This window comes from Uloborus diversus, chromosome 4, assembly GCF_026930045.1.
Source record: "Uloborus diversus isolate 005 chromosome 4, Udiv.v.3.1, whole genome shotgun sequence".
Lineage (NCBI taxonomy): Eukaryota > Metazoa > Arthropoda > Arachnida > Araneae > Uloboridae > Uloborus > Uloborus diversus.
Genome location: NC_072734.1, coordinates 89,282,227 through 89,354,315, shown reverse-complemented (window position 1 = coordinate 89,354,315; position 72,089 = coordinate 89,282,227). Strand labels below are relative to the sequence as shown.

At 34.6% G+C, this 72,089-nt stretch overlaps 1 protein-coding gene across 1 annotated transcript; it reads left to right on the top strand.

Moving 5' to 3' along the window:
* The first annotated feature begins 31,779 nt into the window (after positions 1-31,779).
* On the top strand, positions 31,780-70,670 carry LOC129220113 (purine nucleoside phosphorylase-like). Its single transcript, XM_054854455.1, is given in 8 exon segments — positions 31,780-31,925; positions 40,623-40,646; positions 44,085-44,254; positions 56,128-56,231; positions 64,947-65,122; positions 66,907-67,078; positions 67,080-67,098; positions 70,333-70,670. Coding segments are annotated over 8 exon segments (915 nt in total). The 5' UTR covers positions 31,780-31,878; the 3' UTR covers positions 70,536-70,670.
* Positions 70,671-72,089: the final 1,419 nt, after the last annotated feature.

Below are 72,089 nucleotides of genomic sequence, written 5' to 3'. Positions count from 1 at the left end.
GTAACTTTTTACCAAACAATATGGGGACAGTATACAACAATTTGGAGTGTACGGGAAACTTTTACTTTGGATGTTGGGGTTCATGTCTAATTGCACTGTACTATCATTAGAATTTGACACAGAAGCTCTTTATCCTACTCATTAGACTTGCTTATCATCTTGGTTTCACATGACTCACAAGAGAAACTGGAATAACGTAGCAGCGAAGAACTGCGTGTGTCTATAGAACGAAACCAGAGAAACACCATCAATGAAATCCATTCTCAACTAAGCGCACTCTGTCCTGATATTGTAAACGGTATGGATAAATTGAATGGATACCTTGGAGAGCTTTGTGTGAACAATGGATTGTAAGTAATTCTATTATTTTATAATCAATTTTCGTATTTGAAACTTAAAGATTTTCGGCGGTGGTCGATTGCTTCAAAACTGCAAGAAAATGAAGGTACATTTATTTTATGACTACAAGCAGATATATAATATCCAGTGTTAAATTTCAAACAAAAGAGGTGCATTAGTCATATTATCTTTAGAGTTTATTTTCAGCGGCAAAATTAGCCTGAATTCCCTCCACTGTATTTGAAAATTTACACCAATCTGAAAGAAGAGCAGGAGCTGCGCTCTTTTGAGTTTAGCCTAGAATTTTCGCTAAAATCGAAGCCCTTATATTTGCTGTTCTAATTAATTGAGAAAATTGGAACAAACTTAAACCGGTATTAAAAAAAAAAGCTTTTTCGAGTGACATAAGAATGCTGACGGGGATGGGAAAGCTTTCATCCCTTTAATAGGCAATTTATGCGAAACTTTAGCTTAAAAAAAATTACAAAAGAAGTCTAATTTTGAATAAAAATTACACTCCAGGTGCAAACCCCCCGGAGCTCGAACTAGTTTTGTATTAAATTTTAAGGTTGCAGGTGCTGTACGGTCTATTAGACGCACGCCCACTACAAACATCCTTTAGAAATTTCTTTGACGTTACCTTTTCCCATCTATATATATATAAAAATGGAGTTTGGTAAATTTGTTCCCTAAGATCTCAGAAACTACCCGACAGATTTGGCTGAAACTTTCACCGTTTGTTCAGTTTGGTACTGGGAAGGTTTATAGATCAGTTCGAAAAAAATCCGATTGATAGTTCCCTTTTTATTCCAATTTTAGTCCCAATTTTCGAATAAATGCCCCAATATGGGGTTGGAAAAAAAACGTACATATATTAACATTATTGCTCCATCGAAAGCGCCAATTTTTCTGCTGAAGATAGCATCTGTTCGAAGTTTCTAAGTTGTATAAAAAACGAGTTATGAGCTTTTTTGTTCCCTGTTTGAAGGCTTTCATCAACCCAAGTCATTATTTAGTGTGTCATCTCAACTCCCAAGAATTGTTGTATTGTTGAATATTTTTGCGTTTCGTCTGACTTTTTGAGGCTTTTCTCAAGTCAATCTTAAAGTAACGTTTTCCACAAGATTGGCTAAAAATAAATGGATTTGGCTGATCATTTTACTTTTAAACGGAACTTATGTAATTAAAGGTTTATTATTATTATTTATGCTGACTGGACACTTGCTCACTATATCCAACCAACCAGCAGAAATATCGCCAAATTTTTTCAGAAAGATTTCAATAACTGATGCATTTGGGAGTTTTTTCCATTGTCGCTGTTTTTGAGCCCAAAGACTACGTAATCAAGTTTCTCAACTTTCACCATATAAACAAAATATCGCCAATCAAAGGTACTTAAAAAAGAAAAAAATACTGTGTAAAATAATTCAACAACTAAATTAGGCAAATCCATAAACCGCACAAAAACTTCCATTAATTTTTCTTTTTGCACGATTTCAAACAATCGCCAAATTTTACTACTTATTTTAGAAACATTTCGGATGAAACCGTTTAGCGCCATTTTATTTTGACCAAAAGAATCTCAGCATCTGGCAACAATATTTCTATAATAAAAATTAGTCAGGAGGGGGAGTATTATTGAAAGTGTCCCAAAATGATTCTCGCAAATTTGTTAAGATTTTAAACCGCACCAAGTGCTCACAAAAATTGAAATTTCCCAAAATAACTAAAGCAAGTGTAAGGGGAACACGGGCGGCTACATTTTTTAAAACAGTTCGTACATCAATAGCCATACAGAGAAGGTTTTAGATTAAAAAAAAAAAAGTACGTACTAACAGATAAATCTTTTTAAACATGTAAAGTTTAATTTCATATTTCGGAAATTCTTCAAATTTTTACATGCTTAAATATCGTGCTTTCGTTTCTAATTGAATACTATTTTGTTCTTTATACTTATAGCTATTTTAGTTTAATGAGTAAGGAAGAAGCTCGATTTTTAATCACGTCAAAAAGGTTTGTTTTAAATTCTTTCGCTTAAAACAGAAAACAAGGGCAAGTAACGATTGTTTCTCAAAATTATTACTGACCCAGGCAACGCCGGGTATTTTTACTAGTCTTAATATATAAAAATGGAGTTTGGTAAATTTGTTCCCTAAGATCTCAGAAACTACCCGGCAGATTTGGCTGAAACTTTCACCGTTTGTTCTTTTTTTACTGGGGAGGTTTGTAGACCAGTTCGAAAAAGATCCGATTGCTAGTTCCTTTTTTATTCTAATATGTCCAAATTTTCGCATAAATGCCCCAATATGACGGTGAAAAAATGCGTGCACATATTAAAATTATGTGTCCATCGAAAGCGCTTATTTTTCTGCTGAAGATGGCATCTGTTACAAAGTTCTAAGTTGTATGAAAAACGAGATATGAGCTTTTTTTGTTCCATGTTCGAAGGCTCTCCCTAACCTAATTTATTATTTAGTGTATCATCTCAACTCTCAGTTGATAGCTAGAATTGTTGTACTGTTCAATATTTTTGCGTTTCGTGTGACTGTTCGAGGCTTTTCTCAAGTAAAATCTTAAAGTAACGTTTTTTCACAAGATTGGCTGATAATAAATGGATTTGGCTGATTATTTTCCATTTAAATGGAACTTTAATGAAATTATTGTTATATTTTTATTATTTGTGCGATCAGACTCATGATCCAATCTACCAGTAGAAATCTCGCCAAACTCTTTGCAAAGATTTCAGTAGCTTATGCGAATACATTTGTGCAATTTTTTCAACTGCCGCTGTTAACAAAATATCGCCATTAAAAGAATCTTTAAAACTTTTTTCAAGATGTAAAATAATCCACCATAAACTAAATTAGGCAAATCCATTAAAGAGCACAAAAACATCCATAAATTTTTCTTTTTGCACATTTTCAAACAATCGCCAAATTTTACTACTCATTTTGGAAACATTTTGGATGAAAATGTTTAGCTCCATGTTATGGTGACTAGAAGTATCTCAGGATTTGGCGACAATATCTTTTTGACGAAAATTAGTAACAGACCGTTTTACAATTTTTGTTAGCCGGCCGAAGACATGGATTTTAGCTGTATTAATGAAGATTTTTACTATTAATTTTAATGTAATGGAGATTTTTAGATGAGCCGTTATCGTTATTTCAGAATGGTTGATGCTGATGTTGATTTTGAGGGACTGACGTCGATATTCTAAGATGACGTTTCGAGAATTCATTAAAAAAGGAATTTTTTTGAAGCTATTATGCTAATTCTGTTGGGGTTAAAAAAAGGCTGTCTTCCCAGTTTAGCCGACATTTCGTCCCCCCCCCCCCTGTTTTCTTATTTAATCATACCTTTTGATATATTAAAATATTAAAGGCGGGAGGAAGTTTGAAATGTCGGCAAAACTGGGGATAAACCAAAACCAAAAACAGAATGTTGATGTTATTTTGAAAATTTTTCTTATTCCGAAGGGAGGGGGGGGGGGATGACTACTTTCCTTATTCAGATACATATTTTTAGAGGGACTGTTAACGATATTTTAAAACTGAAACCCTCATTCTAACTCAAATCTGAACGTTTTTTCCACTTCATAAGTATTCAGGTTTTGAACGTTTTATGTGTTTAAAAGTATAGTAGCTTAGTCTTATTTAAAAATACTTGACACCCGTACTGTTTTTCATAATATGCAGCAATATTGAAAATTATTTTAATGCCGCCCGGATTGGTATAGATTCAACGCTGAATGGGACACTCAAATTGATTTCAACCTTGCCAAAAATGTAATTATTTTCTTGCACGTTCTGTTGTTGATATTTTCAAAATTTATGGAACTCGCTTCTTCGTAATAGCTTATGCGAATACATTTGTGCAATTTTTTCAACTGTCGCTGTTTTTGAAGCCAATGTTTCTCAGCTTTCACCATGTAAACAAAATATCGCCATAAAAAGAATCTTTAAAACTTTTTTCAAGATGTAAAATAATCCACCATAAACTAAATTAGGCAAATCCATTAAAGAGCACAAAAACTTCCATAAATTTTTCTTTTTGCACATTTTCAAACAATCGCCAAATTTTACTACTCATTTTTGAAACATTTTGGATGAAAATGTTTAGCTCCATGTTATGGTGACTAGAAGTATCTCAGGATTTGGTGACAATATCTTTTTGACGAAAATTAGTAACAGACCGTTTTACAATTTTTGTTAGCTGGGCGAAGACATGGATTTCAGCTGTATTAATGAAGATTTTTACTATTAATTTTAATGTAATGGAATGATAATAATATAATAATAATGTAATGATAATCTATATATATATAAATGAATGTTGGTAAATTTGTTCCCTAAGATCTCAGAAACTACCCGGTAGATTTGGCTGAAACTTTCACTGTTTGTTCTTTTTGGTACTGAGGAAGTGTGTAGATCAGTTCGAAAAAAATCCGATTGATAGTTCCTTTTTTATTCTAATTTGTCGAAATTTTCGCATAAATGTCCCAATATGACGGTGAAAAAATACGTGCACATATTAAAATTATGTGTCCATCGAAAGCGCTTATTTTTCTGCTGAAGATGGCATCTGTTACAAAGTTCCAAGTTGTATGAAAAACGAGTTATTAGCTTTTTTTGTTCCATGTTCGAAAGCTTTCCTCAACCCAATTCATTATTTAGTGTATCATTTCAACTCCCATTTCATAGATAGAATTGTTGAATTTTTATGTGTTTCGTCTGACTGAGACTTTTCTCAAGTCAAATCTTAAAGTAACGTTTTTTCTTTTTTCCCCAAGATTGGCTGAAAATAACTAGATTTGGTTGATTATTTTCCATTTAAACGGAACTTTAGTGTAATTAATGTTTTTTTTAATTATTTGGGCTGATCGGATTTTTTAATCATTATCCAATCTAACAGCAGAAACCTCGCCAAAATTTATGCAGAAAGATTTCAGTAGCTAATGCATTTGGCAGTTTTTTGAACTGTCGCGGTTTTTGAAGTCAAAGACTACGTAATAATGTTTGTCAGCTTTCACCATGTAAACAAAATATCGTCAATCAAAGAATCTTTAAAAACTTTTTTTACTGTAAAATAATCCAGCAACTAAATTATGTAAATCCATAAACAGCACAAAAACTTCCATTAATGTGACTTTGTGCACAAATTCAAACCATCGCCAAATTTTACTACTTATTTTGGAAACATTTCGGTTGAAATTGTTTAGCGCCATTTTATGGTGACCAAAAGTATCTTAGCATATGGCGACAATATCTCTTTAACAAAAATTAGAAGATATTTCGATAATTGGGAATCTGGCGCGGTCGTCTCATTTTTGGCGTAAATAATTTTATTTTGGTAACCCTGCTGATTTATAGTAACCCTATGTGAATAGATATTTCCGATCTCTTTGTTTTGATTTGCAAAGAAAAATACCTCTCGCGCAGGCGCTGGAGCCAAAAATTAACGCCAATGAAGAAAGATAGCCTGATTCCCAATTATCGAAATATCCCCAAAATTAGTAACATACCGTTTTACAAAGTAAGGAGGGGGAGCATTATCCAAGGTATCCCAAAACGATTCCCGCAAATTCGGCAACATTTTAAATCTCACCAAGAATCCACAATAATTGAAATTTTCCAAAATAACTAAAGCAAGTTTAAGGGGATCAGGAGCGCGTGGCTACATTTTTTTAAACAGTTCGTTCTTCAATAGACATACAGAGAAGGTAAGACTCTATGTAAAAAAAAAAATAAGTATTAACTGATAAATCTTTTTAAACATGTGAAGTTTAATTTCATATTTCGGAAATTCTTCAAATTGGTATATGCTTAAATTTCGTGTTTTCGTTTCTAAATGAATACTATTTTGCTCTTTTTACTTATTGCTACTTTAGTTTTATGAGAAAAGAAGAATCTAGATTTTAAATCACGCCAAAAAGGTGTGTTTTAAGTTCTTTCACTTAAAACAGAAAACAAATGCAAGTAACAATTGTTTCTCATAATTATTGCTAACCCAGGCAACGCCGGGTATTTTTGCTAGTTATATATAAAGAAATAAGTCGTGAAACTTCGCTTGACTTGATTTTTGAGGCTCATTTGTGATTGTTGGTACATGAAATGTGCTAGAAAAGATTCCTGCTTGTAAGTAATTTTATTATTTTTAAAGTCAAAATTCGCAAGAAATAAATCTTGAGTATGTATCTTAGATGCTTCAAAACAACAAGAAAATACATTTTTAAACTACAAATTATTAGTAACTCAATGATTTTGTAGCTATTTTTTTCTTAAAAATTATGATAACCATATATTTGAGGCCAGATGCCTCAAAACAGCATTGATTCGTTTTCGGCTAGTAAGTAACTTTATCATTTTAAAATTAAACATTACTTCTGAAAAAAATATGGTTTTTGTGAATTTTCAGCGGTTCGATGGAAATTTTTAAAAGTTTCTCAGTGTTCTAAACTGAAATTTATACTAAAAAAACGAAATAAAATTGCTTTTTTCTATACGAACGAATTTTTTTATAATTTTAAAACTTATACCACGTTAATGTTCGTAAGAAACTGCAATGCATTAAGTTTATTCGAAGTACGAAGTCTGAGTGCTAATTAGAACATTTAAAATATTTGTTTCCGATTACTTTATTTGAAACTAGTGGTATACCCGCGCTGCTTTGCCCGTAGAAGAAAATTAAAAAGTCAGTTGGTTTGCCTGTATATTTACAAATAATGGATGATGAATTTCTCGTCAATATGTTATGTTATTTGGTCGTCCATGTTATGGTAATTCGCTCGGTGAAGAGGAATGAAGTTCACTAATAGTGGTAAAAATAAAACCATAGAAAAAGAGCAAAATCGAATTTTCGAAAAATCGCTTCGAGGTGCACATTTTATGCTACGAAATAATTTAATGCCAAATTTCCTAAAAATCAGCCGAATGGTCTAGGCGATAAGCGCATCACAGAGATCCAGACAGATAGAGTTTTAGCTTTATTATTAGTAAAGATAAAGAAGGCGCTTGCTCAAGATGCCGCAAACTATCAACAGTAAAAATAAGGGATAACGAACAAGAATATAACAGAGAAATTATGCAAAATCGTAATATTTTAAGGGGCTCCCCGTAAGTAATTTCACAATTTGTTTTTTAAAATTCTTAACCTCCCTTTCCCTTTGTCAAAATGTGTCACACTTCACCTTACCCAATTCTTTCCTTTTGCCCCACTTCACGCCTTCAGTTATGCCACACTTCTTGTTACTAAAAATCTAGATTAGCCGACGCCACCATCTATATATATAATTCTCTTACGTGCCGGCAAATGAAGGGGTGAATTTCTAAACCTCTGTTGGCAACACTTCGCCGATAAATCATGTAAACAAACTTCTACGTTGTTTTGAAATCTTGAATCACAGAATACTCAACGAACTTTTTTTTTTTTTGAGATGAGTTTGAGTCGGGCTGTGGCCCATTTCAACCTTAATCAGCAAAGAAAAGCTCAAAGAAGGCAGGAAACCGTTCTTGAATCCAATTTAAGACGAGCCATTTCCAGAGTTGTATTCTCTGATTCGCTGCCGATAATTTTTAGCGGCTGGGGAATTTTCAGTCAGCAGTTCCTTCAACAGATCAGGTGCGTCACACAATGCCGGTAACCGCACCTTTCCGTCATGGCAACATTTAGTATATTTATTTGCAGTATTACGCTCTTTCTGCCAATAAAGAGCACCACAAAATTCGCATTCTTCACACATTGCTCCAGACAGTTCAGTTCAAAATGAATAACCGAGAAAGAATTTACTTTATTCCTTTTATTCTCAGCTGAAAGGTTTCGCCAAATTTGTTTAGGGTTATAGTAGTTTTAGTATTGTGCAAGCAAAGTAGCCTTGGCGAGTTTTCGCGTTTTTAGTTAAACCATTTTTTGTTCGTGACGTGGCAAGGATTCAGAATAACAACAAGAAGGACAAACGTTTGAGAAAATATGTTTGGTGCTCTCTGAGCCTGTTTTTAGTCATGGCCAGCTCTATGTGGCATTATCAAGAACAAGATCTTTTGAAGCAGTGTCAGTTGTGGCTCCCAAACGGGACATTTTTAATTGTGTATATGAGGAAGTTTTCTCAGATTAGAATATATAAGAGTGTAAATATGTAAATATATAAGAGTGTAAATAATGTAAATACATCCCTCGGGGGAGCCTGTAACCCCTAGAGGGCGCGTCCCCAGGTGGCGGATAGGGGAATGCCTTCATTGGTTTTCCAATGGGTGGTAGAAGGGAAATAAAATACCTTCCGCGGACCAACAGGTAGAAGTGCAATCGCTCCAAAGCAATGACAGACACTTTTGTATCTATAATGGTAAAGTTGTGCACATTGCCAAGGCAGTCATCTTACATACAGCAAGGTTATACTGTCGAAAATCTGGCTAAAGCAGACAAATTAACATTATGAACGTAATTTTCATATTGGTTAAATGGATGGTGACCTAAATGCAATTACCAACTTTAATTTTTACGGAAAATTTTAGCTAGGCTAATGTATTGGCATACAGCGAGCGAGCGAAGCGAGCATGGATCGCGAAGCGATCCACAGGGAACTGCGTAAGCAGTTCCGGGGGTTGGCGAGCGATAGCGAGCAGGGGGCGATAGCCCCCTAGTTTCATTGAAAATGGCTACCAAAAAATAAAGACTTAGTCACCAAAAGTGACGGCCATTTGTTGCATATTTTGTTAAAAATCGTATCATGCTACGACAACGCGCTTTCAATTCTGAGACGTTCGAGCGCATCAGTCGACTCCTCCTTGTCAACGTAATACGAAGCTAACTCCCTTAAGGTTATTTTTTTCTTGAGCTGAATATATATTTAAAAAAAAAAATGACTGCCCCAAAAGTAAAAAGTGGCTATCATTTTTTTTGCGACTCTGGTAGCCAATGGCTACTATTCATAATTCATCCTTGTCACTAACTGTCGCAAAGCGTGACAATATTTGTGGACAGCCCTTAAGGCAGTTTAACCTTAAAAGGTGGGGATGATTTTTTTTTCTTCGATGTTTAGATAATTTAGTTTTTTAATTGTTTGTGAGAAATGTGGTATTTATTTCGACACTCGAGCAGCACCGGTTAATATGCTTCTGATTAACTACATCAAATGGGACTGGGATTAATCCGGTTGAGCAAAATTCCGGTTAAAGCGGAGAATGAAAATAAAAACATGTAGTAGAATCTGGAACGACAAAAATTCGAACTAATTGGGATAATAGGTGTTTCGGATTTGCAAAATTATTCGGAATTTCGAAAATGACCGAGTTCATACCGTTTAGGATACTATTGTATCATCAGCGACACCCTTATTATTTTTAATTGAGAAAAGTGTGATATCACTAGAGTAAAGTATTTCTCTTTTTTTTTGAACTTACTCTTCACACATGATATGATTTTTTTTAACTTTTATCAATTATTTTATCGCTTTTTATACTTAAAATAATAATTAATCACTGCCGGTTGAAGTGGAAATTCGGTTTAACGGAGGCCGATTAATAGGGACGCTACAGTACTTGACGGTACAACCGGATCTGCTTTGATCATATATCTGTTCCTTTTCATCAGCACAAAAGTCATGTCATTCTGCTTTCTGTGTAATCTGACAAGCATTCAAACTAACGTTGATAAGGCTCATATACACTTCAGTTGTGGAGGTACGATTGCGAAACTTTTGTCTAACATTATTCCATAAACAAGAGAGATTATTTTGACCGTTTCGGTGATTTATACTGGTCTATAAACAATACTTGGTATTAAGAAAAAGCAAGTGTCGGCCATGTTTCGAAAACTCTCTCTCCTTTTCTAAGTGAGACATCTGAAGTGCGACAGCAGATGTGTTGTGGTTTTCACGCAGTGGTGCCTCCCCCCTAAAGGCAAGCGTGCCTCGATATCGCGTTGACCCTCCACCCGAATTAGAAAAATACCCATCAAAACACCCCCTCCCCGATAAAAATTTCACTAGTCAAAACTTGTGTAATTCAGAGTTTTTAGTGTTAGTAAATCAAATATAAAAATTTTATTTTAAAATAGTGATACCCGCACGGCTTTGCCCGTAATAGAAAAGTAAAAGGTCTTTTGGTTCGCCTGCATGTTTGCAAATAATGTATGGTGGGGCCGTGGTAGCCCGATCGGTAGAGTGTCGGATTCGGGGCCGGAGGGTCCTGAGTTCGAGCCTCGATGGCCGAAGACCCACCGTCGTCATTAAAGGGGACTGGGCGACGTTAAATATGCTCGTAGTCTCAATGTCCTCCAAGTGAAACGATACCTCTGGGAGTGCTAGCACCAGGTAGCTATTAGCTCTTGGACTAGTTCTAAATTCTCATTAACTGTTTGATCCGGTGATGGTGCTGCCATCTATCGGTATATAAAATAATGGAGGCAAGGCACTTAGTATGCAATCCTCGACATAAATACAGTTGTAGTCAGTTGTGACTCTGAATAGGAGTAGGAATAGGATGTATGGTGAATTTTGGCGCAGTCTGCGCCATGACCCCTCCTAAGTGGGCACCCCTGTTTACGTTTTGCTACTTGTAGGTGAGATATTTTTTAGACAACATACAGGGGCACACCGATGGAAGGTCACGGGAGGTCACTCTGCACTTAAAAAATGCCCTTATTCGATAAATTTTGTCTGACGATTCGGCTAAATTATCATCAATCGGCGAAATTTGGAGTCCATTCTGCAAAATTATCATCATTCGGCAAAAGTTGGAATTCTATTTGGCAAATTGAGAATTTCTGACTTCCCAAAAATTTAAGTTCGGAGCGTCCCTGATTGCACATTAGGGTGGAGCGAAAAAAACGAAATTTGTTTTTGCGAGTTGCTATAATGCGGAAAAGTTGCAATTGGTGAAAACTTTAAAAAAAAAAAAAAAAAAAAAATTGAAATCGGATAATATCTTCCGATCGCGCAACGAACCTAAAAATTCGGAAAAATAGAAAATTTTATGTTTTTTTACGATTTTTAAAAAAAAAAATGTGTTAATGCTTTTTTTAATGATCTACGACGGAAATGTTGAGATTGGTGAAGCCTTGAGAAATTAAAAAGAAAAGTTGAAATCGAATAATACTTTCTAATTCAGGAACATTCGAAACAATTGAGGATTTCAGCTTTTCTTCAAGATTTAAAAAAATGGTGTAATTTTTGTTTTTTGATTTTTTTTTCAGTAATATAGGGAAAACTCTTTTAAAAAGCACTATATTACACAAAAGCATTAATTTATTTCTTGATTTGGAAGGAATCTTTAAACCATGCAGAAGTCCCATTCTTTACAGTAGTGTTCAGTAATTTTCAGATAGTAAAACGTTACGAAATATTTAGCAAAATTTCTACCATCCAGTACACAAGTCTTATTGTTTCAAGTGTGACTTGTTGATTCGAAATAATTAGTTTTTTTTGGAAAACTTGGACAGATAATTTATTTGGATTTCAATGTTGCTTTTATGTAGCTTTCTTTTGATTTAATTCCGCAAACTTTAAGCGAGGCCGCATGTCTTCTCCAAACTCCGGATGAGCCAAAGACATACATAGTCAATGGCATTGTTTTATATATAAAGTGGTACCCGCACGGCTTTGCCCGTAGTAGAAAAATTAAAAGGTCTTCTGGTTCGCTTGTATATTTACAAATAATGTATGGTGAATTTCTCGCCAATTGTCTTGTGCCCATGTTACGGTTCCATGTTATGATAATTTCGTAATTTACTCGTCCATCATTTTGTTCTTAAAATTGGAATAGAAAAAGAACCACATCGAATTTTCGAAAAATCGCTTCGAGGTGCACACCCCCATGCTACAGACTAATTCTGTGCCAAATTTCATGAAAATCGGCCGAACGGTCTAGGCGTTATGCGCGTCACAGAGATCCTGACAGACAGAGAGATTTTCAGCTTTATTATTAGTAAAGATAAAGATAAAGAAGATAAAGATAAAGAAACGAAATTCACTAGACGATTTATTAGACATCATAGGTTATCATGGTACTAAAATTTATACCAGGTGGAAAAGTGGCGATATTTGTCAATTCGAAATTTTTGTAGGACGAACATTGCAATGGGCCATATAAATATATCGAGTCATAAATAAATGTGAGCGTTCCAAGAAAACAGAAATTAGAAAAGACGGAGCAGTTATGACGACGATGTAAGCATATTTTAAAAAATTTGTTACATTTTACGGGGTACGGGATTTCCTTTTTGTCCTAGATGTAACATGTTTTTTAATTACGTTGTTTTTCTAAGGAAATTTCGTTTAAAACGTTTTTGTTAGAAAGATTGGACCGTTAATCGGTCGGAGTTCGTTTCGTTCGCTAATTTGGTGGGTTACTGTAGCACGGTCGTTTGCGAGTTTGGCGATAAACAATAGAGTTGTGGGATTATTTTACAATTTGAAAGCTTCTGTTGATGTAATTTAATGTATTTTTTGTCTATTTAGCAAAATACTTAAATTGCAAGTAAATGTTTTTAGGATTTTAAAGGGTGTATATGCATTTTAGAAAAATACAATTATTATTTTACACCGGGGGGGGGGGGGATTCCGTTTAATCAAGAGATTTTTTTTTTCTTCGATCGCATCGCTAATCGATCGGAGTTCGCTTCACTCGCTTCTCGGCTGGGTTACGGTAGTGGAGTGACATGGCGAGTTTGGCGATAAACAATAGATTTGCGGAACTATTTACTTTTGAAAGCTACGGTTAATGTAATTTGATCCCTTTTTTTGTTTATTTGACGAAACATTTTAAATTGCAAAAATAAAAACCTCCTCTTTACTTGCTAAAGGTGGCTACGGTAGCGTGGTTGCTTGGCGCGTAAAGGAGGGATAAACTATACAGTGGACTATTTTGGATTATCTTAAAGTTTAAAGCAACAGTAAATCCAATTTAATGTTTTGGCTTGTAGTTTTAAATTCCAAAGAAACTTCAACAGTTTTTTTAAGGTGTGCACGCGTTTTAGTTAAAGGAAAATGATCATTTCACATCAGAGGGGGGGGGGGGGCTGGGTTTGTTTTTGATTCAACAGACTTTTTTTAAGTTCTTAGCACGGGCATCGCCGTGCGGGTACTGCCATTTTTTACATAAATGGCGACTTCTGTGTTTGTGTATGTATGTATGTCCGGGGTAATCTTTAAAACAACTGGACCGATTTTAACCATTTTCTCACCATGGATAGCTATATTATCAGGGAGCAACTTAGGCTGTAATTTATTCCTAAAAAACTTAGTTTAAAAACGTTAGATGGAAAACAGTAAATGTCACGTAATTTCCCCATTAAATGATTAAATATAAAACCCATTGTTACGATAATTCGTTGCCTTACAACAGCAATATTAAAAGTAATCATAATAAAAATTTCGAATTAAGGCTTCTCGGGAAGAAACATGAGTTTAAAGTCAGTTCAGTCATGAGTTCAGTGGCGGCTCGTGCCTTGAAAAAGTGAGGGGGCCAGATCATGGGTCACTCACACCCACCCCCCGCCCCAGGTTTTTAGAAAAAAAAAAAAAAACCTTATGTATTTTTTTTTTTTGTTAAATTAATAAAATTAAATTCATTTTAAACACAGGACAAGCTACAAAATACTTAAACTGTTATGAGTAAATGAGGAAAGATATTAATCTAACGTTTATGTCCATGATTGCCGGCAGGGTGGTGCATTTTCACCCCCTGACTTTTACAAATAACATTTAATTAGTCAGATAGGGAAAAGCTACAAAATACATCACGAAAATTATCAATATCGTTTATATCCAGTACGTTTTCCGCCACTACGGTACGCCTCCCTTGCAGCGCAGGTAAGGGGTTGCAAGGGAGGTATTTTCACCGCCTTGCTTTTCAAAATAAATAAATAAATTTTAAAAAGCTATATTAATCTAGTATTTTTAACAGTAATATTATTTTTAATCTTTTAAAAACAAAACAAAAAACAAATGAATGAGTAAAATTAATTTTATTTTAAGCAAGACCAAATTACAAAAGTGCGAAAATACTGTGATCAGAGAAGTATGTAAAAATTACAAATTCATTAACTTTATCAACGTTGAAAATGCATTTCAGTATTCACTTTAAAATAAATAAAATAAAAATAGGTAAACTAAATTGAAAAAAAACAAAAAAGTAAATTAATTAAAGAAATTTTTAAGGGAAATTCTCAGCGATTTCCATGCGAATGTACCCATCTGCATATGAATATGCCGGCGCCCATAGGCCAGATTCAGAATTTTTATGCAGACAAAGAAAAAAAATATCGACCTTTTTATTTTCTTCAAATTATTGATAACTTGTCATATTTTCTTTAAAATTACATGAGCAGTATACTTTAAAATAAGTAATAATTTCTGTGTAACAACGGGAAGACATTTTTTGAATTAAAAAAAAATCTTGTAACGATGTACACATATACGTACATCCTACAACACAACACACAACAGTGGCGGAACTAGAAAATAATTTTTAAGGGGGGAAGGGCACAATAGGAAAAAAATCTCAACAATTTGATTGATTTGATTTGCTCATCAATACTCTCAATTTTGAAACTTGTTGTATCAAAAACGCAATTTTAGTAGGTCTTTGGTGATGTTTGGTGAAAGAACGGTACTAGGGACTCCTCAGAAATTAATAGAAATTGAAACCTTAAACAGCTGTTTATAGGCCATATTTATTGACGTTAGGGTAAGGGATCTCACCGATCGTTTTTTTTCCTTTTTTTTTTTTGAAAAGTAAATAGAAATCAATTATTCCTCCCCTTTCCAATTTTTCGAAATTGCAGTTTCAAAAACACAATTGTAGGATAAACTTTGAAGATTTTTACGGGAAGAGGTTCTGGAGCTTGGGCCCTGGATTTTTTTTAAAACTGAAGCCCTAAAAACTTAAGTATAATATTCTATGATATTGTAAGGAGGAGTTCAGAGACTATCCCTTTTTAAATATTTTTAAAAACCTATTTTTTCATGATATTAAAGAAAAGCAGTTCGGGGGGATGTGTCCGCATATTTTCTGAAAATTAAGTCTAATAAACGCGATTGTAGAACCATATTTGGTAACATTAGGACAGCAATCTTTTGAAATTGAAGCTCCAAAAACGCAATTTTAAGCAATTTTTGAACACAGTTGTAAGCGATGTTGTAAGGTAAACGTAGACTTTCCCTGGAAAATTTGCGAAATTGAAGATCTGGAAATGAAAGTTGAGATGTTTCGTAATGTTTTTGGCTGAAGGGGTGGGGGGGTGGTATTCGAAGAAGAGACACTTTTATTTTCAGACGAACTTGGAAAAAGAAGGAAGAAATAGGCCGGGAGTTGGGTGGGGGAGGGGTAACTAACTGACCAATTAGCTGTAACTATTGAAAATTTTTAATTCAAAGATTGCTTTTTAAAAGAAAAGTCAAGAAAGGGAAAAAAAACGGTCTAGTCTTGTGCAAATGAAGGCATCTTCTTTTGCTGTATGTTGTTTTTTTTTACATAGCGGTAACGGTATTGGTGATATCCTGCTGTAAATATTGAGGTTCAATGCGTTGGTGTTGAGGGGAAAAAAAGATAATCCACGGCAGCGTATCTAATTCATACCTCATTAATTTTACATTTTTTTAACAGACAGTCCGCGGATTATAAGCAAGAAAATACGGTACAATTTTTTTTTTTTTTTCAAATTTCAAGCATGTACGCACACAAAAAAAGGAAAATAAATAAAAAGTTATAAATTATTGTCTAAAAAAGGTGGGAGGGCCCGGGCCCCCTCTGGCCCCTCCCACGAGCCGCCACTGAGTCATTTAGACATTTGGAAACTTTACTTTTTGCACACTTAGGGAAACATAGTAGAGAGCTTTTTTTTTCTTCTTTTTGTGGGTGTGTACTATTTAATTAAAAAAAGCGCACGGTTTTTTTTAGTGATCTTTGTTTAAGTTAGTTCATATTTTGGAAATTCTTCAAACTTTTATATGCTTTAATTCGTGCTTTCGTTTCTAAATGAATAGTGGAAGCTGCTGTACCCACGGACAAAATTTACTTTTCAATTTTTACTGGTCTCTGAGAATTGATAATCAATCGGAAAAATTTTCTGGCAGAATCTACAACTTATCATCTAATTTGCCAATTTTTGTCAGGTGAAAATCTCAAAGCTTTAAACTTTAAAAATTTTTTCTTAAAAACCATCTTTTTTGCCCGTGGGTCTAACACCCTGTTCAACCCGCGGACATGTTACCTTTGTACCCATGGACATACAAAAAATATACATATAAATAGGTCTGAGGAACTCAGTTATACTCAATACATTTTCATAAGCCATTTTATATTGAAATACTTCAAACATCCATTGAAAATAACATTAAATAAAATATCCAACAGAAATTAAACTCTGAAAATTAATCGAAGGTTTTTCCTTTTTTTTAAAAATTTTCCTTAATTTTTATATCAGTGGACTCTTTAAAAAAGTTATTACTCTTAAGAGAGTTAACGATGTTATGAATAATTAATATGTTTTAAACAAAAAAATAACTAGATTCATGATGCTATGGCTTTCTATGTACCTACATAATGAACTCAATTTATATGCAAATTGAAACCTTTAACCAAAATTAACCCATTACAAAAAAAAAAAAAACCTCACTTTAGATTAAACTAACAAAAATCTAGAAAAGTCGACTTCAGATGAAAACAGGTGGGATTGACGGTCAGTAGATCCTATAACAGATGGGGGTTACTACAACACTATATCTTCAAGCCGTACTTCCAATTCATCATCATTGTTGAAAGCAAATTTCGGACGTTGATGACAAGGCATCATTTTGAGGTACTTCACATTGTAAGAAGAATCACGTGTGACTCAAGGAGACTAAAAATTGCCGTCCGTGGGTACATATGGTTATGTGTCCTTGGGTACAAAGGTACGCCATTTTTGGCTTTGCAAGCCAGTCACATTGACAAGACCACAGTTTTACAACATTAAAAATCAGAAACAAAACCTTCAAAATATAGGGAATCATGATACCTACAACAAAAATGAATAATACAATCCATGACGGACGAAAAGACGTTGACGTAATTCTATGAATGCTATGACGTAGAGCCGCTACATAGATAGGCCTAAGGCCCCTTTATATACGAGCCGACGCATCAGCTTAAGATTTGGCATTTGGATCGGAACGTGTATTTGAGGGGTTGTCTTTCTGGCGAGTTATCGCGTTTGGTGATTGTTCGCTGTGAGCAAATTATTAGCGACACGTGAATTGTTTATTAAATAAAATATTATTTTCGGCAATTTCGCGAAATTCGAAACTTTGCTGTAGTAACCCTTAACAGTGTAACAATGAAAAATCCGATTAAAAATGGCTAAACTTGAGCTGATACGTCGGCCTATCTATATAGCGACTCTAGATAGGCCTAAGGCTCCTATATATACGAGTCGGCGCATCAGCTTAAGATTAGCCATTTTGGATCGGAGAGCGTGTTTGAATTATAAACATAGAAAAATAAAATCAAAGGACGGATGTCATTCAATGGTCAAGTGAAAACAATAAGCAATTCACGATTGCTCAGGGGGAAAAAAAATCTGTCATTTTGACAACTGTAGGCATGTGTGGGTTTGTAGGCGTGCATGCGTGTGTAGGTTTGTGTGTGTTTGCATAGACCTGTGTGTGTGCACATAGACGTGTGTGTACGGGCGTAAAGACGCCTGTGGGTAGAGATGGGCAGATTCGTATTCGCAAATCCGAATCCGAATTTGATTCACAGCACCTTAACGTGTCAATCCGAATAACGAATACTACATTCGTATTCACAAGTGTGAATTCGAATAGATTCATATTTGCAAGTGTGAATCCGAATACGAAATTCGGATTCATACCTATGAATCCGAACCCGAATCTATTCGGATTCAGACCTATGAATCCAAATCATTTCTGATTCACATCTATGAATACGAATCCATTTGGATTCACACTTGGATTCACTGAAAAATTCAATTTAAAGGCCAATATAAATAAATAAATGTTTGTTTGTACCTTTCCACAGTTCGAGTTTCGGGTGTTAGCGAGTTTTTGGATGTATATTTATTGGCGTCAAACTAAGTAATTGACCCGAAAATGAACTTCCTACTATTTGGAGCCCCAAGTCGAATACGACTGGACCCAGGTTTTAGAAGTCCATAAAAGTTAAAAATCATGATTTTATGGTCATAAACGCTAAAAATTTCCGCTAATTTTTCGTACAGTCAAGTGCCCATACTTGGGACAGTTTTGAACTTTTACCTCTAGTAGCATATTAATCATACGTTTTCCATTCGAACAAAGTATTCTTTTTTTCAGAATGTGCCTTACTACGTCCCTTCAAGACAAGGTATAAGTGTGTAGATTTGTTCCTTTAAAAATAAAACAAAAAAATATTCATTGTCCCAAGTTAGGGACCTCCCTCCCTAACTTGGGACACTTTTTATTTTGATCTTTCTTTCATGTATTCAGCAAAAGATAATAATTTGGGACACCGACTCGTTTTAAAGAAGTTTATTTTACAACCCAATAAAGAAAAAAATATCATTAGATAGAAATGATTTGATCTTGTAAACTTTCAACGGATGATCAGAATGTATACTTGCCTCGGAAAACATTAAAGGTCTCCCCTGCCTTTCTTCTTTTGAATGCAATAATCCCTCTTGGAAACATAAAAGCAATCGATGAACCCAAATAATTATTAGCATAGCTTAGTTTTAGCTTTTAATGTTCCTTATTTCACATCATTTCACATTCCTTTTCATTCCTTCATAGTAACGTTAAATTCACTTCAAATGAATTAGCCTGATCTATACTTAGAGAATCATTTTCATTTGTTTACGTAACAAATGTATTTTTTTGACGAAACGTTTTTTGTTCATGAATAGTTTCATTTTTTTACCAATGACAACTGTTCTGTCCTGTTATGATATGACATATTTATCGTCATCAAAATATCACTGAATTTATAAAATTTTGTATCCATACGCTTTTATTAATATAATTAGGGTAGGTGAGGCAGGGGCGGCATTTCAGCATTTCATTTGGGGGGTCGAGATTCTTAAACTGTATTACCACAGTGCGGTACAAAACACACATTAGCTAACAGGAAGTGCTCATAAAATCGGTTTAATATGAATAAAAATTAGTGTTTAGAAACAATTAAAATTTTTATTCGTTTTCTAATAAGTTATCATACAAAACATCTCGATACTAAAGTTTTTATACCTTTTGGAAAAATTTTAATGCATGATTTTTGGAAAAATGGAAGAGCAGGGAATCGTGTTACTAATCTATCAGTTCCCAGTATCGAGCTGTTTTGCCAGTACAGCGAAATAGAAAAGGTTTTTTTTTTTGCTCATTGTACTTCGAAAATATAATTCTCTAACCTCCTGAGACATTAAAAAAAAAAAATCTTTCGCTACTAGGAGCTGATTGGAGTAGTTAAAAAATAATTGAAGTAACAAAGTTATATATGAAAACACTCTTTAAATGTCTTGCTTTTCAAAATCACCCTGGCAACTTCAAAAATTGTGAGGGACTTAGTTTTTACTCATTGAATAATTTAGTCTCGTCGGCGCCCTCAGCTTCGATGAGATGTCATCTTCCTCCTGCTCTGTTATTCACTATTACAGACTGAGGAGTCCATAACAAGGACGAAATGGCAGTCTCTTTGATGTAATAACGGTCTTTCGGTAAATTGCTTGTAAATTTCTTGCCTCATGCTAAAAATGTTACTCATAATTGAAACTATTTTTCGTTTTCAAAACCCAATCCAGATAATATATAGAGCCAACCATACAGAAAACTAATTATCATCAAATCTTGTGTTAATTTCATTCGAAACTGAATCTATTACTTCATACAAAATATTAAAAAACCAATGTTTAACTTCACATCATCATGTGGATTTTTTTTTTTTTTTTTTTAATTGACTCGGAGGAAGAATTTTTTTGAAAAGTTTCACGATTGATTGAGATACAATAATACATCTATTTTCAGTTTCGATTGTAGATTGAACTATAGTAGTACGAACGCACAGATCAATTGTAGATTGAACTGTGGCTTGAATAGTACGCAAATTAAGGGTAGCGGATTGAAGATGTTTTGATAGAGTAAAGCATTTTTCAAAAACTTTCCTCAATACAAACAAATTGAATAATAAAAAAATTTTGAAAAAAAAAATAGAACCGACTTCAAAATTGCTCTAAAAAGTGAAAAATAATTTTATTCTTTAAAAACCATCGATAATACTTTTAAACATAATTTTTTAAGTTGGCGCAAAAACGATCGATAAAATCATTCACAGCCATAACTCAACTACAAGTATAAATTTAACCACGTCCAGTTTCTTCACTACCACATGCATTACGCATTGATGACAGCATATTTGAGTAACGATATAAATGTTCCGTTCCTAAGTTTGGATGATTTTTTGATAAAAATATGAACGAAGCATGGTTACAATGGATTTTACTTTTTGTTTTTGCGCCAACTTCAAAAATTATGTTTAAAAGTATTATCGATGGTGTTTAAAGAATAAAATTATTTTTCACTTTTTAGAGCAATTTTGAAGTCTGTTCTATTTTTTTTTTTTTTTTTTCAAAATTTTTTTGTTTCATTCTTTTTAGTGTAAATGTAGATATTTAAGTAAAAGTAAGAAGTTACCTAGTAAGAAGTGCGGCTCTATATCACTGTATTGCTTTAGAAAAGCCTTTATTCAAAATTATCATTACAATTACTATTAATGTTACAGTTATATGGCACCAAACTTTTATAACAATGAGTTTCATATTGTCGCGTAGATGAAGATAGCGAAGACAATGTGAAAGCCAAATGAAGCGAATTAGTCTCAACTCGAGATCTTTATTCAGAACCACGAATGAACGTTACATCTCCTTATATACAACTTGAAAAAGTTCTGGAACTTTCCAGACTTGAAAAGATACAGAAATTAATAGAACATTCGAGAAAATAATGGAAACAGTAGAAACGAAATTTTAGTAAAATTCACTTTGTCCTAGTCGGGATTTGAACCCGGGTCGCTCGTGTGGGAGACGAGAATTCTACCACTGAGCCACCGTTATCCACGGATGAAAAGTGCGAACTTCGCTACAATATCATTTTAATCATATAATAGGGAAATTTACTGTTTTTTGCCCATAACTTTTTTTCTAAAGAACAAATATGGTCAAACAAAGTAATGGGACCTAAGTTGAGCCATCCTCTATTCATTAAAAAAAGAATCATCAAAATCGGTTCACTAGGTGGGACGCTATGAGTGGACAAACAAAAAAAAAAAAAAACATACATACGGTATGAACTGATAACCGCCTCCTTTTTGAAGTCGGTTAAAAATTCAAACGAAGACATACATGCTAAAGGACATGAGCTTTTTCACCATTGAAAGAATCGTTTTGCAATAATACTTCCAGTCGTCAAATCACTGCTTTGAAGTTATAGAGAAATGTTTTTATGGTTTTAACTCTTGAAGACCATCTTGTGACACTCCGAGATTGCATAATTATAGAGCCCCATAAAAGGCATTTGTTGATACTTTTGTTTATTTTATTTAATAAGCACATGCATTTTTTAGAAGTTACTTTGAAAGCATATAACGCATTGAGCAGCTGAAACGTGTTTCTAGCAAAAGAAAGCGATGAACACTCATTAAATATACACTTAAAAAGTGAGCGTAAAAGTGAATGTAAAATATCAAGGAATTTTCTTGTGAACATCATGCAGCCACACCACTTTGCACGGGCCTCTCCTATTGGACATACCATCGTTACACTGGGCACACAAGTATGAAATATTTAGCCTATATGAGGAAATGTCTTCTTTAGTTAAAATTAACCATGGTTGTCTATCAGCTTTTTATGTTCTGAAAAGGCTGGGAAATACTTCATGAATTTCTAAGTCATCATCCAAATAACGAAAAACCCTTTTTCTTGTCTGGGAATGTGTCGAGTTTCATAAAATAGTTACTGAGAACCAGAGAGATTTTTTTTTATTGAACATTTATTTCCGACTTGCATAAATTAAATTCACCCATTTTCTATCATTCTGCTCAAAAAATTTGGGGGTGCGACCGCCCCCTCTTGACCCCCCTATTTGCCGCCCCTGAGGTGAGGGTAAAGCCTCGCGATTTTCAGTTTTTATACCACCACGGTCAATGAAGGGCATATTTTCCCATTTTTTCAAATTAGAGTCATTGCGTGGGTTATTACCTATAATCCTTCCAAATTTTAGCTACGTCTGATTAGTAATAATTGAGAAAATTACAATTTAGCGGGATAACAAAATTGTGGGGTTTTGCCCCACAAAATGGGGTAAAACCCCGCAACGCGGATCTTTACCCCACTGAAGATGAATGTGAATAAAAAGTGTGATTGCTTGATAAAAACACTTGAAAAACGTCCTTGAATCATTGGTTTATTGTTATTCAGCAATACCGAACTTAAATATCTCACACGTGTAATCTTTTTTTAATTAATTAATTAATTTTTTTTTTTAACTTTGTCACTAAAATATTTTCTTCTCCTCCAAAGGAGGATTAATTACACGGGAAAAAATGACAGTTGCATTATAAAAAATAATTTAAATGCCTGAAGCCTATAATTTAATTGAATATCTAGTACCCAGTGCTTTAAGTTAACAGTACACTAGGTTGTGTTTTCTAAAAATGTTATTGCGTCGTGGATGGAATCGTGTCCTGCTGAGGTTATGACAATTTATTTATAACGTCTTCATTGTCCATCGTCTTCCTTCCTGTGTCTCAGTACATTTGAAGGCTTCTAGGTGTTTTTATGTAAAAAAAAAAAAAAAAAAAACGCTCTGCATAACTTCCTTTTTCTTGTCATATTGAAGTTATCTTGGCCACATTGTGCAGGGATAAGCTTCGAGTTATTCTTTACAGTTTCACTCGAAATTATAGGGGAATTTGTTTCTTCTTCGAAGTCACAAGCTTTTGTTCCATTTTTCAGGGATGTCTTCAATCGGTATTTTTGAATCTAACTTTAATGTCTACCATACAGAACGAAGAGATGCCTGCAATTAAGTTACGTGTTTTATTAAGCTCGACATTTATCATGGTTCTGATTTTTTTTTCTTCTGAAGGTACTGGAACAAAAAATTAAACGTACGTAAACGTTCAAAAAAGAAAAAAGAAGAAATTATTACATTAATGAAAGCACATTTGAATTGAAATGAATGTAAGATTTTACCTAACAAATTTTATTCAAATTAAAACCTCATGAGTAAATGTCCACCAACAATTATTTTTTTAAGATGAATAAGCTGTACAAAACACATGCTAAACAAAGATACTAATAATATTTCAAAAAAGAGACAATTTAAACCGAGTGGAGCGAATCCTTGACCTTTTGGAGATGCGGGGTTTTACCCCAAAACAACTGCGGGGATTTTCCCCATTTTGTCACTTTCTGAAAAACGCCTCATGTTGCTTTTAAGCAGCCATTAGAATAACTGTTTTCACGCGAAAGTGAAGCTTTAATGTATCAGTATTAACGTGTAATTCATTGATTTTTCTTTTCAAATTCTACATTTTACAATGTTCAAATAATATATTAGAAAAGTTAGATCAAAGTAGTAAAAAACAGACTCATCCCCCTTTCTCGTCTCTAGAGTGCCTAGTCAGGACAAAATTTCATTGATCAATAGGTTTCCATAGGACAAACTCACCACCTGGAGGTAAATTTCTTACTCCAAAGTGATCAAGTTAAAATATCGGTGCGGGTTTTTACCCCACGCGGGGCTTGACCCCCCACCTACCCTATGCAGTTTTTTTCCTCAATATTCTTAATAGACACTATTTATGGTTTAATGCCTTAACTTGGAACAGTGTCCCAAGTGTGGAACATATTTGCAATTTCTTAAATTTATGAATAAATAAGTTCCACTGAATTAGTTGGGTGCAAATGAATTTGCCCAAAAGAGACATAGGTACATAGTCGAGATGAATCGTGAAACGAATTCAGACTAATGCTGCTCAGTTAGCATAGATAACCAAAGTTATTTCCATACTAAAAAATTGCATATTTTTTCGGAACAAATTTAAACTAATGCTGCTCAGTTAGCGTAGGTAACCAAAATTATTTCCATACTTAAAAATTGCATATTTTTTTGAAATTTTCAAACTCCATAAAATAACCCGTAAAACTGATACATCAAAGTTCAACTCACATATCCTCATAAGAAAACTAGTAATTTATTCCGTAACACCATTTATTCCTTACTGGTGAAGTACCAACAGGTGTACTAGCAGTCAAAACTGAGAGTACTGTCCTAAGTATGAGCATTTGACTAACAAATTTGTATTATGATCAAGTTTATCAACCTTTCAATCAAGTTAGCGTTTTCATAACTTACTAGTGAGTTTACTAACCAAATGCTTCACGAAAAACAGAAAATGGGAAAAAAAGGTAGATATCACAACATTTTGCGTTGCCAAGGGACCGGAGGATACTGTTATACAGTGTGTGTTCATTCCATCAAGTGTTCATGAATTCAAAACTGTGATTTCATAAGATTCTCACATACACAATAGTGTTAACATCACACAGCAACATCAGATTGAAACATCACATGAATAATCTGTGGTAAAATTATATAAACAAATCAAGGTTTCAATTTACATTACTTTGGTAGAATTCCACCTTTAAAATGTTTGGACCCATAACAATATCGTCATTTTTCTTCAGAAATTCACTAACACCCAAATCTCGACCTGTAGCGAGGTACAGACAGACATTTATTTATTTATATTGAGCTTTTGAATTGAATTTTTCAGTGAATCCAAATGTGAATCCAAATGGATTCGTATTCAGAGATGTGAATCAGAATGGATTTGGATTCATAGGTCTGAATCTGAATAGATTCGGATTCGGATTCATAGGTCTGAATCTGAATAGATTCGGATTCGGATTCATAGGTATGAATCCGAATTTCGTATTCGAATTCACACTTGTGAATACGAATGTATTTGTATTCGGATTGACACATTAAGGTACTGTGAATCAAATTCGGATTCGGATTTACGAATACGAATCTGCCCATCTCTGCCTGTGGGTGTGCGTGTGTAAGCATGCGTAGGTTTAGGACATGGACACTAGGGTGTCCCAAGATATAATGCCGAAAAAAAAAATTTGTGAAATCAAATACGCATACCCTCCAAATTTTTTCCATTTCGCCTCAGAAACATGAGAAAAAAGTTTCATTGCAATAAAATAACGGGAACCCGTGCCGATTTGAGGTCAAAGTTGGACCTGAAATCCTGTACGGCGACCACAGTGGAAAGATTGCAAACTGTATAATTCCTTACTAACACGCGGCATCAATTTATTTAAAGCAGATATTTAAAACAATATTAGACAACAAGAAACATTACTGCACATATTTTTAATTCAATGTTTGCTTTTTGCAGTCAGGGTAGAGCTTCCGCTGCTCTTGAACGCAACGTAACACAGATTGTTTTTGTTCCTCATCAGCTGTTAGCAAACCATAAAAATCTTGCATCATTTTTACCGCTCTTTCAGCTGCATCGTTTACTGCTTTAAGCATTGAGACAGTCTTTTTCACATCAAGGAATGAAATATTATTGACCATACCATAAAAGCTGGATGAATTTTTATAGAGCAGCTTTTGAGATAATTGGGTCCACATTTTCGTACACTTTTATCAAAAAGTACAAATCTTTGTTGGGTGCTTTGACTGCCAAAATGCATTGAAGCCATGGTTTCACGTATATTGTCGCTACAAACAAGCAGACATCAAACAATGCTTCATTTTCCTTCGTATCTAATTTTAGTTTTGAACTAAATAGTAATAGTTTATGGAGTAAATCGCTCGAGCGATCTCCATCGAGCTTTGTGCATGGCTCCTGGTGGTCTTATTTTAAATTCATTTTCTGTATCTCCACCTAAAAATATGATAGGCAGTTCTATCAACTCTTGATAGTCATCCCTGACCTTAATATTAGTAAGTTCAGCACGGTAAAAGTCAAGTAAATTTTTCAAGTTAAGGAACAGTTCGGAACAACTGCGCAGCTCCTCTTTAGCACTGTATATAAGGGGGATAGATCAGTTCATATATATGATGGCGGCAAGCAAAGGAAAGCATTTCTCTATCAAATTTTTGCTCAAGAATAGCACAAGAACCACTTAAAGGAGCTGTAGTATCACAGCAGAGAGTTTTATCTTTGTCTTTGAGATTCCAAGCTAAAACTGCCTTTCAAACAGCCTTTGTTTGTTCTTTTCCTGTGGAATTATCCAGTTTAGACTCAGCAATGAATTGTTCATCACATCCATATAAAAAAACTATATATAAGGGATATTCTTTTGATTTTTTGAGCAACCAAAGCAAGCAACAGTTTCATATCCCAAGGTAAATTCACTACAGATGGTACCTCGTATTACTGAAAACCGATTTTTACTCTTTCCTCGTGCTCCTTCCACTTTTCAGTTCGAATTCTTTGAATTGAAGATTTACTTATGGGAAATTCATCAATGTTCCACCCAAGTGCATCAATAGTAGCTTCAAGAATAAACACATAATCTCGTGTACTTGGACACCTGTCCAATGCAGCAACTGACTTTGGAGTAATAAAATCGCTCCTCATTACATATTTACTTGTTCCATGTTCTGATAATACTTGTTCCAGGTTCTGGAATACTTGTTCCAGGTTCTGATATACTTGTTCCAGGTTCTAATATACTTGTTCCAGGTTCTGATAAACTTGTTCTAGGTACTGATTTATATGTTTCAGGGAAATTTTCTGAATTAATATTTTCACTAGAGCTCGAAGAGGAATCTTCTTGTACAGGTTCATACAATTCCGAGGATGTTGAAGCGGAATCGTATTTAATGCGCCTGTTTTCTTCTTGGACAGCTCAAAGTCGAGCCCTTTCCTCTTTGTCGGCCAGTTTTTTTATCCACTCCACCTAAAGTGACCACGTCGGCCGGGCTCTCTTTAGAGTTGCAAGAAAACCCCAACTTCCTCTATTTTGATTAACCGAAGTGCATCAGCATGTGCAATATTGAATAAATTGTTTAAATTACTCTCAAAGTCTTGTCGGCACTGCCTGAATACTTCTTGCAGTTTCTTTGCATTTTTTTGTAAGTCTCTCCAAATTTGATTCAGGTTTTTAAGTTTATTCACACAATTTGGTAACGATTTGGTGGGAATGCGTGCCTTTTCCCAAAAGATGATGCATTACCGAATAGCGAGATTTGCACTTTCACTGATGGTTAAATTTACTTCTCGAATGTTATAAAATAAAACAAACAGAACTTGTCCGTTTGAGGGAAATTTCAAGCCAGTAGTTTGGTGTTATACGACTCCTTTTTAAAATATCTCATTTTTCAAACTTTGCAATTCACTGCCATGATTCGTTCCCTATGGATGGACTATACTGCGCTCGCTGATCAGAATGTATTCGTACTGACATGTTTGACGGTTTGAAAATTGCCACGGATAGCCCCCCCTCCCCCCAACATATGTTTTTCTGCTTTCATTTGTTTTCTGTGCGCTATTTACAGCTGTTTTGAGCTTCTCAGAGTATCGCGTCGCCAGCGTTCGCTTGATTATGAATACACGTGGTATTTACACGTTTAGGTCTTTAGGCGCAAGTCGGCACGGGTTACCGTGCTTCAAATTGCATGAAACTTTTTTTACAACGGTTTTGATATAAAAGGAAAGAAATAAGAGGGTATGCGTTTAAAAAAAACGACTTTCATTTTTTTGGGACACCCTAATGGACACCCCCGCCGAGGAGAAGCGGGTTCAGGAGGTCTCGCGTAAGTCGAAATTTCGCGTTGTGGAAAAAGGTATGTATACCATTTTTTGTAACATATCAAATTCTTTTAGGCACTTATAAATACGCGTTAAACTGCTTTAAAGTATTTCTCAACAATACATTCGTCTCTTACACAAAGAACTAAACTTTTACCGTATTTAAAAAATAAAAAAAAGTTCTTTTATTCAGTATACAATACTTTAAAATGCACAAAATGATCAATGGGAGGGAAAGACATGAAATAAAACAACACGGCAAGCACGTAGTAATAATAAAACGCTGCACGATAATAGTACTGTACAGTAGATACAGTAATAATATTTATGAGTTAAAAAATAAAGATGATGATTTACGCTCCATGGTCAGATGGTTATTCTTATCTAAAGTACATTTTTAAATACGGTTGGTTCACTTTTTCTTTTATAATGTTTCCATTTATGGCAGCAGCCCCTCTTCCTGATCTCTTTAATCCTTGATACAAGAGCAGTTTCCATTTTCATAAGAGTATTTGCTGAGACATTACTCTGCAAGTTTCAATATTGAACCCAAGTTCTGAACTTTTACGGATATCTTTTTGGTTTGACTTTTAATTGTGCGTAGAGGTTTCACTTATACTTATAGTCGTGCTACCGTCGATGTTTTGTAATTGTTCAAGCATATCAAGAATCTTAACCTTTTTTCGTCAGATACTTTCTTTTTCTTCCCATCTTCAAACTTTGGATGAAACAGCTCCCTAAGGTGCCATGAGTTTTAATATTTGGAATGGAGAAATGAACGAAGCTGAGTGGATATTTGATGCACGAACAACGCGATTTGCAGACTTGTATGGTGTGGGAATTTTTGCTGTCAGTGATGCTAAAGGGATGTAATAACATTCATGAAATCAATATTTAGTGACCAATAATGAAGCCGATACTTCCTTTGAAAAAAGAATCGTGTTGTAGACGAGGAATTCGCGTTAGCTCTAAAATTCGTTACTTGTGAAAAATTCGCGTTGTAGTCATTTCGCGTAAGTCGAACCGCGTTGTAGCGGGAGTCGACTGTATATATATAATAATAATTTGAATTCTGACATTTTGAATTAAAATTATGTGTTTCGCAAATACGATTTGCGACAGGACCCTATTATGTTTCTAGAAACGGCTCCTGTCCCCCCAAGCCTAAGGCCCCTATAGTGGGCCAGTTATAGGGGCTCTACCCAAGCCTGCTTCTCCTCCTTGGGTAGTTATGTGTGTATAGTTGCGTCTCTGTAGGCATGTGTGTGAAGGCGTGCGTGCGTGCATAGACCTGTGTGTGCATAGGCATGTGTGTATGTGCGTAAAGGCGCGCGTGCGTGTGTGTGTATGTGTGTGAGCATCCGTGGGTTTAGTACATGGACGCCCCAGCCCAGGAGAAGCGGATTCCGGGAGCACCAGATTAACCGCACCTGCAGAGGCCCTTGGTCCAAGATGAAAAAGGAACCAAACATCAAGGACTGTCAAGTTAAAACAATTAGCAATCGTGATTTCTCAAAAAAGCAACCGTGATTGCGGACCTCACATTAAGGTGAATTTCGTGGGCATAGGCGACTCGAACGGAGGGACAAGGGGGGCAACTGCTCTCTCACTTTCAAAAATAAAGGGGCCATGCCCTCTTATTTTTCAGAGTTAAAAATTAATGATCCATTGAAAAGTGATTTTTGCAGGGTGGATTGATTCACGAAAATGAGAATTAAAAATTCCAAAGACATGGACTTTTTTCATGTTGTTTCATAAGAATTGAACTTTGAATTAGAGAAGGGAAGTCAAAGAATGCCATCCGGCTCGATTTTAAATGTCATTTTCCACATTTTTAGAGTTCATTTAATGATGTTCAAAGTCATTAATACAGCCTTGTTTTATAAATAAAACAACAGCTTCAGGGCATCGTCCCCTAACCCCCCACACTTTTTTGACCCCCCCCCACTCCCCACTTTTTTGGTGCACTAGCCGCATATGTTCGAGGGGCCTTAGAGTAAATTTCTTCTCGAACTTCACATTTTCTGTCAATTTCTTCTCAAAACACATATACTTATACACTAAACACAGATAACACTCATTGCTTCGCTTCTTTACTCACATGTACTGGCAACGATATGGTTGATAGCAAGCGTAGAACGCACTATTAAATTCGCTACTGAATTATCATTCGCTGGAAACGCGGTTGACAGCAAGCGTAAGCATTCAGCGCGCCAGTGGAGATGTGCCAAAGTACTTCACTTATGACGTCACAAAGACCACGCCTCATATTCAAAATCGGATTAAAAAAAAAAAAAATTAAAAACTAAGCGTCGGGAAAATGAAAGTTTTTTCTCGCTCCATGTTATTTTTTTTGCTTATTCTATCAATTTTAGTGACTAAAAGTACTACTTTTAACTTAACAGCCCTATTATTCGATTGGCAGTTTATCGGAGCAGTTGAATAGTTTTAGAGCTCGAATGTCACACCTCAAGGAGCATAAGTATTCTTTTTGGACTGAGAAAGAGAAATCCCCGTTTCGAATGTTGCCCGTCTCTTTAGTCGATTTCTGGGAAATTTCATGAACATAAAAAATCTTGAATTATGTTCTAAAAATTATTTCTTTTAAAATAATTTTTCGTGAAACAAAAAAAAACTAAAAAAAAAATAGCTTACAAAATCCAAAAAAAAAAAAAAAAAAAAAGAAAGAAACACTTTTTAGTTGCAATATGAATATGAAGTAAAAATAATATTTACTATGTTAAGTATGATAGAATTATTGACCAAACAATTAACTTTAATGTAAAAAAAGCGTGCGTGATTTATACCAGTTATCTCAAATTTCTCCAATTTTTTGTCCCTGAAAAAATGTAAATCGCACTTTACGATTTCTCACACATTAGAGTGAATTTTTTGGTCAATTATTTTATCATACTTTGCATGAAAAGATTGCTTTTTACTTTTTGTTCATATTGCTACAAATGAGTACTTTTTAATTTTTTTTTGAAAACTACAGTGAAATCCCGTTATAACGAATATCAATAAAACGAAATATCGTTTTAATCTAATATATAATTCTATTTTAATTGCCATTACACACACACTCACTGAATTCCGTTAAAAAGAACAAAATTTGCGGTCCCTTGAAGTTTGTTGTAATGAGATTTAACTATTATTTTATCTTTGGCTAAATTTGATCCAATAAACGCAAAATATAACAAAACAACATTTTTCAACTAAGCAATGATTGAAAAGCCACGTGAAGTATTTGAAAATGAACGCACTTGCAAGCTATCATTTTAACGTATTTTCCAATGAAACTAAATTTTTCCTAATTTACTGGAAGAAAACTTCAATTTGAAGTTATCAAAAAATAAATAAAATAATATATATATATATATATATATATATATATATATATATATATATATATATATATATATATATATATATATGTATATATATATGTAATCAAATAAATACAATAACTTTTGAAGAGAAACGGATGCAACTTTGGCAACACTCCAAGAGAGCAATCATCTGTTGTTCGCTCTTTCATTACGTCACAGATCCTCTCTTCTTTCTGTCCAATGATCACTGCTTTCCCTTCCACTCAAATATCCACTCATTTTCTGAGAGCCAAGTCCAGACAATGAGATAAACGTTTGTTAATCAGCAGCATTAAGAAATTTTACGATAAACAATCTAGACTTATTTATTTCCTTTCGTTTTTATTAAAGCAGGTTTTACACCAAAAATGATTGAAATTAAGCGCGGAATGACGTTGGATGCAGAGAGTGACGGGTAAGTAATAACATTGACATAGACGAATAGTTTTTTGCTGGTAAGTAATACATTATATGCCATTGTAATAAAAGGAAGTTTTTATAAAAGAACTTTCATATTGTATTAAGTGAAAAAGTCACCTTAGGGACCATAATGCCATAAAAGAGAGAGAAAGAGAGAGGCCATAGAATTTTTTTTCCATGTACCAGTTAACTTTAAATTAATGGCACTCTATTCAAACATGGACAACTTGCTGATATTAGTTTGTATGAACTAAAGGTCGTTGAACATTTTATTGCGCTGCTCATTGAATTCGAGGTGTGATTCACAAAAAACACACCATTTGAGGAGTTATCACAACGTAAAACATGCCAGGTAGACAAAAAAAAAAAAAAAAGAAAAAAAAAAAAAAGAAACATCTGCGTCTGGCGATGAGCCTTTCGGGCCCTTTTCATTTGAATGGGGTAGTTTCCAAAATTTTAAAAGTATTTTTTTCTGAAAGAGTATGCTTAAAAATATAGGAGCTGTCCATTTTTTAAATATTTTATCTAAGTTCAATATTTTTAAAAAAATACTTAAATCGGTGCGCTTTCATTGTTTACACTTCTGTCGTGTGACATCACAAATGATGAAATGCCATTCAATGTTGCCATTCACAGAAAAAAAATATTTAATTCGCATCTTTATTCACCTGTATTGGCAACGATAGGGTTGATAGCAAGCGTAGAGCGCAATTTTAATTCGTTGCTTGATTGTCATAACGTGGAAACGTAGTAGAAAAATGCGCCAAATTGTATCATTTGTGACGTCATAAAAACTACGCCTTGTTTGAAAAATCGGACATTTTAAAAAAATTAATCAAAAAAAAAAAAAAAAAAAAAATGTTGGGAAAATCAAAGTATTTTCTGGGTCTATATAATTTTTTTTTTTGCTCATTCTATCCATTTCAATGACTAAAAGTAGTACTTTGACTGATGGAAACCACCCCATTGCTGGCAAGTTCATTCAAAAGCTGTTTTCGCAATCCAAATTGCGATAGCATCTTAGCACGTTAGTTTTCGTCGAGGCATGGCAAAACTATAAGGTATAAACCAACTTAAGGTAAGGAGGAAGTCGGGAAGTTATAAACCAACTCCCTAATTTCGTATATAAATTTGACTCCATCTGTATCTATACTAATATTATAAAGAGAGAGTGTGGATTTTTGTGTGTTTATATGTTCAAGGTAATCTCCTGCACCTATTTGAAAAATTCCTTTACTATATGAAATGTGTTTTCTTACTGAGTGACATAGGCTATAATTCGAAAAAATCCGATAAATAGTTCTTTTTTTTTTATTCAAATTTTAACCCAAATTTCACATAAATTCCCAAATATGGGAGTGAAAAACTACTTGCACATATTAATATTATATATCGTGGAAAAGGGTAGAATTTTCCGCGTTCTGAACAATTTGTTTCAATGCTCTACCTTAATTACGGCGGGAGTAACTTGTGTTCTTTGCTCGAACTTTTTTAGGCTTAGCTGAAATTTAGGTACTACTTTCTTCATTAAATTTATCAATAAAAAGTAAAGGAATTGTCCCACAGTTTTCTTTTTGACACCATTGGAAAAAGCGATGTTTTTTACTCCAGATCTCTCTCGAACTGTGGTCGAAAAATTTAGCTTCTATCCTCAAAGGAAAAAAAAGTTACAAGCGTTTTTAAATCAAGTTCGAAATATGTCATTTTGATTCAAGTTGTCAACCATCTTATTTTCGCGTTTCCACGGTTACGCTTTTTGAATCCATTGTTTCTTTCCTTATTTTGCATTTAATTTCTTAAACTTATTTCATTTCGTGTTTCCGTGGTTAAGCTTTTAAAATCCATCTTTCGCATTTTAACTTCTTAAAAGTATTTTAATATCTGTTGTCATTGCTTGGAAGGGCAATTTTCCATAGCGTTTTTTTTTTCTTTTGTTTAAACCTGGTTGTTGAATATATGTCACTGGACTCAATTTTTATTCTAAAGGTAGACCGGGCAAAGCCGGGTAACGCAGCTCTTAATATATAAAGATTTGAAAGCTACTTCTAATGTGATTTTATACTTTTTTGTTTGTTTGGCGAAACATTGATTATTGCCGAAGAAAAAAAACATCCGCTTCACTCGCAAAAGGGCTGGATTCCGGTAGCATGGTCGCTTGGTGTGTCAGGCTCTTAGCAGTTCAGTCTAGGATTATTGGTTTAAGGCAACCGTAAATGTAATTCATTGTTTTGGCGGTTTGTTTTGAAAGAAAAGAAACTTTTGATTTGCTTTTATCCGAGTGAAATGTACGACATTTTCTTCTTTTTTTCTGACGATGATTTTTGAATATTTCAGTGGATGTTTTTTTTTTTTCCTTAGACGGATGGATTTTGATAGCGTGTTTGCTGGGTGAGTTTGAAGATAAACAATAGAGTTGCGGAACTATTTTTACAATTGAAAGATATTATTTGATGTCTTTTTTTGTTTATTTTGCGAAATATTTTAAATTGCAGTAAAATCCGCTTTATTCGCTAAATAGAATTTTGATGCAACTGTAAATCTAGTTTAATGATTCGACGAAAAGTTTTAAATTCCAAAGAAACTTTAATTTTTTTTTTTGAAAAGGTGTGTACACATTTTATACAAAGAAAAATGGTCATTTCACGCTAGAGGGGAAGGGGCGTCAATTTTTTTTAATATTCAACGGACTTCCATTAAATTTTTAGCACGGGCATCGCTGTGCGGGTACTGCTAGTTTACTATAGAGAGAAAACAAACAGGGAACCTCCTGGCTTCTATATGGTAGAAGTTCAGTCTTTTATGCCAGAGGTCGTGGGTTCGATTCCCGCCGGTGCTCTGTGTGTTATTTCCTTCTCTCGTTTTGTAAATGGTTCCTGTGTGTGTTTGGAAGCAAGGCGCTTTGTACGAAATTCTCTGTGTGTGTGAAGTTGTTTCGCTTCTGTATAAATGAATAAATAAATAAACAAATAACAGTAGTTACAACACCAACAGATTTATCATAACGTGAATGCTTTGAGAACTCATTAGGAAAAGTTTTATCATCAGATTAGCTCTGTTTTGGAACGTTCAAATGTAAATATTTCACTGTGGAACTAATTTTTAACTCTGTAGACACAAAGGAAGAGGGTTATAAGTTTGACGTGTGTGTGTGTGTGTGGCACTCTAGCGCCTAAACAGATGGACCGATTAAAAAAAAAAAAAAAATATTAATTAGAATTTTTGGCATCTTGAATTCAAATTATGTTTTTCGAAATCACGAGCGTGTGTGTGTATAAATGCTTGTGTATGCGTGTGTGTGTAGGATATGGACGCAACTTGGAGACGGTTTTCGCAAGAGGAGCAGCATCGTGAGGCTGGTCGACTCGACGGTGGTGCTGGCAGAGGGTGCTGGCGGGAAAATAAAATGATAGGAATTCAAAACAGTCAAGTGAGAACAATAGGCAATCGTGATTGCTCAAAAAAAATCTTGTTCGAAAGGAGAGTTGATCGAGAGTGTTCTGAGCTGGGTTGCGTCTTTAGATGACATTAATTAACGAAGATATTAATTAAAAACCTCTAAAAAGTTTTGCGCGATTTTTGCAGTAAAAACATATTTAAATTTTTAAAATTTTAGTACCAAAATAAAGAATTTTTTTTCTGCGCCTGATAAAATGTGTTTGGAACTTCCATGTTATATAGATTTCGAATTATAACGCTTTTTTTGAAACAGATTTTAAATGCGGCTAAGCCTTCATTTACGCGATTGGTAACCGAATTCATTGTTGGCCGACATGGAAATTAAAAGCAATGATTTTAAATTTTTATCTGTTGCCAGTTTCTATTTGTTAACAAATAAAATATTTTAAATTGATTTTAATAGTATAAGGTTTTTAAAGGGATTTTAAATTTGCTCTTTTAATTCTACATTTGTGACTCAGTCCGGGGTTTTTAAAATTTTTATTTTTAGTTACTTGTGTAAGTAACTCTTGGCAGGGGGTCGACGCAAATTCACAGACAAAAAAAGTTTGGGAACCTCTGATATAGATAAAAGATGATGATTTAAGCCGCGAAAACTACGTTGTGTTTGTTTATCAATCAAATGTTGACTCGATCGTTCTGCTCCGATCTAGTGCAGCCGTTGCACTTGATTGGCTTACGTATATCTTTGTCGGTGGACTGTTAATGAATTACAGATATCATTCATCAGATGAATGTCGGTAGTGCGCTTAGATCTGTCAACAACAAAAACCGACGTATCTAGTCTTTAACTAATATTTGTTTTTCATAAATTGAAATTAAAAATTATTTGTTTTCTTTTAATATTATTTCTTCAAAGAGTTATAACTTCTTTTAAAATGACATACTATTTTTTCTGTCATACTGTTGATTTGTAGGAACTGTATCGGATTGGAGAAAATTTTTCACAATTCAATGAATTTACAAGTTTATTAATGTTATCATTTTCTACATAGAATTTCCGTCAAGACAGTAAATTGAGTCAATCTGGTTTTGTTTGAAATGCTGCTAAGATGCTCCAACTTGGATGCATTAATACATGAATTAGAAATTTAGCCAAGACTAAATCGCGTCAACCTGGTTGCGGTAATAAGCAAATTAGAAACTACACAAGATTTTAATAGTTATGAAAATACACAGAATGAAAAAGAAGAAAATTTCGTGATGCCCCCAACCAACTAGTTTCATTTTTGGCATTGGTTTGTTGCAAAAACGCATTTTATAATCTTTTTACTGACAAAGAAAAGAAAGAAAAAAAAAAAAACAGTCAGATCGACAGACACCCATTTTCCCCATCTCATAACCCTACTTTCCAACTTCTAATTCTTCAATATTCATTTGATTATTTTATTTACTTTTGGCTTTTATTTTTATTACTTTCTTCTATATCTAATATATAGAAGAAAGTATTGGATTCGTGCAAATTTTCGAATTTCGAATTTTGACGGATTCGAACGTTTTGAGGTGTGCTGAGTCCATTTCGACCATTTTTGGAAAATGTCTGTCTGTCTGTGTGTATGTGTGTGTGTATGTATGTATGTGTGTGTGTATGTATGTGTGTCACGTCTGTGTGTGACCAGTTTTTTGTGGCCGCTCTACAACAAAAACTACCGCATGAAATCGAACGAAATTTAGTACACATATGTGCCCCTATGTGAACTTGTGCCCATTAGTTTTTGGCGCGAATTCATCCAAGGGGGGTGGAGCAATGGGACGTTTTTCGAGTTACGCGTGCTTGCTATTCCTCAGGAAGTTACTGGCGGAATCAAACAAAATTTGGTCCATATGTTGGTATTAACAGGAACAGGTGCTGATTCAATTTTGGTGTCAATAACTCAAACGGGGGTTGAGCTGTAGAACGTTTTTTGTCGTCAATTGTGACTGCTGTATCTCAAGAAATAATGAACGGAATGAAAGAAAAATTTATCGGCAAGTAGCCCTTAGTGGGTATAAGAACTGATTTTATTTTTGTGTCAACAGCTAAGAAGGGGGTAGCGCAATCACCCGTTCTTTTTTTCCATTTTGAGTGCCCTATCTCAAGAAGTAATGCTACGTTCTGGTTGAAATTTGGAATATATGTGAATCCATACGTTAACAGGCTTTGGTTCAATTTTGACTCCAATCGCTCCAAGAGGTGTTGATTTTTTTTTTTTTTTTTTTTTGCGAATAAAAATATTTTTATTAATGCAACAATAAGAAAGATAAATCGTAATAGATTGTCGTCTGCGTATTTCTCGTGATTTTCATTGAATGGAAATGATCGGAAATATTATCTCAATGATTTAAAAATTTTAACTGTTGCCATCTTATGTTTGTTAACAAATAAAATATTTGTAATTAATTCAAGCAAGGCTTTTAAAATAACTTTCAATTTTCGCTCTTTGCTTTGATTTTGCAATAATTCAGACATTGGGATGGTAGTCAAGTTTTTGCATGTGTAATTTTGTTTTTGTTGGGAATATTGCTTCCTCGTCAAGCATGGGGAGGGATCAGAAAAAAAAAGAAAAATATAGAAGAAAGTTTCGTGATGGCCACAACATACTAGTTTTTAGCGATATTTTTGGGCTACATTAAGCTCTCTTTCATGCTTTTTACTTTCTTCTATATCTAATATATAGAAGAAAGTATTGGATTCGTGCAAATTTTCGAATTTCGAATTTTGACGGATTCGAACGTTTTGAGGTGTGCTAAGTCCATTTTGACCATTTTTGGAAAATGTCTGTCTGTCTGTATGTGTGTGTGTATGTGTGTGTGTGTGTGTATGTGTGTCACGTCTGTGTGTGACCAGTTTTTTGTGGCCGCTCTACAACAAAAACTACCGCATGAAATCGAACGAAATTTAGTACACATATGTGCCCCTATGTGAACTTGTGCCCATTAGTTTTTGGCGCGAATTCCTCCAAGGGGGGTGGAGCAATGGGACGTTTTTCGAGTTACGCGTGCTTGCTATTCCTCAGGAAGTAACTGGCGGAATCAAACAAAATTTGGTCCATATGTTGGTATTAACAGGAACAGGTGCTGATTCAATTTTGGTGTCAATAACTCAAACGGGGGTTGAGCTATAGAACGTTTTTTGTCGTCAATTGTGACTGCTGTATCTCAAGAAATAATGAACGGAATGAAAGAAAAATTTATCGGCAAGTAGCCCTTAGTGGGTATAAGAACTGATTTTATTCTTGTGTCAACAGCTAAAAAGGGGGTAGCGCAATCACCCGTTCTTTTTTTCCATTTTGAGTGCCCTATCTCAAGAAGTAATGCTACGTTCTGGTTGAAATTTGGAATATATGTGAATCCATATGTAAACAGGCTTTGGTTCAATTTTGACGCCGATCGCTCCAAGAGGTGTTGATTTTTTTTTTTTTTTTTTTTTTTGCGAATAAAAATATTTTTATTAATGCAACAATAAGAAAGATAAATCGTAATAGATTGTCGTCTGCGTATTTCTCGTGATTTTAATTGTATGGAAATGATCGGAAATATTATCTCAATGATTTAAAATTTTTAACTGTTGCCATCTTATGTTTGTTAACAAATAAAATATTTGTAATTAATTCAAGCAAGGCTTTTAAAATAACTTTCAATTTTCGCTCTTTGCTTTGCTTTTGCAATAATTCAGACATTGGGATAGTCGTCAAGTTTTTGCATGTGTAATTTTGTTTTTGTTGGGAATATTGCTTCCTCGTCAAGCATGGGGAGGGATCAGAAAAAAAAGAAAAATATAGAAGAAAGTTTCGTGATGGCCACAACATACTAGTTTAAATTTATTTTTATTAATTAAAAAAGACTATTTCTCAGTTCACTTTCTCTTTCATAATTCTGCGTTATGTTTCCGGTTTGTAATTGTTGCCAAATACAATAAATAAATAAAAAATGATATTAATTATAAATTTCACTTTTTAACTCTTGCCATAAGCAATAAAAAAATGAATAAAAGGAATTGTCAAACAATTTAACAAATTAGTTACAAGGCTGAACCTAAGCAAGCATGGCATTTGTGGGCGTTTTTAAAAGATTTATTTTTTACACTATATACTTGTTTAAAATTGCTTTTAAATTCGAGCATACAAACCAGCGATACTGAAAAAGGATTTCTACTGGAAAAAAAAAGCCATTCTCCCTTAATGCGCAATGCATGGATATTAAAAATAAAGTCCATACCTTTTTTTTCTTTTTCTTTTTTTTTTTTTTCCACTAAGGATAGGTAACAAGAAAATATGTTTTAACATTCAAAAAATTTCCCCTAAAATAAATTTGATACTTTGGAAGAAATATTTCTTTCGAATAATTCAACTGAGAAGATTTTTTTCTGCTTAACTTTTCCTCCTATTTTTTGTTGTATTAATCTCACACCTCCCCCTCCCTTTTTGTTCTTCTTAAAGAGTAAAGTTGTTCATCGTAAAATAATGTGAGGTCTAGCCCTGATGCATTTTCCTATAGACTCTGAGTAATAATTTGTCAGAGGCCTAAAGATTTTTCCTGCTGCTAAGCATTTACATTTTTTATCGGGCTCTGAACGTATAATATTGGTACAATATGTAACCTAAGATTTGAGATAGCTGATTTTATGTCATTAATGCTGGTAAGGGAAAAATAGGCTTGTTTAGCTCTCGTACAACCTTCATGTTCTATGAGCGAGGGACAAGGCAAAATAAACAGAACCTTTGATTTCTTTTCTTCTCGCGGCTTTCTTTTTCTACACTTTTCTTAAAGAAGCCGAAAACTTAAGATCTCTGCAATACACCCTTCGGCATTTTCTTTCTTCTCTTTATCTGTGTTATACAATGTATCGTGGGTTGATCGTTTCTCTGTTTGTACATTTGTTAAATTAATAAAGGATATTTCTTTTGCTTATCAGAAGGAGTATTAATTATGATATCTTGATAATATCTCTTCTTATTTTGAGCTGCAAATTTCCATTGGTTTCGTTAAAAAGAAAAAATGAATCAGTTTGAAAAAGAATCCTGTTTGTTAGGAAGTGGTTTGTGAAAGATACTATATCCAAGTTCTCATTAAAAACATCGAAGCGGCGTATAACTTCCGCCTTTTTTTTCATTCAGGAGGTTGAACTGCTATAATGATTGACGCTACTGATTTCTTTGTAAAAATAATGTACGTGATTTGAAATTATACATACACGCTTTTCTATTTAAGGAAATCAACTTGATTCATTGATTACTATTTTTATTTTTTTTTACAGGAGCGTCAGAGAAGATGGAAGTATGTAAGTATTACTTCTTTTCAACCATTAAAATAATGATAAAGAAAACTTCTGTAACGTTTTTTATGCGAAACCTTCTTTGTACGAATTTCAATTTATTATCTTTCTGGTTTAGTTTATTTTTCTCAACTATCCTCATATGAATCATAGCCGATGATGAAGTAACCCGCGTGTTTCAACAATAAAACTCGCGCCACGGCATGATAATTTGATAATATGTTTTGGTAATGTTTAACATGCAGGGAAACGCTTTAAAGTAACAAGGCTGATCTCCAATCTCCGTCTGGTAACTTAACAGTTTTACTGGTAAGACTTTCATTTTATTAAAACGAAAATCCCAAAACAATGAACGGTATCTACTGAAGTTTTGGGTTAATCCACTGGTGTTAGGGTTAAAATTTCAACTATCAAACTATCACCAAACAGGCAATTGCTTCGTTCAAATGTAGAAACAATTTTTACCCGTTATACCATGACGGGCGATTTTCTAGTACAAAGAACTTCGCTTAAAAGGCAGCGTTCGTAGAAAAATCCAGCATCATAATTTAAACCGAGGGCTTTGATAGGATATTATGGGGTATTAACCGAAAGACTGCATTTAAATGATAATAATTTCAATGACAGCAATTATAAGGATTATAATAAAGCGAATCTAAAAAAACTATAAAAACAAGATCAAGAGCGAAATAATTTAATGAAATTCTACCCTTTAGCAGAATAGCAAGGTCACATATAAAATGAAAACAATGGGATTGTAAAGACGAAAGTAAATACGAAACAAAAACCATCAAGCTTGAATTAATTTAATGAAATTTCACAGTCCAACAGAGCAGCAAGGGTTGAATGTTAAGTTGAAACAATGCAACGTCATCATTTAATTTAAAAAAAAGTTAATACACAAAGGTAAAAAGAAGAATTTTAAAAAATGTAGAAAAAGGAAGATGGTCAGTTTACTGAAGTTCCACAGTTCAGCGCAATCGCAAAGTCTACAACAAAATGCATGTAATATCATTAAAAAAAAGGAAAACAATACAGTCGAATAAGTGAAATATTATAAAACAACATTAATACTGTTTGACCGCGGATTGTATGTAAATTGGCAATTTGCCAAGTAAAGACTATTCCATCTGAATGAATCTAGCAGGGGAGAAGGGAAAGTAACGATGGGATTTTGATGCACGCGTTTTATAATGTCACTAGTGCCTTATTCATTTATTGCATTCTCTAAAATAAAATAAGGGAAAACACAAATAGTTACCATGGAAACAACCAAAAGAAAATAAAATATTTTCATTTCGTTCAGGAACGTAAAAGCAAAATGGTAAGCTCAAAACTTTGTTGTGAATAAATAAATCAATTAATTTTTGCCGAGAGAATATAAATCGAATATATTTTAGATTAAAAAAATGTTGCTGAGAGAGAGGGAGGAAATTTTTTATTTTTACAAAACTAAGGCTAAATAATAGAGAGGAAAAAGTGCACATCTGTAACAAACCAACTAACACCCCTATAAACTAATAGATACGTCGATTTCCGCCTATAAACCGGATCTTAGCCTTTCCATGTAATCGATGGTCAGAAAGTATGTATAAAATTTCAGAAAACAGCAGACGCGTTGATTTTCACAATGAATTTTCAAATTAATCGATTAATTTCGATTTTTCTTAAACTACACGGTTACCTGGTTTAAATAAAACTCGTTTTTTTTTTTTGGTTTTTTTTTTTTTTAAATATATAATGACCTTCTTTCCTGTATCCACCCTGAACTAACGGTGTATGTTAAATCTATAGCGTTCTAGACATATTCGTTATATCCGTTTTGCCATCGGAGAATATTCAGAAAACGTTTTAAAGTTTATCTACGAATCTGTAACCTCAGGGCCAGACTAAAGGAAGTTCAAAAATGGCGGATTTTATGTTTTGACTGCGCTATCTTCAGAATCTTGTTCCGCATTAAGCCCTGAGCCATAAATATGCAATTTTACACACACACACACACACACAAAATAAAATAAAATAAAATAAATAAAAATAAAAAAGAAAAAAGAAAGAAAACAAAACCACTTCTATTTTTGATACTATTAAACTACTGGAAAGTCGCCCGTCATGGTATGACGGGTGAAAATTTGCTTCTACATTTGAGCGCAGCCATTACCTGTTTGGTGATATTTTGGTAGTTTTAAGTTTTAACCCTAACTCCAGTGGATTAACCCTTAACTTCAGTAGATAGCGATCATTGTTAACCATGTTTAAGTTTCTTCATTCTCCTGAAATGACAGTTTTACCAGTAAAACAGTCAAGTCACCGGATCGAGTTCAGCCTTGTCACACTAAAGCCTTTCCCTGCATCTTAAACTCTACCAAATCATATTGTCAAATTATCATGCCGTGGAGCGAGTTTCATTGTTGAAACACGCGGGTTACTCTATCATCGGTTTTAATTTATATGAGTATGACACAGTCTTACCATTAAAACAGTTAAGTTACCGGATCGAGTTCAGCCTTGTCACAATAAAAACCTTTTCCTGCGTCTTAAACCAAAATACATTATGAAATTATCATGCCGTGGCGTGAGTTTCATTGTTGAAACACGTGGGTTACTTTATCATCGGCTATTATTTATATGAGGATGTGATGAAATCGTGAGTTCCAACTTTTTTACGCAACAAGCAAAAGCTTTAACGCTCTCCTGAAAAGTAGTGATAATGTCCCGTACGTTAGTCTGGCTTTGAAGTACAGACATGTCTGAAGACTATTTCAGAAACGTTGTACCATTTTAGAAACAAAACGTACCGTAAGTGATTTGGAGACATTTTGGAAAAGATAATCTAGATTCGCGCGCATTCGTCCCGGGCTGATGTATAGCGAACCTTTTGATCGACCCGTTATTTTGCAACAGATTTCGAGATGTTCACAAAATTTTGTTCTTAATTGGAAAATTTAGGGAAAAATTGAAATTGCATGTTAACGAGACATTTCCCCATTTATATATTATTTAAGTATTTACTCGTAATTAAAAATTTCCCGCCTTCTATTCTCTATTGACTAAGAATTCTTGTTTCTGTTCCATGTTATTCGAGAATTTTTTCTATAATATTCTGTGTTAATAGGAGACTTTCTCTGCCGAAGGGAAATCACTCTTGCCAAAAATTCCTCAATCGGCCAATTTTGTCTGACGATTCGGTAAAATTATCATCCTTCGGCAAAATTTGGAGTTCCATTAGACAAACCGAGAACTTCCGCCCTCGCAAAAACTTAAGTTTGAGGCACCTCTATCTGTAGCATTTTCTTTTAATTAAGAATGTTCTTCCGACTATTCTCAGTTAAATGAGAATTTGTTCAACCTTCAATTCATCGTTAGTTGAGAATTATATTCCACATAAGTTTGAATCTTGAATCCTTGCTTGCATTCTGTGTCACTTGAGAATGTTCTCCCAAACAGGTATTCCTACGAATCAATGCAAAGTCTTACCCAGTACCTTCTGGACAGAACAAAGCACCGTCCATCAGTGGGTGTCATCTGTGGATCTGGAATGGGTGGGTTAGCAGACATGCTGGAAGACAACGAATCTTTTGCTTACAACGAGATACCAGGATTTCCAACAAGCACCGGTGAGTTCAACCTTTTTGTACAGAAAATTATGTATTCACTGGGTCTCCGCCCCAAAAAAGGAAAAATGATTTTTTTAATTGCACACCCTCTTATATTTTTCCTTTTACGTCAAAACAATTGTAAAAAATGTTTCATATAAAATGTTTCCGAAATTTTAAAAGTATTTTTTTCTGAAAGAGCATGCTTAAAAACATAGGATTTAACCATTTTTTTAAAAATAATTTGACAAAGTTTAATATCTTTTAACAATTATTTCAACCGGCGTAATTTTATTTTTTACGCTTCTGCAAATGACATCACAAATGATGAAAAGCCATTCACTGATTACATTAGCGCAGAGCGCAGTATTTAATTCGCATCTTTACTCACATGTACTGGCAACGATATGGTTGATAGCAACGGTAGAGCGCAATATTTCATTTGCTACTGAATTATCATAAACTGGAAACGGGGTAGACAGCAAGTGTAAGCATTCAGCGCGCCAGTGGAGATGCGCCAAAGTACATCACTTATGACGGCATAAATATTACGCCTTATTTTCAAAATGGGACACTTTAAAAAATTAATTAAAAATTTAGCATTGGGAAGATGAAAGTTTTTTCTCGCTCCATGTTTTTTTTTTTTTTTTTGCTTATTCTATCAATTTTATTGACTAAAAGAAGGACTTTTGACTGAAGGAAACAACCCCATTTGAACTACGGCAACCTTTGCCAACTTGCGTCTGAGAGTGTAAACCATGACTGTGTATTAGGCCCAATCAAAAAAAAAAAAAAAAAAAAAAAAAACTTTTTTAGAAGTTCGAAATTTCATGCGGATAAAGCGTTGCCCCTATAGCTCCGCACTTAAACTTGAAAAAAAAAAAAAAAAAAATCCATATCTTCGAGTATTATGAGACTTAAATTGCAAAAGGGACAAAATTTCTATTTAGCGCAAATTACCTTCTTAACTGTTTAGTACCAGGACGACCAATCCTCTCTCGGCTTTAAAAGAATTATTTTTTGTCAATTCGTATTTTGCTAAGGTTCGATACTTTTTCAAATATACTTGAAAAGCATCACGTTAACGAAATATTAAGATTCTCGCCAGTCGTTGGATATGCTTCCGAGAAACGAGGGATATACATGTAAACACTTCATCATTATTATAATCATTTCAGCTATAAAAGCCTACTATTGATTATAGGCCTCCTCTTCCCCATCTAGGGAAGCTCTGGTAGCTGGGTGCGTATAAATACACTGGTGTGCAAAAATTAAGGACGAAGTCGAAAAATTAGCATATCAGCTGAACGAGGAGGCAGAGCGGACAGAAAGACCAATCAGGAGATTAAGTAAGGTGATGTACGGTAGCACATGCGCAGATATGCAGGCAGACGTAATGGGGGAGTGTCTGAGTTGTATAAAGCATGTTGTCGGTGTAAGATTAGTATTTCTGGCAAAGAGATTGCACGCCGTATAGCAGTTAAAATCCCACCGAGTTGCTGCCTCAGCGAGAAATGGCGAATAATCAATCTGTTAGACGACATCTGGATGCTTTTACCCGAGGTCGAATCATTGGGAAGTTGGAGGAAGGCCGCAGTGTGACAAGTGTGGCTGCAGAGTTCGGAATTGCTCACAGCATCGTTTCACGACTTTGGAGACAAATTCAAACTACAGGAACAGCTATCCGGGGGTTCAGTAGTGGTCGTCCACGAGGAACCACACCAGCAGATGACCGGTATATTGTCTTACAGGCCAGAAGAAACAGGCGGCAGACAGCGGGAGAAATCGCTAGACACACGACACAGGCGACTGGACGACCGATATCGCGTTTTACCGTGGCCAGAAGACTGCACGGTGGTGGTCTGTTTGCACGACGCCCTATACGGTGTGTACCTCTAACGCCTGCCCATTGGAGAAGGCGTTCTCTGTGGTGCCGGGAACACAAATGAATTGGAGAGACAATGAATGGGACGAGTACTCTTTACAGATGAGAGCAGCTTCAGTCTGAGTAGCGATTCTCATCGCATACTCATCTGGAGAGAGCGGGGAAGCCGCAATCATCCCTCGAACATCATTGAAAGGGACAGGTATGGAGGTCGCGGTATTCTCGTTTGGGGAGGTATCATGCTTGGTAGTCGTACAGACCTTCACATCTTCGACGCAGGTTCAGTCAACGGGACCCTTTATTGTAACGAGATTCTTCTTCCATATGTGCGTCTTTTTAGAGGCGCTATGGGTCCGCAGTTCCTTTTCATGGACGACAATGCACCATGTCACCGCACAGTAGCTGCCGAACAGGTCTTAGACAGTGAGGATATTGAACGTATGGATTGGCCGGCACGATCTCCGGATCTCAATACCATCGAGCATGTATGGGATTTTCTAGGCAGACGCTTGGCAGCTCGTATAACTTACCACCAGTAACGATTCGGGAGCTTCGATTGGCGCTGCAAGACGAATGGGCAGCAATACCTCAACAACTAATTGACACCCTCATTCTCAGCATGGGCAGACGCTGTGAAACCTGCCTAGCAGTCGGGGGAGATCATATCCGCTACTAAAGACCGAATGTTTCTTGCTGGACACCCATCACAGGGATGTTTCGGCCTTCAGTCGCATTGCGCTCCATGCTACTTTTTCAATAAAGCTTCTTTTTATCCCTCTGATTTCTCTACATTACACATGTCCTTACGTATTGGGGATCTTACGGTATTTAATGTGTTGATTTGGAAAGCTTTTGTACAAAGTTATATTGAAAAACCCGTCTCGTCCTTAATTTTTGCACACCAGTGTATTTAACGCACGGTATTGCCAAAAAAGTAGTTTCTAAGACCAAACATGGCGACAATAAATATGAAAAAATTGCTGACATTGAAAATGCCCGCGACCTTCTTCTCTACATAGTAAACGAGCTGATGTGTGCATCACATGACTTCCTTTTACTCTAATTTTAATGTCATTTCCCCATTATTGGCAATTTTAATGTGATTCAATTGTTTACTCTCTAAATATCACCAACAGTGGCCAAATTAAAACCAAATTAAAAAAACAAACATCGCCAAATTTGTTGCCAAGCCAAGTGTCCAACAAATTATAACACCACTTGAGTTTACATCAAAATTAACAATGATTTCTCCCCATAAAGGGGCAAAAGACCCTCTTGGGAACATCTGAATGCAACCAAAAGGGAAGGTGCACAACTAGGTCCCACTAGGAGCCTACGTACCAAATTTCAACTTTCTAGGACATGCTGTTTTTGATTTATGCAAGATACATATACACATACGCACATACATACGTACATACGGATGTCACGAGAAAACACGCTGTAATTAACTCGGGGGTCGCCAAAATGGATATTTCGATTGTCTGTAGGTTTCTAGGCATATATCCATGTGTGTGGTCGGATCGAAAAAAAACTCAACATTCATTCGGGGGTGAGAAAAATGGAAATTAAGGCCGATTTTTGAGTGAAAATTTTTTCGCGAATGCAATACTTCCTTTTTTGTGAAAAGAAGTAAAAATGAAGTCTATAAAAAACGTCTGTTTGTTTGAACGTGTAAAACTTGAGAACTACCCGGCCGATTTTGCTAAAATTTTCACAGTATCTTTCGTTTAGCACCGGGAAGGTTTGCAGAACAGTTGAAAAGAAATCGAATGAAAAGTTACTTTTTTAATTCCAATTTAGGGCCAATTTCCACATAAATTCCCGAATAGAGGGATGAAAAATTACTTGCACATATTAATATCACATATCGTTGAAAAGGGTAGAATTTTCCACGTTCTGCGCAATTTGTTTCAATGCTCTAACTTTGTTACGGCGAGAGTTATTTGCGTTAAAAATAAGCTTCTATCTCGAAAGGAAAAAAAGTTACAAGCCTTTTTAAACCAAGTTCAAAAAATCTCATTTCCATTCAAATTGTTAACCATTTTCTTTCGTATTTTAATTCCTTAAACTTATTTTATTTTGTGTTTCCATGGTTACGCTTTTTAAATCCATCTTTCTCGATTTAATTTCTTAAAAGTATTTTAATATCTGTCGTCATTGTTTAGGAGGGATATTTTGCATGATGGGTTTTTTAATTTTTTTTATTTAAGCCTGGTTGTTGAATATATATCACTTGACACAATTTTTATTTTCAAGGTAGACCGGGCAAAGCCGGGCAACGCAGCTAGTATAACTATAAAGTTCTAAACAAAGAAGATTCTGAATGCAATTAAATCAACATTTTGCCTTAAACTATCTGTTACATTTTTGTTTCCACTATGCAATTTTCCTATCATTACTCATTAGTTAAAAGATTTTGAACTTTAGCCAATTTTACTATGGTGAATCAGTTTTTAACCCAAACTTCTTTCCATACTATGTTGCGATACACGATTTTATCCCATTCGAGATTTTCATTTGCAATGAGTACTTTTAGTCTAGTTGGCACTTTACGCCAGAAAATGCTGCATATCCATAAAAACTAATGATCCACAAACCACTCCAGCAAATTATAACAACGGTCTTAACAAAATATGAAGTCTCAAGACATGTTTTCTCGAAATAAAATTTAGATGCCTGCTTCAAAAAACATATGAAACTATTTGAAGTGTAAAAAAGAAAATAAATAAATAAAATAAAATAAGACGGTCAAGCAATAGTTCCGCTTAAAAAAAAAAAGTCTTACAACCAAACGGCACGACCTTGAGGGTCGCGGATTTGGACAAAATTGTAGATATAAGTCCATTCCCACTAGATATGAACGCAGGTAAAGCGGTTTGACTGCATAGGCCCTAGTTTGGCTGCAACGAGGATTCGAAGTTGCTAGTTTGGCTCCAAAAATGCAATGGCATTTTTAACTTATTGGAATTTCCGACTTAGGAACAAAGTTCGTTCTCCAAACAACATTTGGTTTCTTTTGTTAGTACAACAAGTGGAAGGGAGAGCACTTATTTATAGGCATTATTTAAGTTACTCGGAAAGTCTATAAACGATCTTGTATTTTTTTTTTTTTGCTTCTTTTTTTATGTGATACTAGCAAAAATACCCAGCGTTGCAATAAGCGTTAGCGATAATTATCAGAAACAATCGTTACTTGCATTTGTTTTCTGTTTTAAGTGAAAGAACTTAAAACACACCCTTTTGACGTGACTTAAAATCTAGCTTCTTCCTTACTCATAAAACTAAAGTAGCAGTAAGTAAAAAGAGCAAAATAGTATTCATTTAGAAATGAAAACACGAAATTTAAGCGTATACAAATTTGAAGAATTTCCGAAATATGAAATTAAACTTCACATGTTTAAAAAGATTTATCAGTTAATACTTATTATTTATTTTTTTTTACATTGAGTCTTACCTTCTCTGTATGTCTATTGAAGAACGAACTGTTTAAAAAAATGTAGCCGCGCGTCCGTGATCCCCTTAAACTTGCTTTAGTTATTTTGGAAAATTTCAATTATTATGGGTTCTAGGTGCGATTTAAAATATTACCGAATTTGCAGGAATCGTTTTGGGATACCTTGGATAATGCTCTCCCTCCTTACTTTGTGAAACGGTATGTTACTAATTTTTGTTAAAGAGATATTGTCGCCATATCCTTATATATTATTTCTGTAACCTGTTTTTGGTTTCTACGCGAGATTTTCCTCAATTCCTGATCGATTTCTTTGATTTACACCTTATTTTAAAGCTTATCGTGCAGGCTACTGACGAAAAATAGACCCACGGTCTAAAAATTGTTTTTTCGGGCAAAAAAACCTGTTTTAAAGAACCAGAATGAGGTTTTCGGTTAAATTTATAACTTTAACTTGCACTGTTACCGACAGAGCTGAATAGCTTGATCGGCAGAGCGTTCGACTGGTAACCAGGAGAATGCGTGTTCGGGCCCACGTCCGGACAATCTGCATCAAAAAATTAGAAAAATATCGCGCATTACATAACAATGAATAACAAATATGAGGGAATGCATGAGGTAGAAACGCTCCTAGCTGTTATGAAAACTTGATGCAACACGGAACTAAATTGATACGCGATTATAAGGATTTTTTTTTTAAGCTTTGGCTCCGGGTAGAAAATTAAAGCATAATGTAAGCGAAAATATAAGTATCAGGTTTAAGATTTTCAGACTACATTGGAATTGTTTTTTGTTCAGCAAAATATAATAAATCGTATGTTGAAATATAGATTCTTCTAATGAATATTTGACTCTTTGTACAAATAAAAAAAAAATACTACCTCAATTTAAAGGGTAATATATATATTTTTCTTCTTTTTGCAAAAAAACAAATAGCATATCACATGTTTACTACATTTGAAAAGCTACGCTTAAAAAAGAACTTAGTTCAAATTATTTCATATTTCAACCGTGCTGTTAAATGATGAACACGTGCTGCCATCTAAGTCATAACGGTTCAAACAGCCTGCGATAACAAATTGTAAAAATTTTCAAAAATAAAAACCCTTCTCGACAAGAAAAAAAATTTTAAATTACCTGTGGTTTTTTTTTTTTTTTTCGGTAGAGCGTTTGGCAATAAACTGTCTGAACTTCGGGCCAGTTCGGGCTGTCCGACATAATAGCAAATTTACAGTAATATATTAAGCATTGCATGTACGTATAACATACAACAGATAACACACGTAATAAAATAAATGCATTTGGAATGCTATTTGGTGTTTCGACTCCTTTATGCAGGCTACAGTTATCATTCAGATAAGTTGACTGCTAATCGAAAGGTTTTCTTCCTTTTTTTTTAAGCTTTGACTCCGTCCAGACCACTGAGCATAATGTAAGCATAAAAAAAAGTATTAGTTATACCTCAAGGGAATCCTTTTTGTGCAGAGAAACATTTTCATTGTATGCTGAAATGTAGATTTTTCTAATAGCAGTGTTCGAACTTTCGTACAAATGAAAAAATACTACGCCAAATTAAAACTACGAGTTTCAACCAGTAAATCTTTAATTATTTATTCGAATACGATATAAAACATTAAAATTATTATCAACTTCATTAGCAAGTAATCATTTTCTACTCCTTTGCTTTCAGCTGGAAAAAAAAAAAAAACATTTTGTCTACGTTCGAAAAATTACACTTAAAAAAACGGACTCAGTTCAACTGGTTTTGGTTTTGAATTTTAAGTGTACGATTAAAAGAAAAACAAGTGCGGGCTTTTAAGCCGTACAGGTTAAAGAAGCCTGCTATGGGAAATTGTTCAATATTCAAAAATAAAAACACTTATTTTTTCTACCGAATTTATATCTTCTCTAGAATGTTTGTTTCAATCGCTAAGTGAGATCTTCCTCATTCGTTAATCAAATTTCATGTTTTAAGAATAATTTTAAATCGTATCATGCTGGCTAATGACAAAACATAGGCGCATGATCTTATTATACTTTTTTCGACGAAAAACTTTTTTACTGTGTTTTATTAAGCATTCCTTCAATGAATAGCATTCGAAAAGGAAGGCACAGTTGCTAAGTTTGTTGGAGCGTCGTACTGTTAATCAGAATGGCGGCAGTTCAAATCCGTGCCACTAAATATCTCTTTAATGTTTCTTTTTTTTCCGTCAGATGCTCACATGGGCAGGACTATATTTGCCACAACCTGTTTTTTCACATGCAAAATTACTGATTTTTCACATGTCACTCAACCACACTTTTAATGATATTTAAATTTGCATTGAAAATACGTACAACCAAAAGGGGAGCGATGATCAAATTATCACAACGTTGTATTTAACGAGGTTTTGTTACTGATGTCTTCAAATTACATGCCTTCTCTTGTGCGCTTACTTTTTTCCGTTTACTTTTTTCGGTTTTTCTTCATAATATTCTTTCTTAGAAATTTTTAAAGACCGCAATGCCTTATGAGACGATTCGAAATACAGTGCGGAGTTCCGCACGGGTCGACTAGTACTAAGATACTTTTGGTCACCATAAAATGGCGCTAAACAATTTCATCCGTAATGTTTCCAAAATAAGTAGTAAAATTTGGCGATGGTTTGAATTTGTGCACAAAGTCACATTAATGAAAGTTTTTTTGTGCTGTTTATCTATTTGCCTAATTTAGTTGCTGGATTATTTTACAGTAAAAAAAGTTTTTAAAGATTCTTTGACTGACGATATTTTGTTTACATGGTGAAAGCTGACAAACATTATTACGTAGTCTTTGACTTCAAAAACCGTGACAGTTAAAAAAACTGCCAAATGCATCCGCTACTGAAATCTTTCTGCATAAATTTTGGCGAGGTTTCTGCTATTAGATTGGATAATGATTAAAAAATCCAATCAGCACAAATAATTTTTAAAAAAAACCATTAATTACGCTAAAGTTCCGTTTAAATGGAAAATAAACAACCAAATCTATAGTTATTATTAGCCAATCTTGGGGAAAAAAACGTTACTTTAAGATTTGACTTGAGAAAAGCCTCAAAGTCAGACGAAACACAAAAATATTGAACAGTACAACAATTCTAGCTATCAACTGGGAGTTGAGATGATACACTAAATAATGAATTGGGTTGAGGAGAGCCTTCGAACATGGAACAAAAAAAGCCCATAACTCGTTTTTCATACAACTTAGAACTTTCTAACAGATACCATCTTCAGCAGAAAAATAAGCGCTTTCGATGGGACACATAATTTTAATATGTGCACGTATTTTTTAACCGTCATATTGGGGCATTTATGCGAAAATTGGGACTGAAATTGGAATAAAAAGGGAACTATCAATCGGATTTTTTTCGAACTGGTCTATAAACCTTCCCAGGACCAAACTGAACAAACGGTGAAAGTTTCAGCCAATTCTGCCGGGTAGTTTCTGAGATCTTAGGGAACAAATTTACCAAACTCCATTTTTATATATTAAGATGTGCAATAAATCGGAGCTTTCTCTCCTCACCGATTTTCGTTGCCTGTTATTGTGAAACATATTTGATAACAAATGGTAAATATCCAGTTAAAGTAAAGATAAATATTTTTTACTAGCACACAATTAATATAAAACAAAAATGATTTAGTTTCATTTGCAAACGATAAATATCTTGTAACTATGCTATTTCAGCCTTTAAGTTCTTGAAGTTAAAAGTAGTATCCAATTTCAATTTGAGTACCACTTATTAAAAATAGTATTCAACGTAGTTAATTCAAAGCCAAGTGCATCTAAATGACTCATACTGTAGTAGAATAGCAGTAAAAGAGGTAAAAATGGTAAATATAAAGGAAATTCTGTTACATTTCTAGGTCCAAATTAGCAACTTTGGACCCCCGTTGCGGCCGAACTAGGAACTATGCAGTCAAACCGCTTTACCTGGATTCATACCTAGTGGGAATAGACCTATATCTAGAATTTTGTCCAAATCCGTGACCCTCAAGGTCGTGCCGTTTGGTAGTTAGATCGACTTAAATATTGCTTTTGAATTTGTTTTTAGTCAGGTGTGATTGAAATTAGCCAAGCCTGGCAACCCTAAATCAGTTTTAAAATTTTAAAACGAGAAGAGACCATAGAGTAAAGAAATTACATAGAGAGGCACCGCTAAACTAAGAAATTGAAGCCGGAAGTTACACCGCTGTATTCCAAGATCCTTAGCTTTTCGTTAAACATTTTGAGATACATTTTGATTCAAAACATCCCATTACTGAAACTCAATTGGTTGTAAATGTAAACATAAGACATTATTGCAAGTTTATGAGGCACGTTTTTGAAATTGCATTACAACATGAATTAAAATAAACCAATCCGCCAGTTACTTTATTTGGTGGTTATCATAACCCCACCTATAATTGCACCACTGTATTCCATGATTCAGGCTTCAATTTGATCTCCTTTTTACCACAGACGGGGCCTCTCTATGTAAATTTCTTTACTCTATGGAAGAGACAAACTTTCATTGTCATGGTTGCAAATCGTCTGCCTTATATATGTCAATTCAGTTTTTTTCAAGGCTTAACTTAATGACTTTATATTAAAAATCTGTTTTTTTTTTTGTAAAAAATTGCGTTTTTTTTGCTAAAAAAACACTGATGAAGATTAACTTAGAATGCTAAGCAACAATTTTGTCCAAAATTGCATGCTAATCGTTAGAGCCGTTTCCGAGATACGATATATATATATATATATATATATATATATATATATATATATATATATATATATATATATATATATATATATATATATATATATATATATATATATATATATATTTAGTCACAAGAATTACTCGTTCAAAAATATAAGATACTTTTCAGCCTGATAATTTCTTAAAATTTACCTTACATTAAAAAAAAAATAATATGGAAAAAATCAATTTTTTGAAGAAAATTATAAATTTTAGGTCTAGTGTGGGATACTTAAATGTTTTTTACGATTAACAAATGTTTTTGTGGTACATTAGGGGGGAGGAGGGGGCAATGTTTTATCAACAGAAATTTCGAGTTTAAAAAAAAAAAGTTTTTTTTTAGTTTACAAGTGACGGTATTTAGTTTTCCTAGTTTACAAATGATGGTTCACGTTTTCAGATGCAAGTGGCACGAGTTGCCGTTGTTCAAATTGTATGAAACTTTTTTTACAGCTGTTTTGACCTAAGAGGAAAAATATAAGAGGGTGTACGACTTGAAAAATCGACTTTCGATTTTTTTTGGGGGGGGGGGGGCACTCCAGTGCTCATGCAGAGGTAAGCTCCTCTTAGATATCTGTAAGTAAAATTACCAGAAGAAAAGTAACTATATATTCAAATTTTCTGGCTAGTAAAGTAGAGGGAACACAGTGTTTTTAATATCTATTTGTTTAAGTGTAGTGGCTTTCATTTTGTTTTAAAATAAAATTTAAATCCAGGACATTATTTTGGCAACTTTTAGCTTGCATTCGTTTTTTTTTTTCGAATTTATTCTCGCATTCAGCATGTATTTGAATTTTGACGTCTTGATTTCAAATTACGTTTTTCGCAATAACGAATTCCGATAAGACAATAGGCGTTGGAATTCTTGTTTCTATAAATGGAATGGAATGGAAATGGCCGCGTCATATTATGACGGGTGATTTTCGAGAATAGGTAATATGAGGCATAGCCATAAAAAAGAAATGGTGATTAGGGTGCGGAAATACAGATAAAGATTTTATGGCAGATTTTCACCAATACACTGATCATAAAGATTATTTGCAGCGTTTTGTTCTTTTATTTCTTATTCATCTTAAACGATGGAAATTAGTAATCTGGAAATTTTGTATTTCGATGAAGTTGCACTGTTTAAATTATTCTTTATAGGTGTTTTTTCTGAAAAAACGTTAAACCTTTTTTTTTTAAATTTAAATTACGCTTGAGTTAAGCCCTAGTAAAAAATGAATAAAATCAAACCGCAAACGATTTGTAACTTTGACGACGAAACTTTCGCTCTCTGAATGAATATTAAAAACAACCGTCGTCATGGTAATCTGAAAAATCAGAGAAGCATCAACTTTGGTCAAGTGAGGAAAAAAGCGTCTCGTGATCATTTAAAAAAAAAGGGATATTTAAGTTGTCCTGTTACGCCAGTTGTGGGTTGTGGGACACAGTAAGACTGAGCATGGGGTACAGGTACAGTGGCACTATTAGAAAGGCACAAAAGAACCAGCTATGTCATGACAACGCATTATAAATAACTATTAAATAGAGGATGAGATATGCAGAGCACACAGAAGATGCGAAAAGTTTTAAAACTGTCCTCTTTTTTCATCTTCCGTCTGCGATAAGCAGTTATTTATGGCTTTAAAAAAAAATCTCTTCTTTTTAGACAATGAAATTTTGAAAGAAACTCCTAATATACAGTAAAATAAAAGAGCACCACACAGCATTGATAGATTGACACAACGCATTAGTCCAATTACCATCTGGTAGAAAAAAAAAACAACTAATCTTATTTTCTCTTTTTCAGTGGCTGGACACAAAGGCAGGTTGGTTTTCGGGATTTTGAATGGCGTTCCCACAGTCTGCATGCAGGGAAGGTTTCATGTTTACGAAGGATACTCGTTGTGGAAGGCATGTATATTTAAAGCTTAATTATAAGGCAATTCTGAATACAATTTTAAAACTAAGTTTAATGTTTCATCAAGAAATTAGTCAAATCAAGCAAAATTTAGTTGAAACCATCTAATTGGTCAGAAGTTTAACCAATTTAATGGCGGTTTGAAAAAAAAAAAAAAACAAGTGACTACCAAAACTACCATTACATTAGTAAAATTTATCATCAATAAAATGGTTGCAGCTGAGTTTTGTTGGAGTGAACTTATTTCTTTGTGAAAATTAAATCCAGGAAAAGTTAGAAGATGCTTTTAGTAGTAAAAAAAAAAAAAAAACTTGAATATTTTTTTTTCTTTGGACTTATAGGATTGAGATCTATAGTCCGGATTTATGCCGAAAAAATAAGAGAAAAAATTGCAAAACAAACCTCTAGGTGAGAAAAAAAGATCGGTTTTGATGATTTTAAAAACTTTTTTTTTGGGGGGGGGGGGGATATGCTATGAGATTTCCAACTTACTCCCAATGTTCATGCTTCTGAACTTTGCACCTCTCTTGCTCCCTAAAAGAGTCAACTATAACACCAAAAATGTCAAATATAACACCATATTCCAAATAAAAATAATGGCCATAAAACTGTCGAAAACTGAAATAAATAAATAGATAAATAAATAAAATAAAATAAATAAAAATAAATAAATAAATACAATAAAATAAATGGGGGAGGGGGGCATCATTTCCGAAAAGTGGGACGTGTATGAGGAAAACGGTTGTCATAATTGGATTCAGGGGGCCATTTCACATAAGAATCAGCAAGAGTTATTACAGAAGCTTTTTGAAGTTTTTGTTTTCCCCTGCAGTGTAATTTATTCCTTTTAATATTTTTATTGTGGGCGGCAAAACTGCTAGAGCCGGCACTGCTTCGATTGAATCCGCTAGTGAATATGACCGTTAGCGGTTTCGGATATTGTGACACCAATCTTTGATGAGGCTTTCTTTATGCAAGACAATCAACCCCTTAGTATGCTAATAAAATCGCTTAGAGTACAGATAACTTTACAATTGAGCCCCATTGACATTATGAACAACTAGAAAGGGGCCCGTCAAGGTATGACGGGTGAAAACTGCTTCTACATTTGAACGAAGCAATTGCCCGTTTGGTTACGTTTTAATAGTTGAAATTTTGATTCTATCTCCAGGGGATTAACCCTAAATTCAAGTAGATAGCGTTCATAGTTGACCAATTTTTCGTTTCTTCATTCTCCTAAACTGAGTCTTACCAGTCAAACAGTTACGATACCGGATCCAGTTCTGCCCTGTCCAAATAAAGCATTTCCCTGGAGGTCAAACATTACCAAACCTATCAAATTATCACGCTGTGGCGCGAGTTTCATTGTTGATGACGTCAGGAGCGATACTCGATCATTCGCTATCATATAAGGTCCATTCCAAAAGTAATGCAATTTTTTTTTTAAAGTAATTTATTGAATAGATTTGCACAAACACTTAAAATTCTTCAAAGTAATGTCCTTGGGCTTCTACACATTTTTTCCAGCGTCTCTCCCATGACTGGCAAGCGCATTGAAAGACGTTTTTGGGGACCTCTCACAAGGTCTTCGTCACGGTTGATTGGATCTCATCTATGGATGAAATACGGGTTCCTTCAGGTCTGCCTTAATCCGAGGAAACAAAAAAAAGTCTGCCGGGGAGATGTCAGAACTAAAGGGGGGTCAGGACAGCGTTTTCACCTAGTTTTTAGTCAGGAACTCGCGGACTCGCAGCGCGTTGTGGCAAGGCGTTTCGGCACGAACGTTCCTCATCGCTAAATCTTGAGTAACAATGTGTAACACAGTAGTAGACGACATGTTCAGTTCATTGGCAACCATCATGGTGGTCAATCAATGGTCAAAGTCCAACAATTGACGAACACGAGCCACAGCCATATTGTTGTCGGTTTTGCTGTTTTTTTTTTTTTTTTTAATTTTATTTAAGAGCACACACCACAAGTATAATATGAGGCTTGCAAAAGTAAGTAAAAATCACAAAAGCTTAAACGAACAAAAAACACATTCAAGAATAACATAAGACACAAATAAACGAGAAAGGAAAAACACAATACAAAACACACACAAAAAAAAAAAAAAAAAATATAATACACAAAAACGAGACTAGAGTCCAAGACATAAAACAAAACCCCGAAGAACATCAAGTCTCTCTGAACATTTAAAACGAGATCTGAAAGAACAGAACAGACTATATAAACGTTCCCTGAAGAAACATCTGGCCTCACGATGCAACTTGCAGCTCATTAGACAATGTTCAATATCCCCCTTGGCTTCACCACAAAAGCAAATATCACTATTTATCACTTTAAAGCGGAACAAGTAGCTATTGAAGCTACCATGTCCGGTTAAAACCTGGGGACAGGAAGTCGGAGGAAAAAAATTTGCACTTCAAGTGATGAAAAATAGTGGGGAAAAATCACTTTGTCCAAAATGCTTTTGATGAGGCAAGATATTCGGCATTCCAGTCCGTAACAGTTTTTTCCCTCGCACTGTATTTCCGGCGTAGCGTAAAGCGGCACAGACATCGCTAAAGTAACATCAAAACAAGTTGCCTCCTTAGCTAGTCTACCCGCTCTCTCATAGTTACCACTGTGGGCTCGAACATAGGAAAAATGAACCTCAGTAGCCCCATCAAGGCCATGCAAAATGAACCAAACTTCAAATGCAAGTCTCTCAGAAGTAGCCAAGTCACGCATGAGAAAGAGGGAGGAAAGTGAATGGCTGCAGACAAGAAACTTATGCACCGAATTCTCATGACTATAATCCTGAATACACTTCACAGCTAGGTTTAGACTTAAGAGTTCAGCCTGGAAAACAGAACATTCATCCCGTATTCGGTGCTGGACTGCAATTTTCTGCACTTCATCCTCATAGACAACAAAGGCAAGGCCAAACCTTCCCTCTAACTTGCTACCGTCTGTAAAGCAAATAAATTTATAGTCCTGAAAATCGACATTTCCATAAGAAATAAGTGAAACAGGTTTCCTGCATGAAGGATGAGGTAAACATGAAAGTGGAAGCTTCCCATCCAGGGTGTCATAAACGTTAGTTTTTATACAGTCGTCTTTAACTTGAATATTGTTTAATATAAGCAAGTCTAAAGGCGGAAGACCAGAAATTGCAAAGACTACCTCGTAACTAACAGTTCGATATCCTCGGATAATACGCAGAAGAAAACTTCTTTGAATTCTCCTTAGAAGCTTACAATTTACTTTCTACCCCTAAATAGATACTAATAGAACTACCCCTAAATACTTAATCTGCTGGGCTTCTTCAATTGCTTCATTACCAATAGTTAAGTTAATGCTCTGATCTGGCCTAGACTTTTTATGTAACATCATAACTTTAGACTTTGAAGAATTAAAGCCAACTTATGTAATTCAGACCATTCAGACACTTGACTGAGAATGTCTTGAGCTAAAACACAAGCATCATTAAAATCTTTGCTCTGTACAATAATAAGCAAATCGTCAGCAAAGGCAATTTTGTAAACATTTTTAAAGTTTGAGAGCATACGAAGCAAATCGTTCATAATGATGTTCCACACGAAAGGTCCTATCACACATCCTTGAGGACAGCCTTTCTCTAAAGCAAGACTCTTCGTGACATTTCCTAAAGTGAGGTCAGCAGAGCGACATTGCAAAAAACTCTTAATCACATAAAAAATGTTTTTAGAAACATTGAGCTGCTTAAGTAAATGCAGAATGCCAGGCCACCACGCATTATCAAAAGCTCCTTTGATGTCCAGAAAGATGAGAAAAGTCACATAGTTCTTACGTTTCCCTGTATTGACAATGTCGCAAAGGCGAATCAAGGCATCTTCTGCTGACTTTTGAGGAGTAAAGCCAAACTGATCCTCGCATAAAAGGGAGTACTTCCTTAGATGAAAATTGAGTCTACTTATGCAGAGCTTCTCTAGGCACTTGTCTAAGCAAGGAAGTAGGCTAATGCACCGAATATTATCAATATGTGTCTTTGATAATTCAGTACTCTTCGGAATGAGTACGACCTTTGCTCTCTTCCAGGCATCCGGGAAAACACCAAGATCTAAGTAGAGGTTAAACAAAGCCACCAGAACAGAAGGGCAACTCTCATGAAAATTTTTTATTAGCTCATTACCAATTCTGTCGAAACCCGGCGTTTTATTTGAGCTCAAATTTTTTATTACGCCATCAACCTCCGACATAGAAAAGGAAACGTCGTCAACGGCGTCGTATGACAGTTAAGCTTCGCTGTGCAAAGTCATGTGGTTGAAATTATCATGCACTCAAGAATCACGAGGAAATGATTTCCTGAAAATAGCATCAATAGTGTCCTCAAAAGAAGAAGTAAAATGACCTGGGGAAGTCTCAATGCCTGAAATTTCAATCCGTTTAGCAAAATTGATTTTAACGCCGAAAGTATAAATTTTCTTCCACACATTTTGCACTAGAGGTCTTTAACCACCTCAAAACTTGTGAGTAGAACAGAGAAGAGACCTCGTCAGCCTCACAAATCATTTTGTTAGTCTCCTCAAGAGATTTTGTTGGTTTGGCAACAAATCTTAATCGTGTTCATTTCTTTCGTGACACAGTCATCGGCGCGCAGAGGTTAACATTAACTGACGTCCAGCCATTTCCACAGCTCGGAGAACACTAAGATTTTTTTTCCGAAAAACCTTAAGGTCACCCCCTTACCCCACCTAACCCAAGTAGTTTGGTTCCACTCTGACCAATAAAAGCGGCCCAGGAAATTCAATTGCATTACTTTCGGAATAGACCTTGTATATGGGTCATTCGTCAAAAAGTCTTTTCCGTCACACGTCTTTTACAGTAAAAACTTTAAGGAACAATTCATTTAACAATGATTTTTAATTTCATCAAAAATATATCTATTTGAACCTGCCAACAATTTTTAAATAATAACTTTTATTTTAGTGCATTTTTGGTTCACAACATGCGAATTCTCATCGCCGTGGCAGGTCACACACCTTGTGTGATTGTTCATGTTGCTTAATAACTTGTTTAATTAAAAGTACATACTTATTTATTTTTGTTATTCCTTTCACAAGTGTCTCAAATACTAATTGTTTAAGTATATTTAATTTTTTAACATTGTGTTTTAGTTCGTTTTAGTAAAACAAGGAGTCGTGTCACACAATAAATTCTCACCACCGTTACCTAAGCACAAATTGCCATTCCTTATTAACACGTGGCAGTAATGACATCAAATTTTATTTTCTATGACGCAAGGGAGTCCCCTTGTTTATTCTCAGCCATAATTGAAGCTGTGAGATTTTGGTCGAAAAACAAGAAGATAGATTTTGCTTTAAAAACGTAGCGCGATTATTCTGACTTCTCATCTCCGTGAATTTGAGCTTCAAGGATGTACATTAATGTAAAAAAAGAAGTGAACATACTTTCACATGCTTAACATGTACATATTGTAGCAACGAAGAAAAAACATTTTACCTGAAAATCGCATCTATTAGGCCTATATTAATGGAAAATTCCTTACTTCCATGACAGACCTTATCGATGTCATTATTTCTGAGGTGACAATAAATGACGGAGGGGAAATACATCAATAATAGGCATTCTACCAAAATTATAAATTGCCAGTATATTCTCAAATTTACTAAATATGTACTATTTTTAGCATACATTTGAAAACTACTAATTAAGCCGTACATTAATTAAAAGAGCTTAATATTATATTCCCACTAATCATTAAAATAGCTGATTGTTTGCGTAATTAACAAAAATACTACATTGATATCAAATTGACCTTGATTTTTAAATATTAAAAGTTTTTTTTTCTTTTTTTTAAATTTCCGTGAACAAGGCATTTTTACATTTTTTTTTTATTTATGAGTAAAATAATTGGTACTTAACTGCGCCATTGTTTATGGTTGTTTATGGTTACTTCTAGTAGGTTACACTTTCATGTAAGAATGAAAAAAAAGAAAACAAAAAGGTTTCGCAATTGAAAAATATTTGCGTTCAAAAGTTACGTTTTCTGGAGCGCTTTTTCGTTTATTCATTCCCCTGAAATGACACAGTCTAACCAGTAAAACAGTGAAGTTACCGAATCGCGTTCAGCCTTGCTACAATAAAGCTTTTCCCTGCCTGTTAAACATTACCAAAACATGTAATCAAATTATGATGCCCTGACGCGTTTCATTGTTGAAACTCGCTGGTTACTCGATCATTGGCGCTTATTTATATGATTATGCTTGACCTCGTTACTTTTATTTCATAACAGAATTTTCCTTTTCTTTCAGGCGGATGTTTAAGCGTTTAATCCCTTGACTTGAAATTACGTCTGTTAGATGTCATTCATTTCACGAGCATTATAGACTCACCTACCTCTCGGAGACGTCAATGTCTTCAATGTCTCATGGAATTTTTATTTAAATAAATCATCTCAAACGGAAAGTTTTAAATATTAATAATCTGTTTCTCCCTGGAGACCTACACGAATTGTGTAATGAAAAAAAAGGGGTACCAATCGAGAGAGTGTAGTGATACTTTTTTTTTACGCATAAATTATTTGACGCATTAGCGTCTTTCAGTCGGCCGAAATTTGAAGAAAAGTAGCTAAATTTAAAAACTTGGCGAGAAATAGAAAGTAACACGTGACTTCACCATCTACGTGTGGTAGTCTAAAGGATATTTTTTTTAGAGGTAGAGAACTTAAGGTTCAAATAAAACACAGTTAAATGTTGTTAATTGGCATGAATGTTGCTTTATTCGAAAGATGATTCTTTGCCATTTTTATTTAAATATGATTTCTGGCATATGGCCACCTCGGCTGGCTCGGAGAAAATCTAATCGGAAAGTCCAATTTTCTCACTTTTTGCAGCAATAGAGGCCGTATGTCAGTAATAAGGTGGCGAATGTTCTCTTTCAAGGCGTAAATCGTCTGTGGCTTATCGGTGCAGACCAGAGATTCCACATAGCCCCACAAAAAGTAGTCCACCGGTGTTAAATCGCAGTGACAGGAACAGGGGACCCTCGGAGGTAATGGTAATGGTGTTAAATCGCATGATCTTGCAGGCCAATTCACGGGTCCATTACGCGAAATTATTCGTTCACCGAACGTTTCTTTCAATAAACCAATTGTGACGCGCGCTGTGTGGCAGGTTGCACCGCCTTGTTGTCTATTCATGATGAAATGGTAAACCGAACTGAACACAAAACAAGTGACAGCTATCAAAATGGCACACATATCAAACAGTGTTGCCAACTTAAAGTTTTATACCTCTAAAAAAAAAAAAACACCCTTTACAACGCGGGCAAAAGACATCTTCCATTTCGCAATGAAACTCACTGATTGTTTGACTCGTATTTAGATAACGAGACGAGGGCATAAGAGTTTAAGCGTAGAAAATCATGTTTTACTATTGTTTTTCGATTGCCACTGATTTAGATTTTTTTTTTATTATTACACCATCATATGGTTTACTGATCAACTCTGCGGAGTAAATTAGCATCTGAAACTGTCATCGATGGAAACTATGCAATGCCATAGAGCACTTGTATGAAAATTTCAATGCTTATTGTGCCTTATTATGGTAATTTAAAAAAAATCGTAGTCAGTGCATTTTGAACATTGATGGTTTAGGCATTGTGATTTCGTAAAAAGAAGAGAAAAAGAAAAAAAAAAAAAAAAAAACTCTAGAGACTAAGAAGCGAAAACAATTCTATTTAAAACCAGAAATTGAAGCATTAGAAATTTAAGCACTACAGATTGGAAAAAAGACGATAAAAACACTCTTTTTTCATAGACTCGATGACTAAACGAGAAACTACAGTCCAACCACGGATTGTATACAATTGGCAAACGTCCAGTTAGAAGACTCTACCTGAATAAGAGGGAAAAGTAAAAATTTGATGCTCGTGTTCCGCTTATTTGAATGAGAGGCTGCTTAATTTAGAGGCCAACTCACATCTGCAAAAGCTGACATCCCTAAAAACTAATAGATGCGCCCATTTCCGTCTGTAAACCGTATTTTTGCCTTTCCTTACAATCCGTGCTCAGACAGTACTCTCGAGAGATAACTCTCTCGAAGGCGCGCGAGGGGTCGGGGGGACATTTCAAGTTTTGTAAACTTGGATAAATATTTAGGTTTTAAAATTATTAATTCTTATTAATTCTGTCTTTCACTTCGAATTCCTACAAGTTAACAACATCAACATTTAGAAATGTTGCGACAACACATGCTGTTTTTCGGTAGGTGATTTTGTTTGAGATTATCTGCTTTAGTGCAGTACTTCTCCCAAGGGTGCTCACAGGAGGAGATTGGGGGGGGGGGGGGATTTTAATATTGTATTGATTTATTTTATTTAATTATTTTGGGTGTATGTATGTAAATGTTATTGGTGTAGCACAAAACGTTTTTAACAAAATAATAATAATTATTATTAAAAAATGAATAAAATAAAAAAAGGGCAAAAAAAAAAATAATAAAATAAAATAAAATAAAATTAAATTAAATAAAAAACAAAAAGGCTTGACGAAAATGAGAGGGGGGGCGGGGTGATTTGCGCCGAACTTGGGGGGGGGGGACACCTTTGTCAGGGGGATGGACCTCCCTGACTTCTCCTACCAAGTGTTTCAAATGCTGCATCTTTGCAAACAACGCTTTATTTCGGTTTCGGATTTTCTCATTTTGAAAATTTCGTTGCAGTGTGCGATGCCGGTTCGTGTGATGAAACTGATTGGAGTGAAGACCTTGATTGTTACGAATGCCGCCGGCGGTCTCAACTCGGACTTCCGAGCTGGAGATATCATGATTATAAAAGATCACATCAACTTTCCAGGATTTGCAGGAGACAATCCTTTGAGAGGCAGAAACGATGAGAGGTGAGAACAAAGGAATATTTTACACTGGAGTTCAAGTAATCCGAAGTATTTGATATTGAAGTAAATGTGTGTGTTTGACTCAATTGCACAGCAGCAGAATTCAGTGGAATAATCAGGTTGCTTATTCTCTAAAACGCTGTTTTGACAGCATTGATTCAAAGGCTTATGAATTTAAGTTACGCCCATCAAATATAAATGGAAAACTATAGTTATTCAGTGAAAAACGATAACTTGGTGTTTTTTGAACAATCAGGCGACTTTCCACTAACTGATTTGTTGAAATATTGCTGTTTAAGAAATCTACTGGGTGATGAGTAAAACATATATTTTTTGATTTTAACTTTTAGTCTGATTTAAATATTTGCGTGTTGGATTAGACATATCGACAGTTACAAAAAATGTTTTTCTTTTTGCGATAAATTTAAATTTTTATTCATAGGGAAAAAGACACTCACGACTAATATACCCTCAATTTTTTTCCACGGCCGAGATCGGTGCAAACATTTTAAAGCTCTCCCAATGCATGACTCAACCTCACCGGAAATGGAATTTTTAGTGACTGTTGTCCGTTTTTCATGAGAAGGCACTTCGCCACGGCTCCTCGAACGCAGAGTTCCATTTTACGCGGGGGTGATCGGTAAGCTATCCACGTGCTTCTGAAGAAGACAACCAGACATCCTTAATTTGAGTGTGCATTTTAATGTGAAAAAAGAGTTTTAGTGTCCTTTATATCACTTGCTTCACTTGTCTGTTGTCATTTTAGTTATTCTTACATTTTAAAAACTGCTGCTTTTACAACAAAATCCTAAGATCCGAATATACCTTCTGCCAAAAACAGCGAAATAGAATCATCGGATACCACGTGACGAGGGAGGAGTCAAGTGCCTGCTTGTGGAAAACGGACAATAGTGCTTTTTGCCTCTAATGTCCAAATGTTAAAGCGATTTTTAGGGACTGTTGTCATTGATCTGATGGGAACTTTTACACTATTTTTTTTTCTTTGATTTGTTGCCCGATTGTTTAACTTGACCGATACGTCACTTGACGAAACGTTTCTCCTCTAGGTTGACAGTGCAAAGCCGGGCGACGGAGCAAGCAGCGAGTATATAAATAAAATTGAAAAAAAAAAAAAAAGTTACTAGATGCAAACAGCATTTAAAATTGCAGACACTTCTTTCTTCAAAACTTGTATTCCTCTAAACCAGGAAAATATTTCAAAAATATTTTATTCGTATCATCCTGATAGAAGATACATTAAAATCTCATTAAAATGTAATTGCCATTAATAATGCAACTGCCATTACATTACTTGATTTCCATTTCTTCGAAATTCTCGGTACAACGAGCAAAATTTGCAATCCCTTGAATTTCATTGCAAACACTGAGAAAAATGAAGTTTTCAAAAATGAGAACATTCATGCTTTCAAATTATCATCAAACCTTTTGTTTCAAAAATGAGTATACCCATGTTTTTAAATAGTGTGCTGAATTATTTCAGACTCAAAAATGAGTACATAATATTTAGTATTGAAATCATTACAAATGAGCACAAATACCTCAAAAATGAACACACATGTTGATTTGAGTATTTGATGAGTGTTTGAATGTTTCATATTTGATTACCACGTAGTCGGAGCCATTTTAACTCGCGATATGTTCGAAATTTGAGTACTTTTTCGTCATTTTTGAAATAGTTGTTTTTAGAGTGAAGGGATCTAACTGTACTCCTTACCTGCACAATGTTCTAAAATTTTAATTCAGTAACATTGTCATATTTGTATTAGGTGGGGTCCACGATTTCCAGCCATTAATAACGCCTACGATCTCAAGCTGCGGAAGATTGCGAGAGAAATAGCCGAAGATCTTGGGTTCGGCGAACATATAACGGAGGGAGTGTACGCCATGGTCGGCGGACCATGTTACGAAACAGTCTCAGAACTAAGGGCTCTGAAGATTTTTGGGAGCAGACGCAGTTGGTGAGTAAAATTCAAGAAAGGATCATGGGCGCCCATATGCAAAATTGTAAGGGGGGGGGGGGGTGGCTCAGAAGTTTTAATCATGGTTTAGCAGGATATTTTCTCCATGGAGGCAGATTTCAGGAAATATTAGTCATTAAAATTTGACATTTTTAATTATTTATTCATTAATGGCTGGAGAAGAAATATTTTTATATTTTTGCAAAAAAAAAAAAAAAAAAAAAAGTGCTAAAAATAAGGAAGTTCTAATTTCCAAGGGGGGAGGGAGGTTCGAGGCCCCCCTGCCCCCCGATATGGGCGCCCTTGGAAGGGTTGGTTGTCACATATTTTTGTTTTTAGTTTTTATAATTATTTTGTTAATGTGTACGAACATTTTCATACAAGAATTTCGTAAGTAAGCATTTTATCTACATGATACCACTGTTTAGATAGTGTTTTTTTACCATAAAAAAAAAAAAATATTTTCTATTTTTGAAAACTCTTTTCAAATGTGGCAACCTACCCCCTACCATGGGTTGGTTGTTGCATGTAATAGTGATGGTTGTCGCATGCATTTAAAATAAGTAAAAGACTTAACCGTAATGTTTAGTTTTTAACACGCTTTTATTAGCTTCACCTGTATGTATGTATGTATGTATGTTATCTTGTAACGGAATCTTGCAGCTAAAATTTCGCCCACTTCCTGCGATCGGATTCTTTTGAAATTTGGCACGTGACCTCAGACCCGATGACAATGCAATATTCTATAATCAAATTAATTAATTAACTCTTTTAATTGTTAGTTTCCTTCAATTTTAATCAATTTTTTGGCATAAATCCCAACAATGTGAAAAGGGAAAAAAATTTTAAAAATATATTTAAAAAATGCTCGTAAAAATTATTTAAAAATATCTACAAAAACCTTTAATTTTTTTGCATCAGACAAAAATTTGTTCCAATGTTCCAAGGTAACTAGAACATGAAATATAATTGTTTTTAACTAATTCCATGCCAAAATTTAGGTGAGCCTTCAATTGGAAATTCATTGCTGATCAGACCATTGTTGAACAAAACTTTTATTCAAATGCATCTCAAATTTTCAAAGTAATGTAGATATGATTACCGCACAACATTACATCGACATTTTTCCGTAAAACAAGTAAAAACTAAAAAGAAGAAAATAAAATATTAGTTTAAAAACTAAAAAAACACGCTTTCGTAGCAAAATGAACTAAAAAGTAAAAAATAATCTTTGGATGATAGTAGTTGATCAATCACTTAATTTTAATGTAATACAAAAAAGCGTGGGGGGCTTCTTATCAGTTGTCTTGAATTTCTTCTGCTTGTTGTCCATGCAAAAATGTAAATAGACAGCACCCCACGCTTTTTTTGTATTACATTAAAATTAAGTGATTGATCAACTACTATCATCCAAAGATTATTTTTTACTTTTTAGTTCATTTTGCTACGAAAGCGTGTTTTTTTAGTTTTTAAACTAATATTTTATTATTCATAAAATGCAACATGCAACAGCAGCAGATAACATAACGTCAGGAGACACTTGCTCTCATCCAGTCGGTTTTTTTTTTTTTTTGAAAATTTTAACCATGTTACACGCAATATACCGTCAGCCCGGTTATCCCATCCGGAGATTGCAGTTTCGTCCTTGTCATGACATGAACTCATCAGTCCGGAATAGAGAATGAACGAGGTGGAGGCAGGTGGTATTTCATTGAAGCTGAGAGTGCGAACGATCTGGTAGATGAAGTAAATGTATCGCATTAGCGAGAGTTCGCAGACAGGATGCAGTTCAAGTGGTAACCACATAGACTCCCATATGGGGGTGGGGGCTCAAGGTCTCCCCCCCCCCATAAAATTAGAACTCCCTTGCTTTTAGTATATTTTTCTTTGCAAAAATGTAAAAAACATTTTTCCTCCAGCCATTAAAGAACAAGCTATTAAAAATGCCAAATTTTAAAAAGTCTAATCTGTACTGAAATCGATTTCCATGCGGAAAATATCCTGCTAAACCAGGGAGAAATATCCGAGCCCCTCCTCCTTTAAAAATTTGCATATCGGTGCCCATGGATAACCAAACTGTCGGCATAACCATACTGCCTTAAAGAACACCTAATAAATTTTTAGAAGTCTACAGTTTGATGCGGGATGTGAACCCGCTGCCATTCTGCATAAATATAAAAGTAGAGTACCTTAAAGCTGCAATAATCTTACCCGCGAAAAAAAAAAAAAAAATTGAGGTCGGTAGCCACAATAGAGAGAGCTTGGGATATGCAACATCTATCCTATTGTGACAACCATCCTTTTTTCATGAGAATGAAATATTTCTCCCTCTTATCATCAAATTTACGTGAAAGATGGGCTTAAAATTGAAACAAAAAAGGAACAAAATCGAATTTTAGAAAAATAGCTTCGAGGTGCATCCCTTGAGCTACTAACTAATTTTGTGCCAAATTTCATAAAAATCGGGCGAACGGTCTAGGAGCTATGAGCGTCACAGAGATCCAGACTTATTATTATAAAACTTTATAATAAGAAAAAAAGATAAGCTCTATTACTGAATCTTTAAAAACGGAAAAAGGAGCTGCCCATTAATGATGTCGTACCTTTTTTCAGTATATTTGACCATACTTTGTTACAAAGTGTGACGTTTCACCTTACCCCTTAACCTACCTTTGTCACATACCACGCTTTACTACCTATACATATTATTATAAAAAATGTCGTTACTTTTACCAAGATTTCGGATGTCGCAGTGTCGCACTTCATTCATTTACTTATTCAATCCTTTATCAAAATCCTTACATGTTCATTTATTAATTATTTCATTTACATTTCTGCATTTAATAATTCCCGTGCTTATTCATTCATTCACTAATTTTCTTATTAATGCACTATTTCATTCATTCATGTACTTTTTTTTTTATATGCATTAATTAATTTATTCTTTTACTGTTTCATTTTGTTTTCATTTATTCATTAATTTTTTATTTACTCATTTATTTGATCAAAAATACCTTGTTCTTTCTTCATGATCGAAAATTTCAGAACAAATTTCAAATTTCTTCATTTTGAAAAAAGCAAGTTATCTTAACTATTTCACTTTGTGCCTCGCATTCCGTTACTTATTTTCTCGGACTGAAAGTTCTGCTTACGGAGCGAGTTGTAGAGGGTTATTTTTTCTCATTTACAGTGCTATGTTGAACCGCCAAAGTCAGTTGTTTTTCTTATTTTCAGGTATGAGTACAGCACATGAAGTTATAGCAGCAAAGCATTGTGGTCTTCGAGTATTCGGCCTCTCCTTGATAACTAATGAATGCGTCATGGAATATGACGTAGAAAGATCGGCGAATCACGCTGAAGTCTTGGAAACGAGCAATCGCCGAAAAGCTGATCTTGAAAAACTAATAACCAATCTGGTAGCGAGAATTCAAGAATAAGAGAAAAACGCATTTGTTTGGGTTAAAAATTATATTTTCATATCATATACCAAAAGCTTGTCGATTTAGTCCTTTCCTTATTGTTTATTTTTTCTATGAAAAAGTGTTCCATAAGATGTTCAGCAATTAAATAGATTTTGTCAATTTTCGAGCCTCGAAATTTTTGGCGTGGCTTAAATTTTCGCGATTACTACCAGCTCGCGAAAATAAGTGCTTTTTACAGAGTGTCAAGTTTTGAAAAAATTGATTCGTTATATTTTGTTTAAATAGATGGGCCATATGTTTCTCATAGAGTAAAGAAATTTAGATAGAAAGGACGCGTCTATGGTAAAAAGGAGATGAAATTGAAGCCGGAATCATGGGATACATCCGTGCGAAAATGGGCGGGGTTATGATAACGGAGTCGCTTCGTGAGAATGGTTATCACCAATCTCGCGAAGAGACCGAATAAAGTAGCTGGTGGATTGGTTTACACTTTAATGCATTTTCAAAAACGTGTTTCATAAACTTGCAACAATATCTAATTTTAAATGAATTACCAATTAAGATTCAATAAAGCAAAGTTTTGTATCAAAATGTATCCCAAGACCTCTAGCGAGAAGCTTTCCATCCATCACGAAACTTTCTTCTATATCTTTCTGATGATTCTGATCCCTCCCCATGCTTAACGAGGGAGCAATATTCCCAACAAAAGGCAAAATTACACACGCAAAAACTTGACGACCATCCCCAATTCCCGATTTATCTCAATAGCAAAGCAAAGAATGAAAATTGATACAGCGGTGCAATGATGAGAGGTGTTATGATAACATGATCGCTTCGCGAGAATAGTTTTTACCAATCTCGCAAAGGGATCGTATAAAGTAGCTGGCGGATTGGGTTTGCATTTTTAATTCATGTTTTAATGCAATTTCAAAAAACGTGCTTCATAAACTTGCAACGATATCTAAGTTTAAATTAACAACCAATTGAGATTCAGCTAATGGAGTGTTTTCATTCAAGATGCATCTCAAGAAGCTAAGGGTCTTGGAAATACATCGGTAGAACCTCCGGCTTCAATTTCTTAAAAAATACATATGTACATAAAGCGTGTGTTCTCTCTGTCTTACTCAATAATGTTTCTAGAGCAGCAAAGCTACAATTATGTTTTCAAAAATTCACAAGATTATTACAGGGTTGACAAACCTTAGATAAACAATTTGAGGAACTTTTTGAAACTTTATGGCGCAGTATTCAATATTGTGTTAGAACACATTAAAAAAAAAATCTGGTGTGCATTCCGCACTTCTTTTTGCGTCTATCTACTTATCGAGTGTTTTTAATAGCTCAAAAGAATGGCTGCGGGAACAAGCCTTAGAAGCAGAACTTTTTAAATGTATAGCTTTTTAGACATATTTTTTGCTTTCCTACACATATGAAACCAACGGTAAACGTTGAGAATTGTAGTTTCAGACTGCAGGTTAATGAAATAAAAATGTTTCTATAAGCGTCTGCGACCTAAAACTGTATGGAACGCGTGTAAAGAACAGAAATGGAATACCTTAGAGTGAGCAA